Source organism: Saccopteryx leptura, chromosome 1 (assembly GCF_036850995.1).
Source record: "Saccopteryx leptura isolate mSacLep1 chromosome 1, mSacLep1_pri_phased_curated, whole genome shotgun sequence".
In the NCBI taxonomy this organism is placed as follows: Eukaryota; Metazoa; Chordata; class Mammalia; order Chiroptera; family Emballonuridae; genus Saccopteryx; species Saccopteryx leptura.
Window position 1 is genome coordinate 266939729 of NC_089503.1, and position 72089 is coordinate 267011817.

The window sequence follows — 72089 nt, forward strand, 5'->3', positions numbered from 1 at the left end:
TTTGAGTCCTTTCTCTCTTTTTTTCTTGATGAGTCTGGTTAAAGGTTCATCAATCTTGTTTATTTTTTCAAAGAACCAGCTCTTGGTTTTACTGATCTTATGTATTGTTTTTTTAGCCTCTATGTCATTTATTCTCACTCTGATCTTTATTATTTCCTTTCTTCTACTTCCTCTGGGCTTTATTTGTTGTTCTTTTTGTAGTTCTTTTAGATACAGGGTTAAGTTGTTTATTTGAGCTCTTTGTTGCTTCTAAATGTATGCCTGTAATGCTATGTACTTCCCTCTCAGGACTGCTTTTGCTGTGTCTCATAAATTTTGAATTGTTGTATGTTCATTTTCATTTGTTTCAAGGAAATTTTTGATTTCTTCCTTGATCTTGTTGTTAACCCACACATGATTTAATAACATGCTGTTAGCCTCCAAGTGTTTGAATATTTTTCAGTTTTTTTATGTAGTTGATTTCTAGTTTCATGCCATTGTGATCAGAGAAGATGCTTGATATGAATTAATCTTCTTAAATTATTGAGACTCATTTTGTGTCCCAACATGTGGTCTATCTTAGAGAATGTACCATGAGCACTGGAAAGAAATGTATATTCTGCTGCTTTGGGGTGAAAGGTTCTGAAGATGTCTATTAAATTCAGTTGATCTTGTGTGTCATTTAAGGCTGTTGTTTCTTTGTTAATTTTTTGTCCATTGATGTTAGTGGGGTATTAAAATCCTCTACTATTGCTGTTGACCTCACCCTTTATGTCCATCAAAATATGCTTTATATATTTAGGTGCTCCTATATTAGGTGCATAGATAATTACAATGGTTATATTCTCCTGTTGGATTGTTCCCTTTATCATTATGTAGTGACCTTCTTTATCCCTTACTATAGCCTTTGTTTTAAAGTCTATTTTGTCAGATATAAATATTGCTACCCCCAACTTTTTTTTCATTTCCATTTGCATGAAATACTATTTTCCATCTTTTCACTTTCAGTCTATGTGTATCTTTCGTTCTGAAGTGGGTCTCTTGTTGACAGCATATGTATGGGTCCTGTTTTCTTTTCCATGCAGCTACCATATGTCTTTTGATTGGAGCATTTAATCCATTTACATTTAAAGTTATTATTGATATGTAGTTGTTTATTGTCATTTTATTTTTTAAATCTACAATCTTCTTTTTCTTGATTGTTTTTTTATTTTGTTCTTTTTACAGCAGGCCCCTTAACATTTCTTGCAGTACTGGTTTGGTTGTAATGAATTCCTTGAGTTTTTTGTGTCTGGAAAGCTTTTTATTTCCCCTTCAATTTTTTTTAAAATAAATTTTTATTAATGGTAATGGGATGACATTAATAAATCAGGGTACATATATTCAAAGAAAACATGTCTAGGTTACCTTGTCATTAAATTATGTTGCATATTCCCCTTCAATTTTAAATGATAGCCTTGTTGGATAAAGAAGTCTTGGTTATAGGTTCTTGCTTTGCATCACTTTGAATATTTCTTGCCATTCCCTTCTGGCCTCAATTGTTTCTGTTGAGAAATCAGATGTCACCATTTAGGAGGCTCCTCTGTATGTAATTAACTTCTTTTCTCTTGCAGCTTTTAGTCTTCTGTTTTTGTCTTTTAACTTTTGCATTTTAATTATGATGTGTCTTGGTTTAGGCCTCCTTGGGTTCCTCTTGATTGGAACTCTCTGTGCTTCCTGAATTTGTGTGACTTTTTCCTTCATCCATTAAGGGAAGTTTTCAGCTATGATTTCTTCAAACAGCTTCTTTATCCCTTTTTCATTCTCTTCTTCAAGAACCCTTATGATGTGAATGTTCTTTCTCTTCATGTTGTCACAGTGGTTTTTTTAGAGTTTCCTCAGTCTATTTGAGCTTTTATTTTTATTTATTTATTTTTTGCTTCTCTGTTTCTGTGCTTTTTTTAAATCTTGTCCTCTAAATCTCTGATTCAATACTCTGCTTTATCCAGCCTGCTGTTAATTCCTTCTAGTGCAGTCTTTATTTCTATATTGTATCATCATTTCTGACTGGCTCCTTTTTATGATTTCAATGTCCTTTTTGATGCTTGCTATCTCTTTATTTAAGTGCTCATTGGGTCCATCCATTGTTTCTCTAAGACCCTTGAGCATTCTAGAAATCATTGTTTTAAACTCTGCATCTGGTAGTTTGGTTACTTCCATCTCATTCAGTTTTTTTTCTGGGGGTTTCTCTGGTTGATTCATTTGGGTCACATTTCTGTCTTCCCATTTTGTCTGTGTATTAGGTAGTGCTGTCTGACTTTGAAATTTTTTGGTGTCTTTATGAAGAAGATGGGCTCAGTGGTTATATCCTCCAGGCCACTTGTTTTCCTTGTTCTAGGAATGCTTCTTGAGGGTACTATTTTCCCTCGTGTTGTATGTATTAGATGCAGTTGGTGCTTTTGTGGGTATGGTTATCCCTTTAAGCTGGCTGATTCTAAGGGTCAACCTTGATCATGTGTATTACACACTGCAATGTCTATCCTGTTTTGCATATTTATTCTCCACAGTGTCTGGTGCCTGCTAGACTCCATCTTTGGGCGTGCTGCTTATGCAGGTAGTTGAGTGTAGGATTGGTGCTGTCTGCCACTCACTACCAATAGTGTTGGCTCTAGATCTTCTTGGGTTGACGTCAGCTGTTGTTTGTAACTTACTGTGGACTACCAGTCTGCAGCTACTGCACTTTTCACTGTTTGTGTCTGTGTTTTCTGTGCCTGGGTACTGTGGGAGGGGCCAACTTTTGTATAAGGATCAGCTTCCTCCTGCTTATAGATGACTTGGGGCTCCATTAAAGCCCCAAGTTCTGTAATATTTGTCTCTACTTTTCAGCTGTTTCTCCTCCTCTTGTAGCTGCCTGGTCATCCACAGAGTCTTCTGTGGTAAGACTATAGTGTGGGCTCAGATTGGCCTCACCCAACTAACCCCTCTACAGGTTGCACACTTGGTGGGTTAGGGCTGCTGAGGCTGTGAATACAATGTTTGTGGGACCCCCTCCTTCAGGAGTCTCTTGGTCAGGAGCTCAGTACAGGGAATGTGGCTCCTACTTCAGAGCTTGATCCCTCAGCCACTGCTGGATACTCAAATTTTATTTCTCTCCAACAAGGTGATTAGGAGGTTCAGACAAAGTGTGGCCAACAGTCCCCTCTGCAGAAGTTCTTTTAGCTGTTGAGATCCTATTCTCTGGGAGGAAGACTGAGAGTCCTCCCCTGGGGCTGACTATGCCCCTCCCAAAGGTGGCTAAGCCTCTCAACCAGATACAACAATAGACTCATAGGGACCCACACATTACATGTCCATGCTCTAAGCCTCTCTTCATTCTCCCTGTGGAATTTAGCTTAGCAGGACAGAATATCCAGTGCCCAGGTCAGCTGACTGTGAAACTCCACTCTATCTAATGCACATGAGTCACTGTGCCAGTGCTGATCACAGAGAGTGGAACTCACCTCAGCTGGGCCAGGTGTGAGGAGGTTTTTTTAGGATACCACTCTAGCAAGGGTTGTTAGGTTCTGAACTGATGATTTCTGCAGCTGGCCCCTGGATGTGCCAGCCCTGGGCCTCCCAAGCAAGAACCCAGTGCAGACCAGTGGGAGACACTGCTTGTGATTGGCCCTCAGCAACCTTCTTGGAGCTATAAGCAATTCAAACTTTGTGGCTGCCTCTACTAGGCCGGGTGTACATGAAAATATCAAGCTGCTCTCCTAGGCTGGCTTTTACCTACTCTGGGCCTGGGGTAAAGTCCACTTAAACAGCAAAGTTTCCCTGAATCCTGCCTCCTGCAGCCTCTGTCTGCTGGCTGCTTGTTGGGCTCAGCCACTGAAGAAACCTCTGCTAGATTCTAGAGCCTGTGGCACTTCAGCACTTAGAAAGGGTGATGGGTGTGGCTCTGCCCCTTGGCTCCAGGTGTGAGTCTGTCCAGACTTTTTTCATAGACCTCAGTAGGGTGTGGACCCAGGAGTCTGGTCAGTGTGGCCTCTGAGACCCAGAGGTGTGGTCTGCCCACTTTGGACAGTTTCAACTGAGTCTCCCATGAGGTGGAAGCACCAGTCATAGACTCAGGAGAGTGTAGGAGGAGGAGCTCAGGTCTCAACTCCAGAAAATTGAGTCACTGATGCGCCCTCTGCTTCCTGGACTCTCAGAATGACCCGTTGCCATGACTGGGGTAGGAGAGACTCCTGAGGGCAGAGAAACTGCTTTTCCCCAGGCTGGTGCCATTCAGAGGAGATTGATCCACCCAAGAAAGATGGTGACTTCAGTACTGGAGAATGACTTAGCACAGGGGTTCCAGTGGCCGTCCCCAACTGTCTCTCCCTGGGCCTCCAACTTTACACTCTCTTCATGCTACTCTAGTCCTCTCAGCTCTCCCCTGCCAGAGCCTTGGGCAAGTGGCTGTGAATAAGGCTTTCTGCGTGGGCCCTTTAAGATGGAGTCTGCGTCTGAGAGCTCTGTCTCTTTCTCGCAGACAAAAACTCAGCTCTTTTCACAACTAATGCTTTTCACAACTAATGCCTCTTCTAGGCTCCAGGGCTCTAGGATGGGCTTCCAGGCCTGGGGTTAAACACCCACACCTCTTAGGGAGACCCTCCCGCAGTGAGAGTTCCTCTGAACCCTCCACAGTCCATCGCTCCTGGGAGTGGGGCAGCACTTTCTGCCTCTCTGCCCTTCCTACCAGTCTCGGTGTGGCTTCTTCTGTGATCCTTGGTTATAGACTCCTCTTAGTTTAGTCCAAAGTTGGTTTTTCAAGATGATTATTCTTAAATTTAGTAGTAATCCTATTTGGTCCTGGGAGGTGGCAGTTGGAACATCCACTTACTCCATCGCCATCTTTGTTTCCTCAAACTCTTTGGTTTTAGAACTCTTTTATACTCATAAACATTATTGAGGATCCTAAAAATTTTGGAGGTGGGTGTAGGTTATATATTTATTAGAAATTTATTATATTAGGTATTTACTTAATTAAAAATTAAAACTAATAAATTTAAAATTATAAAAGAATACAACAAAATAAAGTTTCTTCTTTTTAAATATATATACAAATACACAGGCAGCTTTGGAATTTCAAATTTAGGGTAGTAAACACACAGTACAGTTTGCAGATGATGTATTTATTGTAGAATTGTGCTTCTGAAATCTGTATAATTTTGTCAACCAGTATTACTCCAACAAATTCAATAAAAAATAAAAATAACAAAATAGTGCATATTTTCCCTGACAGGTTGCCCAGTTGATTAGAGCATTGCCACAATACATTAAGGTTGCAAGTTCGATCTCTGGTCAGGGCACATAGAAGAGTCAACCAATGAATGCATGAATAAGTGAACAACAAATCAGTGTTTCTCTCTCTTCCCTTCTCCTCTCTCTAAAATAAATCAATAAATAGAAAAATATTTAAATATATATAAAGTAGTGCAGATTTAAAATTATGAGGAATTGTATTCATTGGAAAGCAGTAACAAAAAAATGATGGGTAGAGAAAGAATTGTCAGAATTAAGTGAATTATTGGTTCTAGCTAATGTGAAAGAGAAATATCAATGGTTTTGAGTTTTACTGAGTTAAAAAAAAATGATGCCTTAGGCAGAAATAGTGTGTGACTGACTGGAGAATCACTTTTAACACTTTACAGTTTGAAAGGGCTGTTTTCCAATTTAATCTTCACATCAGCCCTTTGAAGGTTTTTTTAAATATAATTTATATTGATTGTAGAATCTGTATTATAAATATGGAATTGAGGCTCAGAGAGGTTAGATGACTTGTCCAAGGAGTTGGATCTTGTACCTGGATGTTATTAGACAAAAACAGTGTCAGGCTAACTTTGAGGGGTAGTTAATTTGGGTTTTAAGCAAAAAAAAAAAAAAAAAAAAAAAAAAAAAAAGTAATGATTTCTTGGACAATAATATAATTGCAGAGATTATAGTATAAATAATCTAAGGTAGCTTGTATAAATGTTCAGTAAAAGCCCTGAGAGAAAAGGGAGTTAATCTCTGAAACACTATACCTTAAACTTACAACCTTGGAAAATTCTGGAAAACTCAAGAATACAAAAGCATATATTTTTTTAGCTATCAAAACAATGACATCATATTTCATGTGCTCTCTGGAAAAATTTATTGTCCACTAATGAGAAAATGAGTGTGAAAAAGGCAAATATTAGCTTGTATTATTATAAAAATAGTTCTGACTTCATGGACCCCCTTAGAGAGTGTCAGGAACCCCCAGATGTACTTGAGTAGCACTTTGAGAACTGCTGATTTATAAATAGGGTGAACCTGTGGAAATTTGCCTAGAATAGTACCAATTTATGCTTGTTGTCCCTGTTAATGTAAGTATTACAAGCACTTATCTTTGTTCTTACAAGTTTATTTATTTATTTATTTATTTATTTTGTATTTTTCTGAAGCTGGAAACAGGGAGAGACAGTCAGACAGACTCTCGCATGCGCCCGACTGGGATCCACCCGGCACGCCCACCAAGGGGCGACGCTCTGTCCACCAGGGGGATGCTCTGCCCCTCCGGGGCGTCGCTCTGTTGCGACCAGAGCCACTCTAGCGCCTGGGGCAGAGGCCAAGGAGCCATCCCCAGCGCCCGGGCCATCTTTTTGCTCCAATGGAGCCTCGGCTGCGGGAGGGGAAGAGAGAGACAGAGAGGAAGGAGAGGGGGAGGGGTGGAGAAGCAAATGGGTGCTTCTCCTATGTGCCCTGGCCGGGAATTGAACCCGGGTCCCCCGCACGCCAGGCCGATGCTCTACCACTGAGCCAACTGGCCAGGGCCTGTTCTTACAAGTTTAGATAAAAACTATATGGGCCCTGGCCGGTTGGCTCAGTGGTAGAGCGTCGGCCTGGCGTGCGGGAGACCCGGGTTTGATTCCCGGCCAGGGCACACAGAAGAAGCACCCATCTGCTTCTCCATCCCTCTCCCTCTCCTTCCTCTCTGTCTCTCTCTTCCCCTCCCACAGCCGAGGCTCCATTGGAGCAAAGTTTCCCCGGGCGCTAGAATGGCTCTGATTGCGGCAGAGCGATGCCCCAAGATGGGCAGAGCATCGCCCCCTGGTGGGCATGCCAGGTGGATCCTGGTTGGGCGCATGCGGGAGTCTGTCTGACTGCCTCCCCGTTTCCAACTTCAGAAAAAAAAAAAAAAAAAACCTATATGGACACACCTGACCAGGCAGTAGTGCAGTGGATAGAATGTCATACTGGGACACGGAAGACCCAGGTTTGAAATCTCAGGTCACCAGCTTGAGTATGGGCTCATCTGGTTTGAGCAAGGCTCACCAGCTTGAGCTCAAGGTTGCTGGCTTGAGCAAAAGGTCACTTGCTCTGCTGTAGACCCCTGGTCCAGGCACATATGAAAAAGCAATCAATGAACAACTAAGGTGCCGCAACAAAGAATTGATTCTTCTCATCTCTCTCCCTTTCTGTTTGTCTCTATCTGTTCCTCTCTCTGTCTCTCTCTGTCTCTGTCATAAAAAACAACAATAAAAAAAAAATAAAACACTATATGGACATGATCTACAAGCAACAAGAGTACTCTTTAGGCAGTTTTCCTTCATGGATCGTAAGGAGATGTTTCTTGAGAAAAACTGAGTCTAGACTGAATCCCTGATGTCTTTCTAGAGAGAAAAAGCCAATGGCCTAACTCTGGGTTGAGCTTCATTGGGATGGAGGAAGGATGATTACAAAATGCACATTTTAAAATGGGTACAGAGTTTCATTTTGAAATGACAAAAAGTTCTAGAGGTGAATGGAAGCAATCATTGCAAACACTGAATGTACTTAATGCCACTGCCCTGTACACTTTAAAATGGTTAAGGTAGTAAATTTTATGTTATGTGTATTTTACTACAATGAAAAAACACAAATTTTGCTCTGGGAGGCTATCAGCCTTGTACAGTTGCCCTGAATCCACCACAGTAAGAGAACAAAGGACCATCAGTTGCTGAGAAAGGCAGACAGACCTTAGATGGATGGAGGACAAGCAGAGGCCTCTTGTCTCATCAGTGGGATCTTGTCAGTTTTTGGACATGGGCTGTATCAACTGAAAGTTGTGCTGGAAATACCAACCTCAGTTGGATGCAGTGGGTCAAGAGGCTGCTCACAAAAAACCAGGTGAGATGAAGTCGTCTTCGCAGGCACTACCAGCAAAACAGAGAACAGCCTATACCAGATGATCCTGAGGCCCTCACTCCAAATGCCACACACATTCAGACCACCTGGACTCAGCCCTTAAGAGAAGAGGAAGAGTGGGCTCTTGAATTGGCTGATGAAATCCTGAACTGACCAGAAAAATGCTTATCAATAGAAATAGAATGTAAGGCACATATAGACTTTTACATTTTCTAATAGTTCTATTAAATAAAGTAAAAAGAACAGGTGTAGTTAGTTTTAATACTTTATTTATTATATATCTAAAATATTATTTCAACCTGTAATCAATATTTAAAAATGATTAATGAGATAATTTTGCATTCTTATTTATCAAAGTCTTACAGAAACCCAGTGTATAATTTGTACTTCTAGCCTGTTTTAATTCAGACTGGCATATTTCAAGAGCTTATTAGCCACATGTGGCTAGTGATTGATATATCAGACAGTGCAAGAATAGAGTTTAAGTGGGAAACAACCAAAACCTCCCTCCCCCCGCAAATGACTAATATGGCAATATTTATTAAGACACTATTTGATTATGATTTTAATCAATTACATGGAAGTAGAAGTGATGTGTGTTTTTCCTAATGGTGGAAGCATTTAAGGGTCGGTGTGATAGGCTCCATCTCTCTCAGTCACCCAAGTGGTGAGTGGGAAATGGCTAATGTGAGCAGAGCCACCTGACTCCCTGTGTTGGACAGGTAATAAGCAAGAAATAAACAGTCTGACATTCAAGTGCATTTGGATGGGTGCTCAGCTGGGGCCTCCGTTCCTCTTTCCTTGGTTGCCTCCAAGAGACTGTTTTGTCTTCCTCACAGTATGCTGGTTGAGTACTTGGAAAACAGAAAGTGGAAGCTGCCAAATTCTTAAGGTCAAGACCCCCAAACTAGCCTAACATTGCTTCTGCCATATTCTATTGGTCAGTTACAAGCACACCCAGGTCCAAGGGGAGAGGACATGAACTCCACTTTTCATTATGAAAGATTTGTGGGTGTCTTTCATCTACCATGTAATAGAATCAAAAGGACAACTTAAGGAGGAAAAACTCCTATCAGGAAGCAGAGTTGAAGATACATTCTTTTGAAAAAGTGTTTGAAACTTCAAAAAGCAAGCTTTTATAATATACATTTAAAAGGAACTCTGCTATGACAGCCTATTAATAAAACTCAACTTTAATCGAAAGTTGAACCAGATGACCACTATCTTTTAAGTTTAACAAAAGAGCTAAGAGATCTGAAAAAAATAAAATAAAATTGTAGAACCAGAGAGCATTAGATCTGAAAGGACCTTGGAGACCCTCTCATTATATCTTTGTGTTTGTGTGGGTTGGAAACACTATTAGGAGGAAAGATCCTGCAGCTAGAGTATGGGTAGTATTTTCAGGTGGGCATTTATGTAGATTCTGACACATTGTCACATGCATTAGCATGATAATCACTCTCAAGTTATCTGCTCATGCTTGATTTGGAGTGAGAAGAACTGAGTAGTCCTCAAATGAAGACATCAACTATAGTTTAATTCACCCACAGTGACCCAAATGTTACACTGCTTTTATTCCTTACCAAATACTCCTTTGTGTGAAGCACAGTATTTTGACCATGGCTTGTTGGTCTGCTATAGAGTGGCACTTTTTAAGGTGCTTTGTCAGATTCCTAGGATGCTGCAGCAAGATGATATGTAATTCTGTCCTATTGTCCTATTGCTCAGACCTGGCTTTCCAGCCCAGTGAAAAACATGAGGTTGGATTTTTGGTAAGCTATTATGACAGAGCCCTGATTACACGGTGGGGAGACCAAGGTTATGATTTAAAGCTCAGCTCCTAACAGGCTCAGTGTCTTTGGTGTGGTGGCTTAACCTCTCCGACCCACCATGCCCTCATCAGCAAGACAGTCTTCTACAAATGAGCTCTGAGGGTCTTCCCAATTCTTTGGGTCAAGGACTGTGTGATCAAGGTTGCTAGGAGAAGGCGAAGAATCACAACTTGTCATAAGGGAAGCACACAGTAACTGAAACACAGTTGCTAAGGGTTCCTGAATGTCCATAAAGCTCTTCTGAGGACAGTACATGGGAAATAAGTTCTTTGGTTTTGATGATGTCCTGACAAAGTCTAATATATAACCATTCATATGGTGAAATGTGCCCAGGCTTCATCTCAGGCCAGTGGGGCCCTTTGTTATTTTTCAAAATGGTGTGCTGCCGCAGACTCATGTTTGCCTCATGCCCTGCTCTGACCCCTCGATATTCAGGGCACTAATCATGTTTTTTGTTATTATTATTAATCAGGGCCAATGAAATTGTACTTCACTCTGGCTTGTTCTCAAGTCCTGGAATTATGCAAATAGATTTATCAGCCAGCTCCCAGGCTTAAGCCGTGAATGGAAGTTTAAGGATGGCAGAAGCTTTTGCCCTGGCTCTCACTTATCTCCTCCAATCAAGCCTGAGGTGTGTTTTCCTCCTAACTTTTAATTGCATGACCTCTGAGAACCTAATTTTCAAAATACCCATTTATTATTTTAATGCTCATTTGGCATTATTATTTTCCCAAAGCAATCTTTTTGTTTTTGAATCTCTTAGGAGAGTCGAGAAGCAAGCCAAGAAAAGCTTCATTTTCTGCTCCTGACTCTCCCAAGAAGCAGAAATAAAACATTAAAAATCTTTGTTTCTGGCTGGGGATGGGAGAAGGGAGCAAGGAGGGGAGGAGGAAAGGCGAGAAGGAAATTGGAAGGCATTTGCAATGGTCCCAGATGGAAAGCAATCCAGCAAATTGCCTTTAAACAGCAGTGTCCCCTGCAAACAGGGCACTCTAGCTGTTTGGTGTCACTTGAAAGCATCGTGTTGATATTTTTATAGATTTTATGTTACGTTCTAAGGCTTGTGTCAGGAGCAGCCACTTGGAGTTTGGCAGTAATGGACATTGGTACGCTCGCGATCTGAGTATCTGTTATTTCAAGGGTAGGCACTGAGTGGATCTTACATCTTCTCAGCTGTTGCTTACCAGCTTCCTTCAGATACTGTTTGAACTGAAAAGCCCACATTTCTTGGTTTGAGTGAGCAATTCCCCTGACACTTCTAATCCTCTCACTTGTAAGCTACTAAACTGTGATTGAATGATGCCATTAGCAAGAAGGGGGTAAATACATTTAAGCATGGAGCCTTAGACTTTCTCAAATGATAACTGCCTTCATGTCTACAGGAGTCTTGTGCATTTATCAAAGTAGGGGGCTTGGGGAGAGAGAAAGAAAAATTAAATGATGAATGAATGAATATTATAGGCAGGCAGTTGAGTTTTGTGGCATTAAAAAGGCTTATCATACTACTTTAAGTAAAAAGACAAGAAGAGATGATGAGCCTGATTCTCCACATGGTGGAAAGAACATGTCTGGTTAACCTGTTTCCTGGCTACTTTCTGTTAAGAGCCGTTTACTTAAGCTAGACCAACTTGTTCACAGATCCCTGAACATCACTTAGTTTACCCCACCACTGAAAGTTATTCCTACCATTTGGTTATTTAAATATAAATGAATGAATTCAAATTAATACAAATGAGATTTTTTTTTTTTTTGTATTTTTCTGAAGTTGGAAACAGGGAGAGACAGTCAGACAGACTCCCGCATGCGCCCGACCGGGATCCACCCGGCACGCCCACCAGGGGGCGACGCTTTGCCCACCAGGGGGCGATGCTCTGCTCCTCCGGGGCGTTGCTCTGTTGCGACCAGAGCCACTCTAGCGCCTGGGGCAGAGGCCAAGGAGCCATCCCCAGCGCCCGGGCCATCTTTTTGCTCCAATGGAGCCTCGGCTGCGGGAGGGGAAGAGAGAGACAGAGAGGAAGGAGAGGGGGAGGGGTGGAGAAGCAGATGGGCGCTTCTCCTGTGTGCCCTGGCTGGGAATTGAACCCGGGACCTCTGCATGCCAGGCCGACGCTCTACCACTGAGCCAACTGGCCAGGGCCCAAATGAGAATTTTGTTCCTCAGTTGCACCAGCCTTATCTTGAGTATTTGAAGCAGGCTAGTGGCTATTGTTCTGGAAAGTACGTACATAGACCATTTCCATCATCTCAGAAAGCTCTGTGGACAGAGCTGCTTCAAAGACCTATAAAGTGCCCTTGGTTTTTCTGTAATTATGATTTTTTTTGTGTGTGACAGAGACAGAGAGAGAGAGACAGAGAGAGGGACAGAGAGGCACAGACAAACAGGAAGGAAGAGAGATGAGAAGCATCAATTCTTCACTGCAGCTCCTTAGTCTCCTTAGTTGTTCATTGATTGCTTTCCACTGGGGAGTTCCAGCAGAGCGAGTGACCCCTTGCTCAAGCCAGTGATGTTTGGGCTCAAGCCTGTGACCTTTGGCCTCAAGCCAGAGACCATGAGGTCATGTCTATGATCCCACGCTCAAAGCCGGTGACCCCATGCTCAAGCTGGTGAGCCTGAGCTCAAGCTGGATGAGCTTGCACTCAAGCTGGCAACCTCTGTCTTCTGTGTCCCAGTCTGACACTTTATCCACTGCACCACCTCCCAGTCAGGCTGTAATTATGATTATTAAATAATAATTTAAATTCATGGCATATTCTCATCATTGATCTATGCATGGCACAACCTATTCATTTTGTTTGTTTCAATTCTATAATAAATAACTATAAAACCAAAACTGAAAATTAAAGTCAAAACTTTGAAAATATCCCACATAAACCACGTGTGCCCCCTCCACACACCATTCTGCTATCTTCTCCCACCTGGGATTACCATCCTTACAGTTTCTGTGTTGATTCATGCCTTTGCCTTCCTTTGCATGTATTTCTTTTCATACATTCATAACACGTGTGTATATGTGTGTATATGTGTGTGTGTGTGTGTGTGTGTATGTAAGTGTGTGTATACTATTTTTTGGTTTTTAACTGTATAAAATTATGTTAAATGTAAGTTTGGAGGACTTAAAATTTGGCATAATATTGTTGCATATGGCTAATGGCAATGAATATATCTTCAAGTGAGCTTTGATTACATGGACTTCTTATTGTCAAATACCGGTTCATGTCTTATGCCCATCTTTATACTGAATTGTTTGTGCTTTTCAATTATTTATAAGTTATTTATGCAGTCTTCATACAAATCCTTTGTTGATAATGTGCATTGTCAAATCTTCTCCCAGTTTTTACTGTATCAATTGACTCTTTTTATGACATATTTAGATGAACAAAAGTTCTTAATTTTAATATAGTCAAGTTTATCAGTCTTTTCCTTTTTTGATGTCTTGTCTAAAATAGTTTTCACCCTAAGATTTGAAGGATAGTTTTTTTTATTTTTTTGCTAAGAATTTTGAAGTTTTGCGTTTTTGCATTTATGTTCTTGGTTTGCCTGGATTGATAGTTGACCAAGAAGTAAGAAGGAGTTTCATTTGTATCTTTTTCCCATGTATAACTCTTTTTTGATAGCTTCATTTATTGAACAATCTTTATTTTTCTTCAGCAATCAGATAATCCACCTTTATTCTCATCCAAAGTTCCATATATTCTTGGGTCTATTTATGGTCTTTATAGTTTATTCCATTAACTAATTTGCCTATCCCTGTGCCAATACATACATTTGTATTACTATAATTTCATAGTAAGTCCTGATGTCTAAGTAGGATCTGTGCTTACTTTTTATTCTACATTTTATAAGATTATCAAATTATATAAGACAAAATAAAACAACAACCCTGTTGGCATTTTAATTACAATTCCATCAGATTTATAGTTCAATTTAGGAACAATCATTTTTAAAGTTAGCTTTCTTATCTAAGAACAGGTTCTATTTCTCCATTTAAGTATTCTGTAATACCTCCCTTACTGCATATATATTGTTAGTATTATTTCTTGATTCTTGATATCCTCTGAGACTATTGGAAATACTACTTTCTCTTTATTTATATTTTCTAATGGTTTACTACTATTGTCTAGCAATGCAACTAACTTTCGAAAATATAGTAAAAAATATATATGAACACACACACAAACATATATACATTTATAAACCAATTTTAAACTCTGTTACTTTAAATATTTTCTGTAAATTATTTTGAATTCTTTGTAAAAATTACATTATCTGTAAATACTGGCAATTTTATTTCCTCCTTTCCAACTCTATGATTCCAATTTATTTTTCATGTCTTATTACATTGGCTGAGATAATCTATATAACATTGCATAGAAATGAGATTAAATTGCTCCTGATTTTAAAGAAAATAATTTTTTAAAGATTTTATTTACTTATTTTACAGAGAACAAAGGGAGGAATAGGAATAAACTCTCATAAATACCTTGACTAAGCAGGCCCAGGGTTTCGAACTGGCAACCTTAGCATTTTAAGTTGAGGCTTTATCCACTGCACCACCACAGGTCAGGCCTAGAAAATAATTTTAATGTTTCCAAATTGAGTATGATGTTTGTTTCAGGCATTACAAAAATAGATCTCTTTCATCAGCTTGAAAAAGCTTCCTTTTATTTCTACTTTACTAGAAGTTTTTATGTTTCAACACTGGAGTTAAAAATACTTTTTAAGTATCTATTATGTGATATAATTTTTCTTTTTTAATTTGTTAATGTGGTGAATTACATTAAGGATTGTTCTATTATTACAACCATCATTTGGTGGTATAAATCTTATTTGATTATGCTGTATAGTCTTTTCTATATAGTGTTGAATTCAGTTTGTAAATATCTTACTTAGAATTGTTGCACCTGTATTCATGAGTGAAATAGGCCAGTAATATTCCTTTCACAGAATGTATTAATGTAATTTTGGAATAAAATTATGTCATGATCTTATAATAATATAAAAATTCTTCTCTTTATTATCCTTTTACTGTAAAAATAAGCTTGTGTACAATTGGGAGGATCAGTTTCCTGGTAGTATTGTGGCCTATCCTATAAAATCAGCTGGCCTACTGCTCTTATTGTGGGCAATTTTTAGACATCATCAAATTTCTTTAATCAATATAGAATTTGCAATCTTTTAATTTTTTTCTTGAGTCAGTTCTGGCAAGACAGCCTTTTCTACATGTTAATTTTAGTTAATTTCTACATGTTAATTATGAAGCACATAGTTGTTCACTGTATTCATCCTATATGTGGTTATGTACTCTTTTGCAATTGATAACATTATTGTAGTCTCTTGCAAAGTTTTTCTAAAGATTCATCTAATTTTGTTGTTGTTGTTGTTTGTTTCAAAGGATCAACTTTTGGCATTGTTGACTATTTTTTTAATGTCTATTCTTCTCTACTTCTACTACAATCATTACTTACTGCTTTCTTTGAATTTATTCTGTTGTTCATTTATGTGACTTCTGAAAATGAACCTGTAGGTTATTAGTTTTGAAGCTTTACTCATTTCCAATGAAATTATGTAAGGCTAACAGTTCTCTTGAAGCACTGCCTTTGATGGATTTCTTTCTTTTTTTTTCCTATTCCATTTATATATATATATATTTTAATCTTATTTTTATTAATTTTAATGCAGTGACATTGATAAATCAGGGTACATATGTCCCAAGAAAACATCTCCAGATTATTTTCACCTTTGATCATGCTGCATACCCCTCACCCAAGTCAAATTGTCTTCTGTCACCTTCTATCTGATTTTCTTTGTTCCCCTACCCTCCCCCTAGCCCCTCCCTCCCCTTCCCCACCCCTCCACCCCACTCCCTGTTACCATCACATTCTTGTCCATGTCTCTGAGTCTCATTTTTATGTCCCATCTATGCATGGGTTCATATAGTTCTTATTTTTTTCTGATTTACTTATTTCACTCCGTATAATGTTATCAAGGTCTATCCATGTTATTGTAAATGATTTGATGTCATCATTTCTTATGGTTGAGTAATATTCCATAGTATATATGTACCAAAGCTTTTTAATCCACTCGTCCTCTGACGGACACTTGGGCTGTTTCCAGATCTTCGTTATTGTGAACAATGCTGCCATAAACATGGGGGTGCATTTCTTCTTCTGGAACCGTTCTATGGTGTTCTTGGGGTATATTCCTAAAAGTGGGATGGCTGGGTCAAAAGGCAATTCGATTTTCAATTTTTTGAGGAATCTCCATACTGTTTTCCACAGAGGCTGCACCAGTCTGCATTCCCACCAGCAGTGTAGGAGGGTTCCCTTTTCTCCACATCCTGGCCAGCACTTATTTTGTGTTTTGTTGATGAGCGCCATTCTGAAGGTGTGAGGTGGTATCTCATTGTGGTTTTAATTTGCATTTCTCTAATGATTAGTGATGTTGAGCATTTTTTCATGTGCCTATTGGCCATCTGTATATCCTCTTTGGAGAAGTGTCTATTCATTTCTTTTTCCCATTTTTTGATTGGATTGTTTATCTTCCTGGTGTTGAGGTTTACAAGTTCTTTATAAATTTTGATTATTAACCCCTTATCAGACGTACTGTCAAATATGTTCTCCCCTTGTGTAGTTTGTCTTTTTATTCTGTTCTTATTGTCTTTGGCTGTGCAAAAGCTTTTTAGTTTGATATAGTCCCATTTGTTTATCCTGTCTTTTATTTCCCTTGTGGAGATAAATCAGCAAATATATAGCTGCAAGAGATGTCGGAGAGCTTACTGCCTATGTTTTCTTCTATGATGCTTCTGGTTTCACACCTTACATTTAAGTCTTTTATCCATTTTGAGTTTATTTTTGTGAATGGTATAAGTTGGTGGTCTAGTTTCATTTTTTTGCAGGTTGCTGTCCAATTTTCCTAACACCATTTGTTGAAGAAGCTGTCTTTACTCCATTGTATGCCCTTACCTCTTTTTTTTTTCTTTGTATTTCTCTGAAGCTGGAAACAGGGAGAGACAGTCAGACAGACTCCCGCATGCGCCCGACCGGGATCCACCCGGCACAGCCACCAGGGGCGATGCTCTGCCCACCAGGGGCGACGCTCTGCCCCTCCCGGGCATCGCTCTGCCGCGACCAGAGCCACTCTAGCGCCTGGGGCAGAGGCCAAGGAGTCATCCCCAGCACCCGGGCCATCTTTGCTCCAATGGAGCCTTGTCTGTGGGAGGGGAAGAGAGAGACAGAGAGGAAGGAAGGGGGGGTGGAGAAGCAAATGGGTGCTTCTCCTATGTGCCCTGGCCGGGAATTGAACCCGGGTCCCCCGCACGCCAGGCCGATGCTCTACCACTGAGCCAACAGGTCCAGTAGTTTTTTGACGGAGACTTTAAAATTTTCTATATACAATATCATATCATCTGCAAATAATGATAGCTTTACTTCTGCAAATAATGATAGCTTTACTTCTTCTTTTCCAACTTGAATGCCTTTTATTTTTTCTTCTTGTCTGATTGCTGTGGCTAGGACTTCCAGAACTATGTTGAATAAGAGTGGTGAAAGGGGGCACCCCTGCCTTGTTCCTGATCTTAAGATGATTGCTTTTAATTTTTGCCCATTGAGTATGATGTTGGCTGTGGGTTTGTCATAGATGGCCTTTATCATCTTGAGGTGTGTTCCCTGTATTCCCACTTTGTTAAGAGTTTTGATCATGAATGGGTGCTGGATTTTATCAAATGCTTAATCTGCATCTATTGAAATTATTATGTGGTTTTTATCCTTCCTTTTGTTTATATGATGAATCACATTGATTGATTTGTGAATATTGTACCAGCCTTGCCTCCCAAGAATAAATCCCACTTGACCATGGTGTATGATTTTTTCCATATATTGCTGGATCTGGTTTACTAATATTTTGTTGAGGATTTTAGCATCTATATTCATCAGTGATATTGGCCTATAATTTTCTTTCTTTGTGTTGTCTTTGCCTGGTTTTGGAATCAGAATTATGCTCACCTCATAAAAGGAGCTTGGAAGTCTTCCTTCCTCTTGAATTTTTTGAAATAGCTTGAGAAGGATAGGAGTCAGTTCTTCTTTGAATATTTGGTAGAATTCACTTGTGAAGCCATCTGGCTCAGGACTTTTCTTTGTTGGGAGTTTTTTGATAACTGTTCTGATCTCATTTAGTGTAATTGGTACGTTTAGGTTTTCTGATTCTTCCAAATTGATTTTTGGAAGATTGTATGTTTCAAGGAATTTGTCCATTTCATCTAGGTTGTCTAGTTTTTTGGCATACAGTTCTTCATAGTATTTTCTTACAATCCTTTGTATTTCTGTTGTGTCAGTTGTTATTTCTCCCCTCTTATTTCTAATTTTATTTGTTTGAGTCCTCTCTTTTCCTTGGTGAGTCTAGTTAAAAGTTCATCAATCTTGTTTACCTTTTCAAAAAACTAGTTCCTAGTTTCATTGATCCTCTGTATTGTTTCTTTAGTCTCTATGTCATTTATTTCTGCTCTGATCATTATTATTTCCTTCCTTCTACTAGCTCTGGGCTTTACTTGCTGTTCTTTTTCTAGTTATTTTAGATGCAGGGTTAAATTGTTTATTTGAGCTTTTTCTAGCTTCTTAAAGTATGCTTGTAATGCTATGAACTTCCCTCTCAGCACTGCCTTTGCTGTGTCGCATAAATTTTGAGTTGTTGTATACTCATTATCATTTGTTTCTAGGAATTTTTTTATTTCCTCTTTGATCTCATTCTTAATCCATTCATTATTTAACAACCTGCTATTTAGTTTCCATGCGTTTGAGAATTTTTGAGCTGTTCTGTTGTGGTTGATTTCTAGTTTCATGCCATTGTGATCAGAAAAAGTGCTTGATATGATTTCAATCTTCTTAAATTTGTTGAGACCACTTTTGTGCCCTAACATGTGGTCTATCCTAGAGAATGTACCATGAGCACTTGAAAAGAATGTATATTCTGCTGCTTTAGGGTGAAAGGTTCTGAAGATATCTATTAAATCAAGGTGATCTAGTGTGTCCTTTAAGTCTGCTATTTCTTTGTTAATTTTCTAACTGGAGGATACATCTAGTGATGTTAGTGGGGTATTAAAATCCCCTACTATTATAGTATTGCTGTTGATCTCGCCCTTTAAATCCATCAAAGTCTGCTCTATATATTTAGGTGCTCCTATATTAGGTGCTTAGATATTTATAATAGTTGTATCTTCCTGTTGTATTGCTTCCTTTATCATTATGTAGTGGCCTTCTTTATCTCTTACTATATTCTTTGTTTTAAAGTCCATTTTGTCTGATATAAGTATTGCTACCCCAGCTTTTTTTTTCATTTCCATTTGCATGAAATATTTTTTTCATCCTTTTACCTTCAGCCTATGTGCATCTTTTGTTTTAAGGTGTGTCTCTTGTAGACAGCATATATACGGGTTCTGTTTTTTTATCCATGCAGCTACTCTATGTCTTTTGATTGGATCATTTAATCCATTTACATTTAAGGTTATTATTGATATGTAATTGTTTATTGCCATTTTATTCTTTAAAGCTGTATTCCTCTTTTGCTATATTCTTTTCCAACTTTGATCTGTTTACACTATGCCCCTTAACATTTCCTGCAGCATTGGTTTGGTTGCAATGAATTCCTTGAGTTTTTTTGTCTGGGAAACTTTTTATTTCTCCTTCAATTTTAAATGATAGCCTTGCTGAATAAAGTAGTCTTGGTTGTAGATTCTTGTTCTGCATTACTTTGAATATTTCTTGCCATTCCCTTCTGGCTTCAAGTGTTTCTGGTGAGACGTCTGTTGTCATCCTTATGGGGGCTTCTTTGTATGTGATAGCCTTTTTTTCTCTTGCAGCTTTTAACATTTTCTCTTTATCACTTAGCTTTGGTATTTTAATTATGATGTGTCTTGGTGTAGGTTTCTTTGGGTTTCTTTTTAGTGGAGTTCTTTGTGCTTCTTGAATTTGTGAGAGTTTCTTCTGCATTAATTTAGGGAAGTTTTCAGCTATAATATGATTGAACAAAGCCTCTATTCCTTGGTCTTTCTCTTCTTCTTCAGGAACCCCTATTATGTGGACGTTATTTCTCTTTATGTTGTCACAGAGCTCTCTAAGAGTTTCCTCAGACTTTTTGAGTCTCTTTTGTTTTTTCTTCTCTGCTTTCATGCCTTCATTCCAGTTGTCCTCCAACTCGCTGATTTGATCCTTCAGCTCTATTCATCCTGTTTTTAATTCCTTCCATTGTGGTCTTCATTTCTGATATTGTATTTGTCATCTCTGACTGATTCTTTTTTAATATTTCAATATCCTTTTTTTATAGTTGCTATTTCTTTATTTAGGTGTTCATGATTACCATCCGTTGTTGTTCTAAGATCCCTAAGCCTCCTTACAATCATTATTTTAAACTCTGCATCCAGAAGTTTAATTATTTCTATATCACTTAGTTCATCTCCTGAAAGTTTCTCTTGTGGTTTCATTTGGATTGCACTTCTTTGTCTTCTCATTGTGTCTGTGTGTTTGGGTGTTTTTTTTGTAGAGCTGGTTGAGTCCAGGCTTGGTGTTGTCTGCATCCAGTTTTCACTTGTGTTGTTTCTAGGTCTTCTTGGGTTGGCATCAGCTATTATTTGTAATCCACTTTTGGATTTGGGCTGCTTTGAAGTCTTGATTTGTTTGTTTTCTTAATAGGTGATTGTCTTGTTTGCTGATCTCAGCAGGGGGCTTATTTGAAACTGTATCCAGGAATGCGGTGGGTGTGACCTGAGGCTCTGAAGTCCTCTTCTGCCAGTCAATCTCTCTGGGGGCAGGTTGCTTTCTCAGCTTCAGTAGGGGGAGGTGTATCTCAGATCTCCATGGAGACCTGAGTTACTGCCCCTCCTCCCCACTTCTTGTTTTCAGCTGTGTCTTATTGCGCTGATTGGACCTGGAGAGATGTTTGTATCTCTGTGACCTGGAAGTACTTTTGTATTTTGCTTTGTGGAAGTATCAGCCCCTCCCTCAGTTATGGCTGCCTCCAAGACTGAATGAGTCAGCTTTTCATGTCATCACCTGTATTCCTCTCCCCCTCACCATCCATCTCTCTCTCTCTCCTTTCTTTTTGGAAGACAAGCGGGCCCTTTCAACACACCTCGTTCCCTGGTCACCAGGCAAGTGGCTGTGAGCAGTATTTACTGCTCTTTTCCTTGAAGTGAGAGCCCAGCCTCACCCCCCCCCATTCCTGTAAGCAGGGGAGATTCAGGCGCTCCCTACCAGGTTTGTTGTGGCTTCTTCTTTGCTCCTTGGTTTTTGAAAGCTGTTCTTTTAGTCCAGATTTGGTTTTTTATGCTGATTGTTCATAAATCAGTTTACATTCCAGTTCAGTGGTGTGAGCTGGGAGTCTGTGTGTCTGCTTACTCCGCTGCCATCTTCAGGTCCAAATTTCTTTCTTGTTGCAGCTTAATCATATTTAACACTCTTTTATGCTCAGGTCAAATTTTACTTTCTTTATGATCCTTTATTTACCTGACATGCTGGTCCACAGTTATTGGTTTAGTTTTAAACTCTATTTTGCAATTAGGTAGAAGAAACATAGATTTTGAAGTCACATAAACCCAGGTTAAAGCCCAGCTCTCCCATGCAATAACTGTTTCACTTTAAGCATAACAATATTTAGTATCTCTTATTTTTTCATCTTAAAAGTAGAAAAGACAAAAGCTGAGTCTTTACGTTTTTGAAAGTTAAATGTGTGTTAACCTATGTGAAACTATCTGATATCAGTTTTTGGCATATATGATATTAACACTCTTCTTCCTTTCTTCCATTCTCCCTCCATCACTCTCTCCCTTGCTAGCTTCTTTCCTCTCTACCTTCCTTGCTTCCAAGGAATAAGACTCCAGAGTTAATTTTACTTCTGATAGACATTGAAAATAATTTCTACATAAATGCTGCAAAATGTAGAGGAAGTTGACTTGGCTAGTTTTCTTTTATCTTGTGGGTACTCTCCACTCTATTTTCTCCTTGATAGAGAAAATGAGTGCATTGTAGCAACTAAGTCCTATCTGTTTTCTCCCCAGTGGTTAGTGTTATAGATTTCTCAGTTTTGACCATGAGACTTTATTTGGTTACATATTAACCTGCTGAACCAACTCATGAAGTCACTGAACTTGGATTCCTACCAATTTAGCTTATTTAACTGAGAAAATTTTACTGTTGATGGATCACACTCACCAATTTTGCTTTATGTTAAGCTTGAAGTTATTGATTTTCTTTATTAGAATGCCATCTTTTCACACTGTCTTATCTAAGTCAAGAAGGACATGTCATCCTGGCCTTCATGCATTAGTTTCTTAATATTCTCAGACCTCTCTAAGGAGCTTCTATCAATAGGAACAATCTTTAACCTCCCACAGTGGTATAATGATTATGTTATGAATTGCAGTGTCAGCAAATATGAACATACTCCTTAGTTCAAAATAGAGAAATTTCCTGGATTATGCCTGTTATTTAATCAGATACTCCTCTCAGAGGTTATAATACTTGACCCTCACTCCTGGTAAAAACGTATTAGGTTAGACAACTAGAATTAAATATGGATTCATTCACAGTGGAGAGTAACCAAATTAGTACTTTAACAAAGAACTGGCAAGATATGTCCTTCAGTGTCTACAGGTACTTCTGCATGCCGTGTTGTTCTACTTTGAGGAGTACATAGCAATATGAGCTGTCAATCAAGAGTCTTTAGCACAACATGAATTGAAACGACACCTGTTCCTCTAAAGCAGTGGGTATTTATACTGTGTCAGAAATATCTCCTATAAACACTAATGGTATTTTTTTTATTGGTGAAAACATATACAGCACTTGATGCAAAATATCAACACCTAGGAATCTTCCACTTATTCCTTAAAATCATAAAATTTTATTTCTGAAGGCTTAAGATGTGCTAATAACAAATGCTTTTGGTCAATGTACACATTAGCAAGTAGACCTGAAATTAGACTGGGATCTATCAGTTCCTAGTCAAGCCTAGATTACTCAGAGAATTAAGAGATGAGCTGTTATACTTTACCTCTCCACATATGCCCCATAAGTCACAAAGTCACTCCCATAAGGGTGAAGATGGGGTGGGGTTTATAAACAGATTTATAAATCTCCATATGTAATAACTACAAAAACCAAAGCACAAGATCTTGCACAAGTAATAAGGTACACCACCAACTTGCATAATGAATGAGTGTGTGTTTTGAGCCAAGCAGGGCAGCCTGCCCCAGCTCACTGCAGCCTGAACATGCCCACCCTCAATGGAGGACCTTTAGGAAGTGTCTTTGCCTTTTTTTCTGTTCACTAGTTTCAAATGATGCCAGTGTAGGTCCTCCATGTTCAAGGTGTGCTCTGTCACATCCTATGCCAAGAATTTGCCCAAACATTTTTCCTTTTCTTTCTTTTTTCCTGAGTCTTATTGCTGTTGCTTCCCTTTCTCCCCTTTCCTATCCTTCCTCCTCTCTCCTCCTCCTCTCTGCATTTTCTTATCCATCATCACTGTTCTCATCTTCTCTCCCCACTGTCACAAGTAGTTCTGCTCTTTTCCTTCCATGACTTTCACACCATTTAAAAAAGAAAGGAGGAAAAGAAGAAAAAAAAAGAAAAATAAAGAAAGTTTAGGAAAAATTCTCTTTCTAAGACAGTGGTTTCAGGTTATTCCTAGTAACAGTCTTGTCCTTATTCCAAGTCCGCAACTTCTTTCTCTCCCAGGGCTGGGGGGGGGGCGAGGGGCAGAGGGGATAGTGTGCTCAGTATCCAGAGCATGTGGTTTCCAACAGAGGGTGGTTTCCCCTGGGTTCAGGTGCCTACCAGCCAAGCCACAGAGCCGCCACAGATGGTGCAGGCCACTACTCACCACACGAGGGAGTGCAGCCAGCCCTGCTCACTGATACAGCAAAGTACTTAGACAAAGTGCTCTCTCTGAGCACTAATTAGCCTCTGAGTAATTTCTAATCTAACTCCAATTTCAACCATATGTATATACAGATGCAGTTCACTATATACTTTGTCTCCTTTTCCTCATCTTTCTTAGATTCCTTTCCCCCTCCCCACAATTCCTTTATTTTTTTAATTCTAGTCATTAATTTCCCTCTATAAAATATTTTAACACTTAACTTGGAACTTGAAGGCTAACAGCTTTGGGGATCCTATATTTTCTTCGACACAACTGTGTGGAGTGCTGAGGAATAAAATCAGTGTGAGTTACACTCAGAATCCCTTTTTTCCAGAATGACAATATACAACTCATTTATAATCTTTACACTCGAATATACAACCAGATGTAACTCAGGCCTGCTGACCCTGTTACATTATTTACTTCTTATATTTCTCCTTTTTTAAAAAAAAAACATTTTCCCAAAGTTATCTATTAAAAAAGACCGTTTTGAGTACCTTTTTAGAAATCACTCAAAGAGTGCCCTTGGTTTTCGAAGAGACCTTTTCCCTCTCATATTCTGACTCTGTTAATATCAGAGGCCTTCTTAGGTCATGGATCTCTTTAGATGCCTGCACTTATCTTTCTATTTGACATTAGCTATGACTGTGTTGTCACAACTTTACTTTGGAAAATTGTGTGGTTTGTTTTCCTCTGTCCACGGTTTGATTCTTTATTCTTTCATCTTTTTTTTTTCTTCAAATATCTGTTTCTCAAATTTCATGACAGATACCAAGGCCTCTATTCTCTTCCTAATTGATATCAGAATTTCAGGAAGACAGCGGCATCGCCTGCAGGTTCTCCTTGCTTTCCCATTCAGTACCGATTTGTCTTCATTAAAGCTGGTGTGGTCATTTAGCCTGCCAGGACATGGCATGGCACTATGGCTTTGGAAACAGGTAAGTCAAGGTTTGGAATCTTGGCTCTGCTTCTAACTAGTCATGTAGTTTGAGAGGTTACTTAATCTACCTAGGCCTCGGTCTCCTGATGTTTTAAAAATGAGAGAAGAGCCTGACCAGGCAATTGCTTAGTGAAAAGCTAGCCTGGGATGCTGAGGATCCAAGTTCGAAATCCTGAAGTCGCCAGCTTGAGTGCAGGCCCACCAGTTGAGTGCGGGGTCACTGGCTTGAGTGTGGAATCATAGACATGACCCCATGGTCGCTGGCTTGAACCCAAAGGTTGCTGGCTTGAAGCCCAAGGTCAGTGGCTTGAGCGAGGAGTCACTTGCTCTGCTGGAGCCCCCTGGTCAAGGCACATATGAGAATGCAATCAATGAACAACTTAGGTGCTGAAACAAAAAACTGATACTTCTCATTTCTCTCTCTCCTTCTGTCTGTCCCTGTCCTTCCTGTGTGTGCCTATCTGTCCCTCTCTCTGTCCCTCTCTCTCTTTCTATCTCAAAAAACAAAAAGGAGAGAACACCTACTTTGTAATATTACTAATATTAATATTAGATGCCTAATTTTAATATTACTTTGTAATATTATTGTGAGCATTAGAGGTCAGTATGTGAATTAACTGGCATGTAATAGGTATATGATGATAAATGCAAATTACTTTTATTTTGAGATAGTCAAATATGAAATTCAGATCCTAGTTTCTGTACTTTCTAGGACTTTTTAAAAGGAAGTTAACCATTAACTGCTTTTTGAGACAAAATCTCCTTATCTGTAAAATGGAGACCAAGGTTTCTGTCCTGTTCGACTCCTGGGAAGACCATCGCATCTGGCAGGGTAAAGACAGTTGCATGTATTTTCACCAAAATTCTTTCTCTTCTGTTTCTGGACAAAGACATGCCCTGCTGGATACATGTGAACTGCACCTGATGTGTTTTCTTCACAGAAAAAAATTTCCAATAGGTGCTACACTTGTTCTTCAAACAATTAGCTCAATAGAGTGCCTATTTTATATCTTGGGATAGCAGTATCAATTTTTGCTTTGTGATCAATAGAAATATGTTTTTAGGAGAAGACAGGATGGCACTGGAATAGGCTGATGTACAAACATCCACCTCCCAGAACCAAAGAGGATTACAAACTAATTTTAAGAACTATCCTCTGGAAAAAACTAAGAGGACTAAACTAAGAGGACTCTTCAACCAAGCAATTACAGCAAAGTACTTAGACAAAGTGCTCTCTCTGAGCACTAATTAGCCTCTGAGTAATTTCTAAACTAACTCCAATTTCAATCATATGAAGAAACCACACTGAGACTGGTAGGAAAAGCAGAAATGCGGAGAGGGATACCCAGCTCCCTGGAGCGAATGGCAGCTGGGAGAGACTCACGTGGCAGAAGTAAGTTTAGCAGAGAGGGGAGGGTCCTGAATGCCAGGAAAAAAGCCCCAGCCTGCAGCCCCAGAGCCTAGAAGAGGCATTTGGACAGTATTTAACTGGAAACAAGTCAGGATACTGTTTGTGAGAAAGAGACTGATTTCTCAGACCCAGGATTCTTCTTAAAGGGACTGCGCAGAACACCTCTCTCAAAATCACTCACCCAGGGCTCCGGGGAACAGGGAGAGAGAAGAGTACCAGAGTAGCAGGAAGATAGTGTAATCTAGGAGGCACAGGGAGAAACATTTTGGGAGACAGCCACCCTAACCCCTGGGACGAGTCACTCCCCAAATCTGAAGTGAATATTTTCCCTGGAAACAGCAATACCAGCAAAGGGAAGAAGGACACCAGCCAAACAAGCTCTCCTGCAGCACTCAGAGCAGAGTCACTTAGAAGGACGGAGCTTTCGGGACAACAGTACTGAGTGTTAGGGTATGAGCTGCAGCGCCCACACCCCACATGGCTGAGGGATTGCTGGAGGGTGGGTGGCAGAGGGACACGGAAATGCAATTCTGTTGGCAAGGGCAGAAGCCGGCTGGCCACCACTGGGACCAGGTGTGGGCTCAGTCTTGCCTGGCTGGGGAGGAGGGGGAGTGCAAAAACGGTCAAGCCCACCTGCGGGCAGCCTGCAATCCAGCCTGCAGGAGAAGGGTGGAAACCCCAGAAGGGGTGTAGACCAGCCTTTGAGCAGGGTGCAGGAGCACAGCTTTGCCCCGCCCACAAAACCGAGGCTTGTGGCCTGACTTGAGAGCTGGCTCTTCTCATGGGGGTGGAGCCCAAAACCCAGAATAGGCAGAGTCCCACAACTGAGTGTGGGTACGCAGTCCCACATGGCCTGTGGAGCCAAGGCTGGCAGCTGTCCCAGGAGTGGGCTTCTCCTGCAAGGGCGGGATGAAAGCCCCAAAACAGGCGGAGACCCACAGCTGAGCAAAGGTGCTCGCCACTGCCCTCAGGGCCAAGCATAACACCACCTATGGGGGTGGGGCAAAGGCTAAGGCCACCAAGTCTTGTTCACCCGAGCATGTGATCACAGCCACTCCCATGAAGGAGAGGTGGAAACCACAGCAACAGCCAGTGGGCAGGCACCGGCAATGCCAATACCCAAACACCCTAGGCAGCAACAACAGAGGGGGTGGCGGGCCTGCAGACAGACCATAACTAGGAAACAGAGGCCACAACCACTGGACTCCAGTGGCCAAAACCTTCCTTTACACAGAGAAAATGAGAAGGCAGAGAAATGCAACACAAATGAATCAACAGAAATCCCCAGAAAAGGACCTGAATGAATCAGATATAACCAAATTACCAGATGCAGAGTTTAAAATAATGATTGTTAGGATGCTCAAAAATATTAGAACAACAATAGATGGTCATTATGAACACCTAAATAAAAAGATAGCAAATATAAAAAAGGACACTGAAATAATAAAAAAGAATCAATCAGAAATGACAAATACAATATCAGAAATGAAGAACACAATGGAAGGAATTAAAAGCAGGATGGATGAGGCTGAGAATCAAATCAGCGAGTTAGAGGACAAGATAAATGAAGGCATGGAAGCAGAGCAGAAAAAAGAAAAGAGACTCAAAAAGTCTGAGGAAACTCTAAGAGAGCTCTGTGACAACATGAAGAGAAATAACATCCACATCATAGGGGTTCCTGAAGAAGAAGAGAAAGAACAAGAAATAGAGACTTTGTTCAAGCATATCATAGTTGAAAACTTCCCTCAATTAAGGCAGGAAAACATTTCACATGTTCAAGAAGCACAGAGAACTCCATTAAAGAGAAACCCAAAGACATCAACACCAAGACACATCATAATTAAAATACCAAAGCTAAGTGATAAAGAGAACATATTAAAAGCTGCTAGAGAAAAAAAAGACTATCACCTACAAAGGAGCCCCCATAAGGATGACAACAGACTTCTCAACAGAAATACTTGAGGCCAGAAGGGAATGGCAAGAAATAATCAAAGTAATGCGAAACAAGAGCCTCCAACCAAGACTACTTTATCCAGCAAGGATATCATTTAAAATTGAAGGAGAAATAAAATGCTTTTCAGACCAAAAAAACCCAAAACTCAAGGAATTCACTACAACCAAACCAATGCTGCAAGAAATGCTGTAAACAGATCAAAGGAGAAAAAGAATAGAGCAAAAGAGGAATACAGTTTTAAAGAATAAAATTGCAATAAACAATTACATATCAATAATAACCTTAAATGTAAATGAATTAAATGATCCGATCAAAAGACATCGGGTAGCTGCGTGGATAAGAAAACACGACCCATACATATGCTGTCTACAGGAGACACACCTTAAAGCAAAAGATGCACATAGACTGAAGATAAAAGGATGAAAAAAATATTTCACGCAAATGGAAATGAAAAAGAAGCTGGGGTAGCAATACTTATATCAGACAAAATGGACTTTAAAACAAAGACTATAGTAAGAGTTAAAGAAGGTCACTACATAATGATAAAGGGAGCAATCTAACAGGAAGATAAAACCGTTATAAATATCTATGCACCTAATATAAGGGCACCTAAATATATAAAGCAGACTTTGATAGATTTAAAGGGTGAGATCAACAGCAATACTATAATAGTAGGGGATTTCAATACCCCACTAACATCACTAGATAGATCCTCAAGAAAGAAAATTAACAAAGAAACAACAGACTTAAAGGACATACTAGATCAACTCAATTTAATAGATATCTTCAGAACCTTTCACCCTAAAATAGTTGGATATACATTCTTTTCAAGTGCTTAGGTACATTCTCTAGAATAGACCACATGTTTAGGGCACAAAAGCTGTCTCAACAAATTTAAGAAGATTGAAATCATATCGAGCACTTTCTCTGATCACAATGCCATGAAACTAGAAATCAACTACAACAGAAACACTGAAAAATACTCAAACACTTGGAAACTAAATAGCATGTTATTAAATAATGAATGGGCAAACAATGAGATCAAAGAAGAAATTAAAAAATTCCTAGAAATGAACGATAATGAGCATACATCAACTCAAAATTTATGGGACACAGCAAAAGCAGTCCTGAGAGAGAAGTTCATAGCATTACAGGTGTACCTCAAGAAGCTAGAAAAAGCTCAAATTAACAACTAGTCCCCACATCTAAAAGAACTAGAATAAGAACAGCAAGGAAAGCTCAGAACTAGTAGAAGGAAGGATATAATAAAGATCAGAGCAGAAATAAATGACATAGAGGCTAAAGAAACAATACAGAGGATCAATGAAACCAGGAGTTGGTTCTTTGAAAAGGTAAACAAGATCAATGAACCTTTAACCAGACTCACCAAGCAAAAAGGAGAGAGGACTCAAATAAATAAAATTAGAAATGAGAGTGGAGAAATAACAACTGACACAACAGAAATACAAATATTGTAAGAAAATACTATGAAGAACTGTATGCCAAAAAACTAGTCAACCTAGATGAAATGGGCAAATTCCTTGAAACATATAATCTTCCAAAAATTAATCTGGAAGAATCAGAAAACCTAAACAGACCCATTAAAACAAATGAGATTGAAACAGTTATCAACCCCCCCCCCCCAAAAAAAAAAGAAGTCCTGGGCCTGATGGCTTCACAAGTTAATTCTACCAAATATTCAAGAACTAACTTCTATTTTTCTTAAGCTATTTCAAAAAATTCAAGAGGAAGAAAGACTTCCATGCTCCTTTTATGAGGCAAGTATAATTCTGATTCCAAAGCCAGGCAAAGACAACACAAAGAAAGAAAATTATAGGCCAATATCACTGATGAATTTAGATGCTAAAATCCTCAACAAAATATTAGCAAACCATATCCAGCAATATATGAAAAAAATCATACACCATGATCAAGTGGGATTTATTTTTGGGAGGCAAGGCTGGTACAATATTCACAAATCAATCAATGTGATTCATCACATAAACAAAAGGAAGGACAAAAACCACATAATAATTTCAATAGATGCAGATTAAGCATTTGATAAAATCCAGCACCCATTCATGATCAAAATCTCAGCAAAGTGGGAATACAGGGAACACACCTCAAGATGATAAAGGCCATCTATGACAAACCCACAGCCAACATCATACTCAATGGGCAAAAAATTATAAGCAATCCCCTTAAGATCAGGAACAAGACAGGGTGCCCCCTTTCACCACTCTTATTCAACATAGTTCTGGAAGTCCTAGCCACAGCAATCAGACAAGAAAAAGAAATAAAAAGCATCCAAATTGGAAAAGAAGATGTAAAACTATCACTATTTGCAGATGATATGAAATTGTATATAGAAAACCCTAAAGTCACTGCCAAAAAACTACTAGACCTTATAAATGAATTCAGCAAGGTGGCAGGATTTAAAATTAATACTCAGAATCAGAGGCATTTTTATAAACTGACAATGAACTATCAGAAAGAGAAATTAAGGAAGCAATTTCCTTTACCATTGCAAACAAAAAAATAAAGTGTCTAGGAATAAATTTAACCAGGGAGATTAAAGACTTGTACTCGGAAAATTATAAAAACATTGATAAAATAAATCAGGAAGATACAAACAAGTGGAAGCATATACCCAGCTCATGGTTAAGAAGAATAAACATCATTAAAATGTCTATATGAGATGACGTCAGAGTAATGGCGGGGTAGGAAGCGATACCGATAAATCTCCCCCAAAACTCAACAAGATCTTCAACCAGAAACAGAAAAACCTATACTTGGAGCTCCAGATGCTTCGCAATACACCCAAAGGTATGACTGAGTGAAAAATTGGCTAAATATATAACCAAACCCGAAGGAAATAGGGAGTAAGAAATGCTCCGCCTTCCTCACTAACCTAAACAGGGGCGGCTTTTCTCTGGTAACTGTGAATATAGAAACTGAGGCGGCAAAGCGGGTGATAGCATCCAGGCCGACGAGCACAAACGGCAGAACCAGCCTCTGTGGAACGGAGATCCAAGGCCGAGGAAAATCTGATCCTGTGGCAACCCGGGCAATACAAGCTATCACTCCCGCGCCAAACCCAAACAAAGAAAGACAAGCGGCTGCGCCATTTTACCCGGTCTCCTGGGTTGGTGCGCATTAGTGGGCGAGAGATTTCTTTCCTAAGGCCCGGAAGTGAGTGCCCGTGTTGCCCCACGGAGAGGCAGGGTCAGAGGCCTTTCTGTGGGCCGAGGGCAGAGTCTCTGGGCAGCCCCAGCGCCCTGGGAAAGCCACGCACGGGAGGGAGTGAGAACTAATTCCAATGGTGGAGATTTTCCTGCCGAGGCACTCAGAGGAAAAGCAGCCGGCCTCATATCCTGGTTTGGCGTGCAGATAAGGAGTGAGCGATTCCTCCGAGTGCCTCGGCAGTGCGCCCCGTGTTATCGCACAGAGGAGCAGAGTCAGGGGCCTTTGTGTGGGCCAAAGCGGAATCTCGGGCCGCCCCAGCGCCTTGCAAAAGCCGCGCACGGGGACGGAGCGAGACTCAATTCCAACGCTGCAACTTTTCCCTGCGGTTGGGGGTTTCACTCAGAGCGTGAGACTGCTGGCCGGATATCCTGGTCTGCGCGCGCAGCCAGTGAGTGAGAGTTTCCTCCAAGCGGCCCAGAAGTGGGCGCCCGCTTGTGTTACCTGGACAGAGTGGCAGAGCAGAGGTCCTTTGAAGTGGGCCGGAAAGCCGCTGATTATGCTAGCAGCTCTGACTGACTGAGCCTTACCCAGAGCCCTGTGCTGAGTGTGGAAATAGAGTGGGGAGTATTGCCAGCTCTTTGAGCCTCTTACTATCCAGGCAGAGCAGCATGGCAAACCCCATAGCTTGATTTATCAGGCTACTAATTGAGGAAGGAAAGACTAGGAGAGAAGGCTCCAGGAACACGGACTCTCTCACTGTTGAGCCTATAAAATGCAAATGAGCCTCGACTGCCAACGAGGACTAAAGCACAATACATGACATTGCCATAGAGACTTATCAACTGCAAACCTCCTACCTGAGCGTGGCAAAGGGGCAAAACCCGGGGTACAGAGTCACCGACCTAGGAAGAGGGGAGAGAAAAGGATAAAAGCAAGAAGAAATAACCCTCTCAAAATCAAGAATAATCTGCAGACTTTATAACCTATCCCATTTTATTATATTTGTTGTTTGTTTCTCTTGATCTTCATTCTTGAGACTTTTTTTTCCTCCTCCAATTTGGCCGATTAACTCTCTACTGGTCTTACTCTCTCCTCTCCTTGAACTACACTACCCATAAGTGTTACATCTCCCATTATCTTTTCTCTTCTCTTCCTTTCTCTCTATGAGGGTTTGCACTCCAAAACCCTTAACTCTCTCTCTCGTCTCTCTCCTTTCTTTTTTCTTCTTTTAGTGGTTCCCTCTTTTTTTTCTCTCTCTCTCTTTCTTTTCTTCCTCTATATTAGCTTTCTTCCTTCTTCCTTTACATCTCCTCTCATTCAAACCTCAATAACAAACAATTATCTTATCTGGGACTCAAACTTATGTTTGTGGCATTTTGGGGGGTTTTTACTTCACCTTTTTAACTCACTAGCAGTGCTCCCATCCCTGGCTCTCCATATTATCTAGTTCTTGGTTTCCACTAAATACAATAGTAATTTTTTAATTTGTCCCCCCATATTTTCGTTTTCCTCTTAATCCTCTCATCATAACTCTTTAGACAACCAACACCTAAAAGCAAATCATTTTATTCTTGACCCAAATTTTTTCCTTATTTGCTTTTTGTGGGTCCCATACGCCTCTTTTTTTTTTTCTTTTTTTTTTCTTTTTTTTTTTTTTTTTTTTTTGCCCCTTTATTACTTTTCCCCAATTCAGGCCCTCCATCACAGGCATTGTTTGTTATAATTCACAGTTCCACCACAAGATTTTATCAAGAAAGAGGGGAGAGGAGAGGAGAGGAAAAAAAAGGAGGGGGGGGAATAATTTCCTTTTTTAAATTTTTATTTATTTTATTTTTCTTTATGTTCATTATTTAATTTTTTTAAAAAAAACAACTCTTTTCGATTTTTCTTTTATTATTTTTTTAAACTTTATTCTTTATTAATCTCATTAATACTAATCAACAAAACCACCCTCGCAGATGCCATTAAGGAAGAGAAAATTCGAAATATCATGGGGATACAAGAAGTAAAGAGAGGGTAACACAAATAGATGTGGAAAAATCTATGGAGAAAAGACTTAACATATTGGAAGCCTTGGAGCTAAATGACAGAGAATTTAAAATAGAAATCTTAAAAATACTCAGAGATATACAAGAAAACACAGAAAGGCAATATAGGGAGATCAGAAAACAACTCAATGAACACAAAGAATATATTACCAAGGAAATTGAAACTATAAAAACAAATCAAACAGAAATGAAAAACTCAATTCACGAGCTGAAAAACGAGGTAACAAGCTTAGCTAACAGAACAGCCCAGATTGAAGATAGGATTAGTGAAATAGAAGACAAACAACTTGAGGCACAACAGAGAGAAGAAGAAAGAGACTCAAAAATAATAAAAAACGAGAAAGCCCTACAGGAATTGTCTGACTCCATCAGAAAGAATAACATAAGAATAATAGGTATATCAGAGGGAGAAGAAAAAGAAAATGGAATGGAGAATATACTCAAACAAATAATAGACGAGAACTTCCCAAGCCTGTGGAAAGAACTAAAGCCTCAAATTCAAGAAGCAAACAGAACACCGAGTTTTCTTAACCCCAACAAACCCACTCCAAGGCACATCATAATAAAGATGACACAAACCAATGACAAAGAAAAAATTCTCAAGGCAGCCAGGGAAAAGAAGAGTACAACATATAAAGGAAGGCCTATTAGATTATCATCAGATTTCTCAGCAGAAACTCTACAAGCTAGAAGAGAGTGGACCCCAATATTTAAAGCCCTGAAAGAGAGGAACTTTCAGCCAAGAATACTATACCCATCAAAGCTATCCTTCAAGTATGAAGGAGATATAAAAACATTCACAAATACAGAAAAGATGAGAGAATTTATCAACAGAAAGCCCCCACTCCAGGAAATACTAAAGGGGGTTTTCCAACCAGATTCAAAGAACAAAAGAAAACAACACCACAAGTAACAGCTCCACCAAGAACACAATAAAACCAAACTTAAACTGTGACAACAAAGGAAAAAAAGGGGGGAGAGGATGGAGATTAACAGTAGCAAAGGACGATGAAGTGCAGAAATACTTATAAGATAGGGTACTACAATGAATATGGTAGGTACCCTTTACATTACTTAATGGTAACCACCCTTGAAAAAACCACCACAAAAACACTTGATTTAAAAAAGGTAGCAACAGAGGAAAGAAGTATGGAACACAAACAAACAAAAAGAAATGATAGAAAAACAAAAGAGAAGAATCAAACTAGATACAAAACTAACAGAAAGCAACTTATAAAATGGCAGTAGGGAACCCACAAGTGTCAATAATTACACTAAATGTAAATGGATTAAACTTACCAATAAAAAGACACAGAGTAGCAGAATGGATTAAAAAAGAAAATCCAACTACATGCTGCCTACAAGAAACACATCTAAGCAACAAGGATAAAAACAAATTCAAAGTGAAAGGCTGGAAAACAATACTCCAAGCAAACAACACCCAAAAAAAAAGCAGGTGTAGCAATACTCATATCTAATAATGCTGACTACAAGACAGAAAAAGTACTCAGAGACAAAAATGGTCATTTCATAATGATTAAGGGGAAGTTGAATCAAGAAGACATAACAATCCTTAATATATATGCACCAAACCAAGGAGCACCAAAATATATAAGACAGCTACTTATTGACCTTAAAACAAAAACTAACAAAAATACAATCATACTTGGAGACCTCAATACACCGCTGACGGCTCTAGATCAGTCATCCAAACAGAGAATCAACAAAGACATAGTGGCCTTAAACGAAATACTAGAACACCTGGATATGATAGACATCTACAGGACACTTCATCCCAAAGCGACAGAGTATACATTTTTCTCTAGTGTACATGGAACATTCTCAAGAATTGACCATATGGTGTGCCACAAAGACAATATCAGCAAATTTAGAAAAATTGAAATTGTACCAAGCATATTTTCTGATCATAAAGCCTTGAAACTAGAATTCAACTGCAAAAAAGAGGGGGAAAAACCCACAAAAATGTGGAAACTAAACAACATACTTCTAAAAAATGAATGGGTCAAAGAAGAAATAAGCGCAGAGATCAAAAGATATATACAGACAAATGAAAATGAAAATACGACATATCAGAATCTCTGGGATGCAGCAAAAGCAGTAATAAGAGGAAAGTTCATATCACTTCAGGCCTATATGAACAAACAAGAGAGAACCCAAGTAAACCACTTAACTTCACACCTTAAAGAACTAGAAAAAGAAGAACAAAGACAACCCAAAACCAGCCGAAGAAAGGAGATAATAAAAATCAGAGCAGAAATAAACGAAATAGAGAACAGAAAAACTATAGAAAAAATCAATAAAACAAGGAGCTGGTTCTTTGAAAAGATCAACAAAATCGACAAACCCTTGGCAAGACTCACCAAGGAAAAAAGACACAGGACTCAAATAAATAAAATCCAAAATGAAAGAGGAGAGATCACCACAGACATCATAGATATACAAAGAATTATTGTAGAATACTATGAAAAACTATATGCCACCAAATACAACAATCTAGAAGAAATGGATAAATTCCTAAAACAATACAACCTTCCTAGACTGAGTCATGAAGAAGCAGAAAGTCTAAACAGACCAATCAGCAGGGAGGAAATAGAAAAAACTATTAAAAACCTCCCCAAAAATAAAAGTCCAGGCCCAGACGGTTATACTAGTGAATTCTATCAAACATTCAAAGAAGACTTGGTTCCTATTCTACTCAAAGTCTTCCAAAAAATTGAAGAAGAAGCAATACTTCCAAACACATTTTATGAGGCCAACATAACCCTCATACCAAAACCTGGCAAGGATGGCACAAAGAAAGAAAACTACAGACCAATATCTCTAATGAATACAGATGCTAAAATACTAAACAAAATACTGGCAAACCGAATACAACAACATATTAAAAAAATAATACATCATGATCAAGTGGGATTCATCCCAGAATCACAAGGATGTTTCAACATACGCAAAACGGTTAACGTAATACACCATATCAACAAAACAAAGAACAAAAACCACATGATCTTATCAATAGATGCAGAAAAGGCTTTTGATAAAATACAACACAATTTTATGTTTAAGACTCTCAACAAAATGGGTATAGAAGGAAAATATCTCAACATGATAAAGGCCATATATGATAAACCATCAGCCAACATCCTATTAAACGGCATAAAACTGAGGACTTTCTACCTTAAATCAGGAACAAGACAGGGTTGTCCACTCTCTCCACTCTTATTTAACGTGGTGCTAGAAGTTCTGGCCAGAGCAATCAGACAAGACAAAGAAATAAAAGGCATCCATATCGGAAAAGAAGAAGTAAAGGTATCACTTTTTGCTGATGATATGATCCTATACATCGAAAACCCGAAGGACTCCACAAAAAGATTATTAGAAACAATAAACCAATACAGTAAGGTCGCAGGATACAAAATTAACATACAAAAGTCCATAGCCTTTCTATATGCCAACAATGAAATATTAGAAAACGAACTCAAAAAAATAATCCCCTTCACGATTGCAACAAAAAAAAATAAAATACCTAGGAATAAACATAACAAAGAACGTAAAGGACCTATATAATGAAAATTACAAAGCATTGTTAAGAGAAATCGAAAAAGATACAATGAGATGGAAAAATATTCCTTGTTCTTGGATAGGAAGAATAAATATAATCAAAATGGCCATATTACCCAAAGCAATATACAAATTTAATGCAAATCCCATCAAAATCCCTATGAGATTTTTTAAAGAAATGGAACAAAAAATCATCAGATTTATATGGAACTATAAAAAACCCCGAATAGCCAAAACAATCCTAAGGAAAAAGAATGAAGCTGGGGACATTACAATACCTGACTTTAAACTATATTATAGGGCCACGATAATCAAAACAGCATGGTATTGGCAGAAAAATAGACACTCAGACCAATGGAACAGAATAGAAAGCCCAGAAATAAAACCACATATATATGGTCAAATAATCTTTGACAAAGGGGCCAACAACACACAATGGAGAAAAGAAAGCCTCTTCAACAAATGGTGCTGGGAAAACTGGAAAGCCACATGCAAAAGAATGAAACTCGACTACAGCCTGTCCCCGTGTACTAAAATTAATTCAAAATGGATCAAAGACCTAAATATAAGACCTGAAACAATAAAGTACATAGAAGAAGACATAGGTACTAAAATCATGGACCTGGGTTTTAAAGAACATTTTATGAACTTGACTCCAATGGCAAGAGAAGTAAAGGCAAAGATAAATGAATGGGACTACATCAGAATAAAAAGTTTTTGCTCAGCAAGAGAAACTGATATCCAAATAAACAGACAGCCAACTAAATGGGAAATGATATTTTCAAACAACAGCTCAGATAAGGGCCTAATATCCAAAATTTACAAAGAACTCATAAAACTCAACAACAAACAAACAAACAATCCAATAAAAAAAATGGGAAGAGGACATGAACAGACACTTCTCCCAGGAAGAGATACAAATGGCCAACAGATATATGAAAAGATGCTCAGCTTCATTAGTTATTAGAGAAATGCAAATCAAAACTACAATGAGATACCACCTCACTCCTGTTAGATTAGCTATTATCAAGAAGACGGGTAATAGCAAATGTTGGAGAGGCTGTGGAGAAAAAGGAACCCTCATTCACTGTTGGTGGGACTGTAAAGTAGTACAACCATTATGGAGGAAAGTATGGTGGTTCCTCAAAAAACTGAAAATAGAACTATCTTATGACCCAGCAATCCCTCTACTGGGTATATACCCCAAAACCTCAGAAACATTGATACGTGAAGACACATGTAGCCCCATGTTCATTGCAGCACTGTTCACAGTGGCCAAGACATGGAAACAACCAAAAAGCCCTTCAATAGAAGACTGGATAAAGAAGATGTGGCACATATACACTATGGAATACTACTCAGCCATAAGAAATGATGACATCAGATCATTGGGATCTTGATAACATTATAAGGAGTGAAATAAGTAAATCAGAAAAAAACAAAAACTACATGGTTCCATACATTGGTGGAACATAAAAATGAGACTAAGAGACATGGACAAGAGTGTGGTGGTTACCAAGGGTGGGGGGAGGGAGGCCATGGGAGGGAGGGAGGGAGAGAGTTAGGGGGAGGGGGAGGGGCACAGAGAACTAGATAGAGGGTGGCGGAGGACAGTCTGACTTTGGGCGAGGGGTTTGCAACATAATTTAATGACAAAATAACCTAGACATGTTTTCTTTGAATATATGTACCCTGATTTATTAATGTCATCCCATTACCATTAATAAAAATTTATTATAAAAAATAAAAAATAATTAAAAAAAAAAAAAAGAAATGAGAGTGGAGAAATAACAACTGACACAACAGAAATACAAATATTGTAAGAAAATACTATGAAGAACTGTATGCCAAAAAACTAGTCAACCTAGATGAAATGGGCAAATTCCTTGAAACATATAATCTTCCAAAAATTAATCTGGAAGAATCAGAAAACCTAAACAGACCCATTAAAACAAATGAGATTGAAACAGTTATCAACCCCCCCCCCCCCAAAAAAAAAGAAGTCCTGGGCCTGATGGCTTCACAAGTTAATTCTACCAAATATTCAAGAACTAACTTCTATTTTTCTTAAGCTATATCAAAAAATTCAAGAGGAAGAAAGACTTCCATGCTCCTTTTATGAGGCAAGTATAATTCTGATTCCAAAGCCAGGCAAAGACAACACAAAGAAAGAAAATTATAGGCCAATATCACTGATGAATTTAGATGCTAAAATCCTCAACAAAATATTAGCAAACCAGATCCAGCAATATATGAAAAAAATCATACACCATGATCAAGTGGGATTTATTTTTGGGAGGCAAGGCTGGTACAATATTCACAAATCAATCAATGTGATTCATCACATAAACAAAAGGAAGGACAAAAAACCACATAATAATTTCAATAGATGCAAATTAAGCATTTGATAAAATCCAGCACCCATTCATGATCAAAATCTCAGCAAAGTGGGAATACAGGGAACACACCTCAAGATGATAAAGGCCATCTATGACAAACCCACAGCCAACATCATACTCAATGGGCAAAAAATTATAAGCAATCCCCTTAAGATCAGGAACAAGACAGGGTGCCCCCTTTCACCACTCTTATTCAACATAGTTCTGGAAGTCCTAGCCACAGCAATCAGACAAGAAAAAGAAATAAAAAGCATCCAAATTGGAAAAGAAGATGTAAAACTATCACTATTTGCAGATGATATGAAATTGTATATAGAAAACCCTAAAGTCACTGCCAAAAAACTACTAGACCTTATAAATTAATTCAGCAAGGTGGCAGGATTTAAAATTAATACTCAGAATCAGAGGCATTTTTTTTTTTAATAAATTTTTATTAATGGTAATGGGATGACATTAATAAATCAGGGTACATATATTCAAAGAAAACATGTCTAGGTTATTTTGTCATTAAATTATGTTGCATACCCCTCGCCCAAAGTCAGATTGTCCTTCGCCACCCTCTATCTAGTTCTCTGTGCCCCTCCCCCTCCCCCTAACTCTCCCCCTGTCCTCCCTCCCCCCACCCCTGGTAACCACCACACTCTTGTCCACAGAGGCATTTTTATATACTGACAATGAACTATCAGAAAGAGAAATTAAGGAAGCAATTTCCTTTACCATTGCAAACAAAAAAAATAAAGTGTCTAGGAATAAATTTAACCAGGGAGATTAAAGACTTGTACTCGGAAAATTATAAAAACATTGATAAAATAAATCAGGAAGATACAAACAAGTGGAAGCAAATACCCAGCTCATGGTTAAGAAGAATAAACATCATTAAAATGTCTATATTACCCAAAGCTATTTATAAATTCAATGCAATACAGATTAAAATACCAATGACTTACTTCAAAGATATAGAACACATATTCCAAAAATTTATATGGAACCAAAAGAGAACACAAATAGCCTCAGCAATCTTGAAAAGGAAGAATAAAGTGGGAGGTATCACACTTCCAGATATCAAGTTATACTATAAGGCCATTGTACTCAAAACAGCCTGGTACTGGCATAAGAACAAGCATATAGATCAATGGAACAGAACTGAGAACCCAGAAATATACCCACACTTTTATGGACAACTGATATTTGACAAAGGAGGTAAGAGCATACATTGGAGTAAAGACAGCTTCTTCAGCAAATGGTGTTGGGAAAATTGGACAGCAACCTGCAAAAAAATGAAACTAGACCACCAACTTACACCATCCACAAAAATAAACTCAAAATGGATAAAAGACTTAAATGTAAGCTGTAAAACCATAAGCATCTTAGAAGAAAACATAGGCAATAAGCTCTCTGACATCTCTCGCAGCAATATATTTGCCGATTTGTCTCCAGAGGCAAGTGAAATAAAAGACAGGATAAACAAATGGGACTTTATCAACTGAAAAGATTCTGCATAGCTAAAGTCAATAAGAACAGAATAAAAAGACAAACTACACAAGGGGAGAACATATTTGACAGTACATCTGATAAGGGGTTAATAACCAAAATTTATAAAGAACTTGTAAAACTCAATACCACGAAGACAAAAAATCCAATCAAAAAATGGGCAAAAGAAATGAATAGACACTTTTCCAAAGAGGACATACAGATGGCCAATAGGATATGAAAAAATGCTCAACATCACTAATCATTACAGACATTCAAATTAAATCCACAATGAGATATCACCTCACACCAGTCAGAATGGCTCTCATCAACAAAACAACACAGAATAAGTGCTGCCGAGGAAGTGGAGAAAAGGGAACCCTCCTGCACTGCTGGTGGGAATGCAGACTGGTGCAGCCACTGTGAAAAACAGTATGGAGATTCCCCAAGAAATGAAAAATCGAACTGCCTTTTGACCCAGCTATACCACTGTTAGGAATATACCCCAAGAACACCATAACACTGTTTGAAAAGAAGAAATGCACCCCCATGTTTATGGCAGCATTGTTTACAATAGCAAAGATCTGGAAACAGCCCAAGTGTCCGTCAGAGGACGAGTGGATTAAAAAGCTTTGGTACATATATACTATAGAATACTACTCAGCCATAAGAAATGATGACATTGTATCATTTACAACAACATGGAGGGACTTCGATAACATTATACTGAGTGAAATAAGTAAATCAGAAAAAACTAAAACTATATGATTCCATACTAGGTGGGACATAAAAATGAGACTCAGAGACATGGACAAGAGTGTGGGGGTAACAGGGTGGGGGGAGGAGATGGAGGGGGTTGGCAGAGGGGAGGGGCACAAAGAAAACCAGTTAGAAGGTGACAGAAGACAATTGGACTTTGGGTGATGGGAATGCAGCATAATCAAATGTCAAAATAACCTAGAGATGTTTTCTCTGAACATATGTACCCTGATTTATCAATGTCACCCCATTAAAATTAATCAAATAAAAAAGAATTTGTCTCAAGGTTAATTCAGGCAGTTAGAAGAATAGTATAAGGATGCTAATTTTGCTTCTCAGGCCACATCCTGCAAAAGCGGCCTCAAGAAAATTGGTGATTTGTCTACTCTGATTTTGCCAATTGGATTTAAAAAATAGGTCAGGAATGCCCTGAAATGGAACTAACAATACATGAGCATAAATTTAAAGGACTTTTAGATACTGGAGCTGATGTATCTGTTATTGCTAAGCTACATTGGCCTCCTTCCTGGCCCACTCATGCAGCAGCCACAGAATTACAAGGTATAGGGTAGAGTAAATCCCCTCAACAAAGTTCTAGTTTTTTACATTGGGAAGATTAAGAAGGTCATTCTGGAATTTTAAGCCTTATGTGCTCCCTGGATGGCCAGTTAATTTGTGGGGTAGAGATGTTTTGAAAAATATGGGAGTGTTGCTTGTCAATGCTAATCGTTTAGTCAGTACTCAGATGCTTGATTGGGGATTTTTGCCCACTAAGGGACTAGGGAAAGAAGAGAGAGGAATTCTCACTCCCATAGAAGTGGCACCCAATACCAGAAGGTGTGGATTAAGATATCAAAATTTATCATAGGGGCCTTGGTAGCTCCTGCTACCCCAATAATGCATTGTGCAGACCCAATTACTTGGAAATCAGATAATCCTGTATGAGTAGACCAATGGCCCCTTTCTCAGGAGAAACTTAGGGCAGCTGCTCAATTGGTACAAGAGCAGCTACAGCTTGGGCACATTGAGTCATCAAATAACCCATGGAATACACTTCCATATTTTGATCTTGTCACCACCTGGATTATTAAGGGGCATGGATGACCCTTACAGTTTATAGGTTTTGAGCCTTAAAATTATTGTTGTTCCTTTTTTCAAAGGATCAACAACAATGGCTCTGGGAAACTTCCACTAAATGACAAATCACTTTTGCAAATCAATGGACAACTTTATACTGAAACAGTCAACTTAAAATTAGCTCAAAGACTAGAATTATATGCCATTGTCATGGCTTTTCAGTATTCGCCATATTCCTCCTTTAATCTATATACAGACAGCAAATATTTACTTATGTTGTTTCCACTATAAAGACTGCTGTCTTAGGGACAACTGCGGATGAACTATTTCAGCAGTTCCTCCTTCTTCAAAGACTTGTATGTCAACATAGAGCTCCATGTTTTATAGGACATACTCAAGCTCACTCCATGCTCCCTGGAGCTTTAGCACAAGGGAATGCCCTTGTTGATCAAGCTACCCAAAAGAAAATTATTGGGAGCAACCATGACAGATCGAGCAATTCAGTCTCATACTATTCATCACCAGAATGCTGCAGCCCTGTGTAAACAGTTTCAACTTTCTCGGGAAGCAGCACAGCAGATTGGTAAATCCTGTCCAAGGGTTCCTATACTACAATCTGTCCCTTCATTTGGAGTTAACCCTCAAGGACTCCTACCAGGACAACTTTGGCAAATGGATGTTACTCATATACCTTCATTTGGCAAACAGTCCTATGTCCATGTTACAGTGGATACTTATTCTGGATTTATAGTAACCTCTGTCAGAACAGGAGAGGCTGCTAAGCATGTTAAAGCTCATTGTTTGTATGCATTTTTCTATTATTGGATTTCTTAAACTGGTTAAACTGACAATACTCTTGCATATGTAGCAAAAGCATTTACTGTATTTTGTCAAACCTTTCGAATTATGAGTATTTCTTACAATCGTTAAAGTCAAGGTATTATTAAAGTGTACCCAGCAAATATTTTAAGGTCAATTTAAAAAAATTTAAAAGGGGGGAGTCATATCCTGGAACTCCTACAGGTCTACCATATCATGCTTTTGACTTAAAATTTTTTAAATTTCTTTTGAATGCTGATGAACAGGAGATGCCAAATCTTTTTCTCCTGCAAACTTCTACCTTCTTTTATTTGATCCAGCTAATAACACTGTTTTGTCTTTTTCCAAATAGCTCCAGATATACGGAAAAGGTTTATATAAGCAATTGGGTATCCTCAAACCCCTCAGTGAGATGTTCTGAGCATGGCTTTTAAGGTATCAAGAGGCAGAAAAACCCAATAGAGATCAGGTGAACTACCAGCTTTTAGGATACACCCTTAAAGGCTCCAATGCCCCAAAGGCGTCCCATAGGACTTCATCTGAGTCCTGCTTCAATAGTGAATAAGAAAGTCATTGAGCTAAAGCCTGCCAGACTTACATGCCTTTACTGTGAGGAAAAGGGACACTGGAAGGTAGGCTTCCCCCTCGCTCCTCTAAGAGAGGGTTCAGTCTCTTCCAGCCCTGCTCCAGCCACCTATGACCTAACCTTGCCCAGAATGCTGGAGTTTGCCACTGAAGGCTTAAGGTGCCCTGGGCCATTGGCCCCATCTACAACACTGTGGACGAGCCTAGGGTATTTCTTCCAAGAAGCAGTTAAACTGATCTCACTTGCACAAAGGCCACTTAACTATGTCTTGCTTGAATAGTCAGGTTTTTTATTCTTCCCTTGAAGATCTCTGTTGTTGGTGTTGATAGTCCTATTTTCTGCTGCTTTGTTTAATATATAGTGTTTTTTTTTATTCCTCCTACCTCAATGCCCCACTCATATTTCAGGCTGGGACCTTCTCCTAATTTAGAGCTCTCTTTCGCCCTTTTGCCAACTTCTATTATGAATTTACCTTTGCCACCCAGCTTAGTGTATCCCAAGGTTCTCTTTACCATGCCACAGTCGCAGAGCTCCAGGGAAAAGCAACTTGGTCTCATCTCTCCAGGCAGAGGAGAGCAGAAGCTCCATCTCCACACATGCTGCAGATGGCTTTTCCAGTCTACCTGAATCATTACCAGCTAGAAGCAACGTTCATTGGGACTTGGACGTGAGCTGCAAAGTATAGAATTGTGACAACAATTCCAGTGCCATGCAGACTTTTTCCTGGGTGTGGACTTTTCCTGGACTCCTGCTTCTTGTGACAGCTCCTAACAGACTGAACTGGGGTTGGGTTGCATTTGCAGGGATTTGAAATGGTGTTGGTGCCAACTTGGACTTGGTGAACATGTTAAGGACACTACTCTTTTATGGATTCTTGCTGTATTGGCCAAGAGTTTGCTTAAAGGCTTAATCACTGTAAAAAAAAATAGAAGACTGGATAAAGAATATGTGGCACATAGACACTATGGTATACTACTCAGCCATAAGAAAGGATGACATCGGATCATTTACAACAAAATGGTGGGATCTTGATAACATTATAAGGAGTGAAATTAGTAAATCAGAAAAAACCAAGAACTGCATGATTCCATACATTGGTGGGACATAAAATGAGACTAAGAGACATGGACAAGAGTGTGGTGGTTACGGGGAGTGGGGAGGAGGAAGAGGGGGAGGGAGAGGGGGAGGGGCACAAAGAAAACTAGATAGAAGGTGACAGAGGACAATCTGACTTTGGGTGATGGGTATGCAACATAATTGAATGACAAGATAACCTGGACATGTTTTCTTTGAATATATGTACCCAGATTTATTGATGTCACCCCATTAAAATTAATAAAAATTTATACTTATAAAAAAAGAAATGTTTTTATAGAAAATATTACTTTTGATTTTCTCTCTTTACAAGTGAGTACATCTCTTAATCACAGAGAACCATTTGAATAAGAAAAAAGAAATGGACCACTACTTTTTCATCCAGTCATCTATTGATAAGCATTTGGATTGCTTTCATATCTTGGCTATTGTATATAACGCTGCAATGAATATTCCTTGGTCATAAAAATAAATAAGATCTTACTGTTTGTGACAACATGGATGGACCTAGAGGGTATTATGCTGATTGAAATAAGTCAGAGAGAGAAAGATAAGTACCATATGCTTTCACTTGTATGAAATCAAAAGAACAAAATAAATGAACAAAATAAAAACAGACCCATAGGCACTGAAAGCAGACTGATGGTTGCCAGAGGAGAGGGGGGTTAGGGGACCTGGTAAAATAAGATGAAGGAATAAGAAACTACACATTGGTAGTCACAAAATAGACCTGGGATACAAAGTACAGCATTGGGAATATAATCAATATTATTGTGATAATCATGCATGGTGCCTGGTGGTTACTGGTAAAATCAGGGGAAACACTTCGTGAAGTATATGATTATCTAACCACTATGCTGTACACCTGAAACTAATACAAAAGAATGTCGAATGTAAAGTGTAATTGAAAAAAAATAAAAATATATAACTAAAAACCTTAAAGCAACCAGTAAAAAAAAAGAGCAATGAGAGAGAGAACCACAAACTATGGAAGGTGATATCTTCAGGTAGTATGTAAAACAAAAGAGTTTTAGAATATCCCATTGTAATCAGGGAATATTGGTGCATTTTGATGAATTCACTTGCCACACTCAACTGGAAGAACATTTTTTTTATCTTTATTCATTTTTTAAGGATTTGGAAAATGCTAAATGGAAAAGAATGAATAAATTGGGAGAAATATTACTGACACTAGACTATAAACAGAGATTCTTTGCTTCTCACTGGACTCTGAAGAAAAAATGCTCTTAGCATGGAGATTGCTTCCCATCCTTTGTAATCCCCAAGGAACACCATCTCTGATGAAATGGAGGGTGTGGTCTTGGAAATTTGGCACACCCTGATTTTAATCCAAGCTTTGCGCTCACCATTGGCACTGCATTTAATTCACTTCTGCAAGTCTCAGTTTCCACAGGTGTTTACAAAATGGGAAGCCTCATTCTTCCCTTATTTGGTTCTTAGTAGGAATAAATAGCATAATTGATATATGCTAGAGCAATTAGCACAATGCCTGGTATAGAATAGATAATAAATGCTAGTGCCTCTTTTCTATCCAATAGTGTGAACCTGATAATCATGAATGATCAATACAAGTAAATAATGGAAACTATTGGAGGAAAATATCAGTGGAATTAATATCATTTTTACTAGTATAAATCAATTTGAACAAACATCTGCTTTTGAAAGGAGCAGAAACAATTGAATTGTTATTTATTTATTTATTTATTTATATTTTTTGTATTTTTCCAAAGTTAGAAGTGGGGAGGCAGTCAGACAGATTCCCGCATGTGCCCCCTGACCAGTATTCACCTTGCATGCCCCCCCGGGGGCAATGCTCTGTCCATCTGGGGTCTTGTTCTGTTGCAGCTGGAGCCATTCTAGTGCCTGAGGTGGAGGCCATGGAGCTGTCCTAAGCACCCGGCCCAACTTTGTTCCAGTGGAGCCTTGGCCTTGGGAGGGGAAGAGAGAGACAGAGAGGAAGGAGAGGGGGAAGGGTGGAGAAGCAGATAAGTGCTTCTCTTGTGTGCCCTGAATGGGAATCGAATCTGGGACTTCCACACGCCAAGCCTATGCTCTACCGCTGAGCCAATCGGCCAAGACCTGTTTTTATTTTAATTTTGATGAGCAAAATAAGAATCCCACCTGTGTTATGGTAATTCATTTTCTGTTCTGTTTTTTAGAGAGAGTGAGGCAGGGAGGGAGAGACAGAAACATTGAACTGCTCCTGTATGTGAACTGACCAGGGAATCAAACTGGCAATCTCTGTGCTTGGGACAACACTCCAACCAATTGAGTTATCTTACCAGGGATATTTTTTTTTCTTTCTTTCTTTCTTTCTTTTTTTTTTTTTTTTTTTAGAGACAGAGAGAGGAAAAGAGAGAGAGTGGAAGGGGAAGAGAAGCATTCATTTGTTGTTCTACTCATTCGTGCATTTCTTGGTTGCTCCCCTTGAGTGTCCTGACCAAGGATTGAACCCATAACCTTGTCAGTTCAGGACAACACTCTTAACCAACTAAGCTAATTGTCTAAGGCCACGATTAATTTTATTATTGATAAAGAATAAATGCTACTATTTGTTGACTTAGTACGAACCAGGTGCTTGCCCCATAAAGATGGTAAAATACATCTTATAAGGATACTAAGGCTCTGAGTATTTACTCAGAGTAAATGACTTACAAAAATTTAAAGTTGAAAGTCATTGCCTCTGGGGCACAGGACACCAGTGATAACAGGGAGAGAGGGAGTGATACTACATTACCTAATAAACTCTACAGACATAGTTGACCATTTAAAGTATGTGATGTGCATGCATAACTCTGAAAAAAAATTACACTTACTATTTAAATCTGGATTTTAAAAGCTCTTTTATGAGAAAACATAAATGAATCAGCTGTACCAGATGGTTGTCAAAATATTTCAATAGGTATAAGATTTTATATTGTAAAATATGCTTTTGTAAATCCAATCTAATAAAATTCTACCACCTCTCTGTGTGGTAGGTAATTATTTTCCTCATTTTATAGATGAAGAAACTCAGGTGTAGGGAGGTAAAGCGCCTTGCCAAAGCCTACATGACAGGGGTGTGGCTGAAGCGAGGCAGGGAGGGAGAGACAGAAACATTGAGTTGCTCCTGTATGTGTCCTGACCAGGTAATCAAACTGGCAATCTGAGTACACAACTAGTGAGTAGAAGAGCCAGGATTTCAATGTGAATCCTCTCCATGATTTTGTATCTTATGGTGACAGAGATAAACCATTGCTATGAACATACCCTTATTTGGTTCACAATATAACTGAATCCATAATTAAATTTTTTATTTTTAAAAATTTTTCTTAGTTTCATATATTCTCTGCATAAAATTAACACCCTGAGGGTATGGTAATTTAATTTTTGTCTCATTTTGGTGTCTAAGTATTTTACTGAGCTTATCTAAGTAATTGAGTGAAATGTTCTATACTGGATATAAGATATTGTTTTACCAGCAAATGAAGACAGCCCATGGCTAAGGTGTCAACATTATATGTTTACTGATAAATCAGGGAAGTAAGAAATATGCCTTTGTTTTTCTTTTAGAGTTTTGACACTTTCAGGAAGAAGTGAACTAACATTCAAAATGTAGTCACAGCCCTGGTCAGGTAGCTCAGGATAAAGCATTGTTCCGGCACACCTGAGGTCGCTGGTACATCCCTCGTCCCTCGTCAGGGCATGTACGAGAAGCAATCAATGAGGGCACAACTGAGTGGAACAACTGAGTGGGACAATGAGGTGATGTCTCTCTCTCTCTCTTTGTCTCTCTTTGTCTTCCTCATCTCCCTGCCCTCTTTTCCTCCCCCACTGCAAATCAATGGGAAGAAATGAAGTGACAGTGTGATTGGAACCAGAGGTCAGGGCATAAAAATGCATCCTCTCATTTAATATGCACAACAATGGCTGAGACAAACATTATTATCTCCATCTCAGAGTTGAAAAAAATGGAGGTTTTGAGAGGCTAAGTAATTTAGGTAAAGTCAGAAATACAGATAGGTTTTGACCCCTGGAAAATGCACTTGTACTGAGGAGGTCACTTCATGATGATGCGAGCAAACCAGGTGTCAGAATTCTCAGCTCTAATTCTCTACTTACCTTGACAAAGGAAGCATTCTTTACTTTTGCCGATGGTGCTTTAGCACATCCCAGGGTCAGGCTGTCTTTCAACAAAATAATGTACAACCTGAGAAGCATGCACAACTGGAACATCTTTAGCAGAAGCCCGAGTCTGTAAGCTCAAAGAGGTGGGGGCTGGGGAAGAGAGAAAGTTAATGAAAATAATGGAAAATGATGTGATGCTGTGGAAACTTAGGTTTGGAAACGATTTTTAATCGAGTTCAGCCAGGAGAGCCTTTCTCTAGGTGTAACCACGATGTAATCAATAACTGACATTCCCAGCCCTCTTGTCCCCCATGTGATTTTATGTAACACAGATTTAATCGACCTAAAAACAGCCTTACTTACTTGCAGCGTTGGGTACACTGCCAGCAGAATAAGTTTCCCTCAGTCCATGCTGTGGGGGAGGGGGAGCTTTGCTGGACTTATACATGGTCATTTCTGAGTTGAAAGCTGTCGGGTCACCAGGCTTTAAATCCTTGGAAAACAAGAGTCTATGAGGCTACTTTGATAATGAAAGAAACTGTAAAATGTGCTAAGATTCTCCTTTCACTGGGCTTGCTTTTTCCAAAAATGGAATTGAATTGAGTATCATGGAAGGATTCCATGATAGCCATGTTCAAAATGAACAAAGGGACCTGATTTATGGAGAAATAATTTACTTCCATTGACATTATATAATCCATTAAGACCCTACCTCAAGGAAATGGACTAGACGTAATTGCTCAAGAGAAGAGACCATTTCTCTGTAGAAACAGACAATGTACTTTCTATGTGCCTCAGTTTACTCATCTATAGAATAAAAATGTCTCCCCTTGTCAAAATGGCACAAAGACTTCTGGACCTAAGCAACTCCAGAGAATATAGGCAGTACTTTTCCACTAATCAAATTCCTCTTTATACACTTTGTATTTTAGTGGTCTGAAAAGTCTTTCATGAGTCTCATATTGCTTGTATGTTTAATAAGGAAGCTGAGGTAGATTGTCTCTCAAGTCCTTCCCACCTGTAATGCCACTAACTGCATTTACACCAATGTCCTGGAAGGCAGCCTTGCAATCACAGAGCATTCTGGCTCCAGGAGCTGCTGTAGGAAACAGCTATGGCCCAGGAGAAGGACCTTGGGTTAGCAGACCTGCATTCACATCTCACTTCAGCCACACCCCTGTCATGTAGGCTTTGGCAAGGCGCTTTACCTCCCTACACCTGAGTTTCTTCATCTATAAAATGAGGAAAATGATTACCTACCACACAGAGAGGTGGTAGAATTTTATTAGATTGGATTTACAAAAGTATATTTTACAATATAAAATCTTATACCTATTGAAATATTTTGACAATCATCTGGTACAACTGATTCACTTATGTTTTCCCATAAAAGAGCTTTTAAAATCCAGATTTAAATAGTAAGTGTAATTTTTTTTCAGAGTTATGCATGCACATACTTTAAATGGTCAACTACGTCTGTAGGGTTTATTAGGTAATATGGTATCACTCCCTTTCTCCCTGTTATCACTGGTGTCCTGTGCCCCAGAGGCAATGACTTTCAAATTTAAATTTTTGTAAGTCATTTAGCTCTGTATATCTAAATAATCTCATAGTGCCATTTCTTGAGGGTTTTTTTTTTTTTTTTTTTTTTTTGGTTTTAGGCAGTATATCACCCTAGCAATTGTAGAAAATGAGGATTGAGACAATTTTTATCCCTACCACCAGCAAATTGTGCACAGTATTCATATTTATATTCTCTCAATATAAATGTACCAGAATATTACTTTGGTTGAATCTGTCATCAGTGTTTAAATTAATATGAATACATTCTCTTTACAGCTGAGACACAGAGTACTATACTTTTTTCCCTTGCACAGGTATTTGTTTGCCCTAGATTTAATAATTGTTTTGTTTATCTGCTACATTTTCTATGGTCTTATTACTAATGCATCCTCAAATCCCTCCTCATATATATTAATGCATTATGTATTTTTACCAATTTTATCTTCTTGAAGACATCACTGGCCTTGGCTGTTGGTTCAAGGGTAGAGTGTCAGCCTGTTGTGTGGATGTCTCGGGCTCAATTCCTGGTCAGGGCACACAGAAGAAGCTACCATCTGCTTCTCCACTCTTCCCATTCTCCCTTCTCTTTCTCTCTCTCTCTCTCTCTCTCTTCCCCTTCTGCAACCATGGCTCAATTGATTCAAGCACATTGGCCCCAGGCACTGAGGATGGCTCTGTGGAGCCTAGACCTCAGGCACTAAAAATAGCTTGGTTGCAAGCATGACCCCAGATAGCCAAAGCATCAGCCTCAAATGGCAGTTGCCAAGTGGATTCTGGTTGGTTGGAGCATATGCAGGAGTCTATCTCTCTATCTTCCCTCTTCTCACTTGGAAAAGAAAAAAAAGCCATCACTGAAGAAACCATCTGATCTTTCAAAATGGACTTGGGGATTGCTAAGCCTACTGTCTTATGCCATCCTAGTACAACCTTTGTCATCATTCTGGGGATTTTTTTTACCTCTCATAGTTAATTCTCTGTCTGGAAACCCGTGTCTACATCTTCATTGGTTTATTCCCTTTTTAAAACAGAGCACCTTCTCTAGTAACATTCTTGCAAATGTGTATATTTTGAGAACTTATATGTCTGAAAACATATTTAGTCTACCTTTATACTAGCTTAATAGTTTGAGCAGGTGTGGAATTTAAGTTGAAAGTAAATTTTCCTTATAATTTTTATGGCACTGTTCCAGTATTACTGTTCAAATGTCCAGGGTTGTTATGCTTCTTAGTATATTCCTCGTTTTTCTTTTTCAGATGTTCTCTTTCCCTGAATGTTCTGAAATTTTGTGGTGATATGCCTGGGTCTATTTTCATTTATTTTGCTAGTGTGGGCATTAGATAGTCTTCATGTTTTCCTCCAGTCTTGAGATTTAGTGAGCCTCTTCTTCTTGGCAGTTTTTAACTGAGGACTTTCATATTCATCTTCCACAACTTTACAGACACCTTTCTGTAACTTTTCTAATCAGAGTTTTATAGTTAGTTGTATATAGCTATAACATACAAATAACATATCCCATTATGGAAACCTAACAGATTTTTGTTGTGTAAGTGAAAACTAAAATTACTTGTGATCTTGTGGCAGCATGGGCATAGAAAAATAGTATGCAATGTGGATATAAAAATGAATAACAGCTTGATTAGTGTTGATTTTCTGAAAATAGACTTCTACTTTAGAGATTTTATAATTTAATATAAATTACATATATATTTTTTGAATGAATGACTTACTTGTAACCTGAATGAGTTCTAGATTGCTATCTGCAACCACTTGAAACTTAAAAGGAGAGAAATAAAAATAGTTTGTGGTTCTTGAGGTTTTTAAAGACCATTAAACACTCATTGTTGGTTATAATCAGCATGTTTATAACCAAGGAAAAGGAAGTGTTTTGCAGACGTTTGTGGGGGCTCAAACAAGAATATAATGGTGGCCCAGATATGTCTAAATATTTTAAATTTATACCTTAAGCTTTAAAAATGTTAAATAAAATATGCTTCATACCTTAACAAATATACTTTCATCAGGACCTGGAAGGCCAGATTGCACTTAAATTCAGGGATTTCTTGGCAGCCCAGGAGGACTTAGTCTTCAGCTTTCCTCTTTAATCTTTTTACTTCCCATCAGGTATGTCTGGTCTTTGAGACACTCAACTGACACTCATGCAGACATAGAACTACTATAACTACATGGCTGAGCTCCATTCACATGCTCTGCAAACAGTTGCCCTTTGGTCAATGGTTGGGAAAATGGTAAGTACACTTATGGCCCAGTCAACACTTGGGAGATCAGTCTTGGAACAGAATCCTATACAAGCACTGAAAGTGGCCTAGGAGCTAATGGGCAAGGAATTCCAAGTTCCCATGCAGAGACATCTAGAGGGCAGGCCTAGGGATTCCAGGTGGCCCTGTCCCTTGGGCCCCATGAGCTCCTGCATAGGGAGAGGGCCAGAATGAGGCGCTCAAATGCAGAGTCTGGGCAGAGTCTCCTTCTGAACGGAGCTGAAGGTGGGACTCCCAGAGAGTAAGAGGACCCTGGCTGTGATCATTTGGTCAGTTGATGGCAAATCTGAGAAGGCAACACAGGTTGTTCTGGTCTATTCCTTTGACCTCTCACTACCTCTGCCAACTCCTTAATCAATTCCATTAACCATACAGAAAGGAACTGAACAAGTTTAGTCCTTTTACTTTATATTAAAACAAATAGTAACGGAACATGAGGCTTCTTGATAGCTTATGCCGGTCCAGCCTAAATCATAAATCAAAATTTAAATGTCTCGTGGTTTGAGGTAAGGCCTAAGATGACGTTATCCTCCCCTTTTATGAAGCCTTGGAGGCTTGCAAACCCAGATTTAGACTTAGTGGTTTGGATATTAAAAACTGGTTACTTTCCTTGGGTTTTATGTTACCACTTCAGATTCTGCTAGACAAGAAATAAGAGATACGGTAAGAAAGTTTGGAGCCCAAAGAATGCCCACTGAAGGGCCCTGGGAAGGACTCCAAACAAGAATTTGAAAAGTCAAAACATCTTTGCTCCTGATGAACTGATTGATTAACTTGGAAGGAGCTAAATTCTAAATTTCAAAAACTTGATATATAACTGATATCTTAAGCAAAATTTAGAGTCCTTCCTTCCCCCAGCCACCAGTAGCCTTTGTTCTGCTTTCATATTTATAAAGAACCTGTGATTGGATGATAAAAGCTGCTCCATAGAACTGTGTGTCACAACTGTGATGGCTTAGGTGAAATGAACAAATCCCTTAGAACCAGAAATTTCCACATAAAAACATGTAGGAACAGATTATTTCATTGGAAAATTCTATTTATATTTGAGAAAAACAATATTAATCCTACCCCAAGCTCTTTCCAGAAAGAAAGGATACAATAATCCTCAATTCATTTATTGAATTCAGAATGATCCAAATATTGAATTCAAACAAGACAGAAGAAAATTGCAAACCAATATGCCCCATGAACATAAATGGACAAATCCTTTTAAAAATGTTAGCAAATCAGCTGACCAGGCAGTGGTACAGTGGATAGAGCATCGTGCTGGGATGCTGAGGACCCAGGTTCTAAACCCCAAAGTTTCTGGCTTAAGCATGGGCCCATCCGGATAGATCATGGGCTCACCAGCTTGAGCATGAGGTCACTGGTTTGAGCCCAAAGGTCACTGGTTTGAAGCCCAAAGTCACTGGCTAGAGTCCAAGGTGGTTGGTTTGAGCAAGGGGTCACTCACTCTGCTGGAGCCCCCCCAGTCAAGGCACATATGAGAAAGCAATCAATGAACAACTAAGGAGCCACAACAAAAAATTGATGCTTCTCATCTCTCTTCCTTCTTGTTTGTCTGTCCCAGTCTGTCCCCCCACCCCCACTCTCTCCTCTCTCTCTCACTCTCTTTCTCCAAAAAAAAAAAGTTAGCAAATCAAATCCATCAACATATAAAAATGATAAGGCAGTATGAGATAGTTGGGAATCATCTCAAGAATGTTACTTGGTTCAGCTCTTAAAGTTTGTTGATGTACAACTTACCACATTACCAAGATATAGGAGAAAATTATGGCAGAATCACAATTAATGCAAAAAAAGTACCCACTCATGATATTCTCAGAAAACTAGAAGGGAAAGAAATTTCCTCAACCTGATATAATACATCCATGAAATCTCTGAAAAGCCTATAGCTGCCATTATACTTGATGTTGTATAGAAGGCTTTTCCCTCTCAGATTGGAAACAGAGTCAGGATACACGATCTCATCATTTCTATTCAAGGTTGTTTTGGAGGTCCTAGCCAGTGCATTAAGACTTGAAATAAGAATAAACAGCATGCATATTAGAAAGGAAGAAATAAAACTATAGTTATGTGCCTATGAAGAAAATAAGCTGATATGTATAGAAAATGTTAAGAAAACTACATGAAAATGAATATAATTAATAAGTGAGTTTAGCACATTGTCAGGACATAAATACAATGGACAAAAATGATCTTTTTTATACACTAGTAATAAACAACTGGAAGATAAATATTTTAAAAATCACATCCAATGGTATGAAAAACAACATAAAATACTTAGGAATGTATTTATTGAAGCGGGTATAAGACCTCCTTACTGAAAACTAAAAAAAAAAAAAAAAGTTGTAGAGAGAAACAAACAAACAAACAAATCCTAAATTGGTGTAATGGGGGGGGCACTCTCTCCACTGTGCCACCACAGGCCAAGCAGGCAGGACTTCTGAGAATCTTAAAGGCCTTGTCCCACAGCAGCCCTGGTCCAAAAGAAAGAAGCTTCTCTTAAAAAGAATTACAGTTGTAGCTTTGGGAATATCTAATGAATCCTAAATTCATAGAAAAACATAATTTTTAAAAAGTTGTATTAGAAAACAACACCACCAACTTTACAGACATGTGGTTCTTCTCCTTTGCAGTCATCATTCTGTCCCCTCTGGAGCGGCTTCTGCAGCTGCTAGTCTGTAGAAGCTGCTCTCTCAGTGGACGGCAGTCAATGTCCTCCTAATAGCATATCAAGTGGACTTCTATTTTTTCTTATTCCCCTTGAACATTTTTGGAATATTTCACACTATTGCTTTCTTCTGTTTTCTTGAAACTTTTCTTTCCTTCTGACACTGCACAAACTTGGTTCTGTTTCTTCAGTTAATTCATCTATGACCCCTTTATAAGTCTTCTTTCTCTTGCTTGCTAAATAAAGTTAGTTCTTGGTCAGCTACTCCTTTTTCTCTGTGTTAATTTCAAAGGTAGCCTCACATTAATCCTATGAATTCAACTGTCATGTCTATTTGGAAATATAAATCTCCATCTTCACACCCTGCCTTAATTGCAGAACGCTAGTCCTACTATTTCAACTGATTTTAGATCAATACGCCAGGCCTTGAAGCCCAACTCATTTAAAGCAAAGTCTGAACTTTATTTACCCTTGTATCTCCAGAGCCTAGCACAGTGCCTAACATAGTATTTAACATGTAAATGGGTATGAAATTTAGTGATTTATTTGCTGTTAGGGGTGATTAATGTGGTAAGTGCAAGGATGACCCCTAATTATTATTTGGGTAACTGCAGAGATGATGGTTGTTAACTGAGATAGGGGATAGAGAAAGAAGAGAACGTGAAAAAGAGGAAGAAAAAAAGAAAAAGAACTGCGTGCAATTTGAAAGCATGTTGAGTTTGAGGTTCTAACTGGATCCTGACACCAGAGTGAACTTTCTACAATTCAGCTTGATCATAACACGACTTTCTTGTTCAAAAGCTTTCTGTGGTTGCTCACTGTCGACCAAATCCATATCAAACACTCTATCCTGGAATTTAAGATCCCCCACAATCTGGCCACTACTTAGTTTTCTGAAATGATCTCAGATCCTTCCCTCCTACCAAACATCTGCTTTTTGTCTCCTGGGCGTGCATCAGAAGTCCCGCCTACGGGGCCACTCCTTTCATCTGGAATGCACTCCTTTTTCAAAAGCCCATCCACACTTTAAGAATCCACTCAAATAACACTTTACATCATTAGAATTGTTTCTCCAATTACCCCGGACAGAAAGACTTCTACCTCTGAGGACATATCAATCTTGTTATATGCAACGATCATATAACATTCCTCATGCTCGTGATGTAGCTAGCGCATATATGTTTTATTACACCTATGAGACTTCAAGCTTTAAGAGGGTAGAGATTGTGTTTCATTTATGTTTTCAATCTTTCCAAGCACCTAGCCTATGGTCATGCTTAAACAATGAAGCAGCCCATTGTTTACCAGCAGAATGAGTTTATTCGGGTATGGCAGAGAATTACAATTTGGCACAAGCTAACTACAGCAAAATCATAGGCAAATCCAGAAAACAAAGGAGGGAGTTGAAAGGGTGGTTTTGAACAAAAGTCCATTGGAGGGGAATGAGAGTTGGGTGTCATCCTGGTTTTTCATTTGCTGGGTTGTTGCTGGGCAAGGAGAAAAATCTTTCTCCTACTGGGGTAGTGAAGCAAGCTAAGATGCTAAGACCTGTTGAGGTCTTTTGAAAGGTGACCAGCAGTGGGGTGTGAGAGCTACCCATTAAGGGCTTCCCCACTCCATTTAAAATAAGGTTTTCTTTATTTTCACATCACCTTGAAACATGTGATAAATGCTTAATAAATAATAATAAAATGAAAGGAGAGAATAGACATGAATGAATAATAAAAGGCAAGAAAGAATAAATAGATAAAATACTTGAGAGTAACTGTTTTCAAGTTGCTTTTACATATATACTCTTCAGCAAGTTCTTAATAACTATAATGAATGTACCAACACTGAAGGACATTTCAGTTCAAGAGAAAATGAGAAACCAAGAAATATTGATGACTATCAGAGTTTGGGCTAATTGATCCATGGCTTGGAGTCTGTGGTTGTTGGTTCCAGGTAGATCTCCTGTGACATTTAGTAGAAATAGACAGTAAAAATAGAAGCCAAGTGAAATGTTTATATTTCTCCAGGCTCACTATATATAAATTATTAATGCTTCCTGATACTACATTTCCCTGAATATATTTAAATGTGAATACATTGGTAGAAGCAGAAAATACATTTATATTTCCATTGCTCTGATGTAATTTATAAAAGTAACATTTATTACGTATTTTTGATTACAAAATACGTATGTATTAATTGTAGAAAATTTGTAAAGTGCAGAGAATCACAAAGGTAAAATTAAAATTACTTCTAAACTCCCTTCAGAAATATATCTTTTAGTATATTGGCATATATTACTTCAGGTTTTGTGGGGGGGGGGGGTTGCTAAGTTTGGAACAATGCCATCCTCTAATTTGCTTTCCTCCATTTAATATACTTAGAATATTTTCTATATAATGAAGTATTCTTAATAGATCATAATTTTTGATGGTTGATGCATATTCCATCATATCCACACATTATGTAGTCAATCTGTTATAATTGGTTATTTATCTTATTTGGAACATTTCATAGTCATACATAGCTCTGTGATAAACATTCTTATACTCATAACTTTAGCACCTCGCATTACAGTTTGGTAAATTTCAGTTGTGAAATTAGTCACTCAAAGATGTGTACAATGTTATAGTTTTTCATGCATATTGCCCAAAGAGTTTTTGTTGATTTTGCTTTGCTTTAAGAAATTTACACTCTCAGGAGATCCAAGATGACAGCAGAGTTGGTGGAAGCTACATTCACCTTCTCCCAGGACCAAACTAGAATTATAACTAATTTATAGAAAAATCATTCCAAATAATCAATTATAGACAAGCTGAAAAGAAGTCTTATAACTAAGGTACAGAAGAAGCCACCCTGAGACTGGTAGAAGGACCGAGAAGTGAAAAGGGCTGGCTCCTCTCTCACTGGGCAGGACAGTGGCTGAGGTTCCAGAGGGATATCTCAGTTGTGGGAAGGTTCCCCCTGAGAATCATGGGGCCTAACCCTCAGGGTGGGCTCCCCAACCCAGAACACCAGAGCCAACACAACATCTGGCTGTGAAAAGCAACAGGGTTTCTGTCTGCCGGGGAGAGACAGAAGTCTGCTAGAGATACAGGTGCCTTCTTAAAGGGCCAATACACAAAATTTCATTTGCAATTACTCACCTTGGGCGCCAGGGGAGGGAGAGTGGAGTGGATTAAAGTTGCATGAGGAGAGTCTGGGGTTTGTGGCTCTGAAGAGACAGCTGCCAGGATCTCTGTGCTGAGTCACTCTCCCACACTGCAGACAGCATTTTCCTTGGGTGGAGCTTTCCCCTTCTTGCAGCATCAGCCTGGGGAAGAGCAGTAGCCCCACACTGTGGACTTCCTCTTGCCCCATACTCTGGAGCTCATGCCCAGATGAAGAGTACAGCTAGAGGATTTTCAGTGACTGAGCCTAACAGGCAGCCATCAAGAAGGCAGAGGCAGGTGGAGGTGGATCTCAGGATATGTTGGGACATTTGTTGACTTGCCTGTGGGCCTGGTGATGGTAAAAGCTGACCATGGTGCACAGCTTGGTCCTACCCACATACACCCAAGCCCAGCAGAGGCAGCCACTAACTGTGGATCGTTTGTAGCTCCAAACAGGTTGCCCAGGGCCAGTCACAGGCAGCATCTTACACTGTCCTGTACCAGAAACCGAACACACTCAAGTCGCTAGCTTAAGAAAACACCAGAGCAGGATCAAACAAGCTTCACAAGCAGAATATTCAAAGGGAAATCTCAGCAGGCATCAGATTCCATTGTGGCAAATTTTGCTTTAAATGATTGGCATCTGCATAGAAGCTCACACACCATGGTTGGGGTTGAGTCTTACAGTCAGCCAACATGAGGGTTTATTGCACATACAAATGGGTCAATAACATGAAAAAGGACATAGAAATCACAGAAAAGGGCCAGTAAGAAATGAAGAATACACTGGAAGAAATAAACAGTAGGTTGGATGAAGCAGAAGATAAAAATCAATGATTTGGAAGACAAGGTTAGAAAAAAATACCCAATTAGAAGATCAAAAAGAAAAAAGAATTTCAAAAAATGAGGATGGTTTAAGGGATCTTTGGGATACCATGAAGCATACCAACATCTACATCGTAAGGGTACCAGAAGAAGAAAAAGAGAGAGCAAGTGATCAAAAACCTAGTTGAAGAAAAAAAATGACCAAGAACTTCCCTAAACTGGTGAAGGAAAAAGACACCCAAGTCCAGGAATCACAGAGAGTACTAGACAAGATGGAACCAAAGAGGCCCACACCAACAGACATCATAATTAAAATGGCAAAGGTTAAAGACAAAGAGACAATATTAAAAGCAGCAAGAGAAAGACAGTTGGTTACCTACAAGGGAGATCTCATATAGCTGTCAGCAGATTTTTTCAACAGAAACACTCCAGGCCAGAAGGGATTGGAATGAAATATTCAAAGTGATGAAAAGCAAGAACCTATGACCAAGACTATTTTACCTAGCAAAGATGACATTAAAATTAAAGGAGAAATAAAGAGCTTCCCATACAAAAAAAAGTAAAGAAGCTTGTTATCACCAAACCAGCATTACAAAAAATGATAAAGGGCCTGCTTTAAAAAGAAGAAGAAGAAGGGGGAAAAAACCCCCCAGAAAAACATAGTTAAAAGACTAAAATGTGTAGATGACATCAGAGTAATGGCACGGTAGGAAGCGATACCAATAAATCTCTCCCAAAACTCAACAAGATCTTCAACCAGAAACAGAAAAATCTATCCTTGGAGTCTCCAGATGTTCCGCAATACACCCGAAGGTATGGTCGAGCGAAAAATTGGCTAAATATATAATCAAACCCCAAAGGAAATAGGGAGTAAGAAATGCTCTGCCTTCCTCACTAACCTAAATAGGGCTGCTTTCACTGGGAACTGAGAGTATAGAAACTGAGGCGGGCAAAGGGGGTGAATAGATCCAGGCCGTGGCACAAACGGCCGAACCAGGCTTTGGCACGGAGATCCAAGCCAAGGAAAAACTGTGACTGTGGCAACCCAGGCAATACAAGCTAACACTTGTGCCAAACCCAGACAAAGAAAGACAAGAGGGGCAGCCATTTGCCCCGATCTCCTGGTCAGCGGGCGCAGATAGTGGGTGAGAGATTCCTTCGAAAGCCCCGGGAGTGGGTGCCCGTGTTATCCCACAGAGAGGCAGAGCCAGAGGCCTTTGTGTGGGCCGAAAGCAGAATCTCCAGGCCGCCCCAGCACCCTGAAAAAGCCGTGCATAGGGAGGGAGCGAGAGCTAATTCCAACGCTGGAACTTTTCCGTGTGGGCGGGGGTTTCACTCAAAGTGTGTGGCAGCCAGCCTGATATCCTGGTCAGCATGCACGGAGAGTGGGCAAGAGATTCCTCCGAGCACCTCGGCAGTGGGCGCCCATGTTACCCCACAGAGAGGAAGGGTTAGGGGCCTTTGTGTGGGCTGAAAACGGAATCTTGGGCCACCCCAGCACCCTGAAAAAGCCGTGCACAGGGAGGGAGCGAGAGCTAAATTCTAATGCTGGAGTTTTTCCTTGTGGGCGGGGATTTCACTCAGAATGTGAGACTGCCGGCCTGATATCCTGGTCTGTGCATGCAGATAGTGAGCTAGAGAATCCTCCGAGTGCCCCGGGAGCGGGCACCTGCCCGCCCGCCCGTGTTATCAGACAGAGTGGCAGAGCCAGAGGTCTTTGTGTGGGCAGAAGCCCCGCCTGATTATGCTAGCAGCTCTGACTGACTGAGCCTTACTCAGAGCCCTGTGCTGAGTGGGAATAGAGTGGGGAGTTGCCAGCTCTTTGAGCCTCTTACTATCCAGGCAGAGGCAGCAGCAACCCCATAGCTGGATTATCAGGCTACTAATTGAGGAAGGAAAGACTAAGAGAGAGGCTCCAGGAACACGGACTCTCTCACTGTTGGAGCCTACAAATGCTAATGAGCCTCGACTGCCAACAAGACTGAAGCCCAATACATGACATCGCCATAGAGACTTATCAACTGCAAACCTCTACCTGAGCGTGCCACAGGGGCAGAACCCGGGGTACAGAGTCACCGACCAGGAAGAGGGAGAGAAAAGAAAAAGCAAGAAGATAACCTCTCAAAATCAAGAATAATTCACAGACTTTATAACCTATCCCATTTTATTATATTTGTTCGTTTGTTTCTCTTATCTTCATTCTTGATTTTTTTTTTTCCTCCTCCAATTTGGTTGTTTAATTCTCTGCTGGTCTTACTCTCTCCTCTCCTTGAACTACACTACCCATAAGTGTTACATCTCCCATTATCTTATCTTTCTTCTTCCTTTCTCTCTATGAGGGTTGCACTCTAAAACCCTTAACTCTCTCTCTCTCCTCTTTTTTCTTTTTTCTTCTTTTAGTGGTTCCCTCTTTTCTCTCTCTCTCTCTCTCTCTCTCTCTTTCTTTTCTCCCTCTATATTAGTTTCTTCCATTCTCCTTTACGTCTCCTCTCATTCAATCCTCAATAACGAACAAATTATCTTATCTGGGACTCAAACTTATCTTTGTGGCATTTTGGGGTGTTTTTACTTCACTTTTTTAACTCACTAGCAGTGCTCCATCCCTGACTCTCCATTTGATCTAGTTCTAGTTCCACTAAATACAATAGTAATTTTTTAATTTCCCCGCCATTTTCCTGTTTTCCTCTTATTCCTCTCATCATATCTCTTAGTCAACCAACACCTAAAAGCAAATCATTTTATTCCTGATCCATATTTTTTTCTTTTTTGCTTTTTGTGGGTCCATACCCCTATTTTTTGCCCATTTATTACTTCTCCCCAATTCAGGCCCTCCATTACAAGCATTGTTTGTTCTAGTTAGTACAGTATTATTCACAGTTCACTACAAAATTTTCTCAAGACAGAGGGGAGAGGAGAGGAGAGGAAAAAAGGAGGGGGGATAATTTCCTTTTTTTATTTTATTTTTTTTTAATTTTTAATTTTTAAAAAAAACTCTTTTCTATTTTTTTTTATTTTTTTTACTTTTTATTCTTTATTAAATCTCATTAATACTATCAACAAAACCACCCTCACATGCCGTTAAGGAAGAGAAAATTGAATATCATGGATACAAAAGAAAGAGAGGTAACAAAGATAGATGAGGAAAAATCTATGGAGAAAAAATTTAATATATTGGAAACCTTGGAGTTAAATGACAGAGAATTTAAAATAGAAATCCTAAAAATCCTCCTAGATATACAAGAAAACACAGAAAGGCAATTTAGGGAGCTCAGAAAACAACTCAATGAACACAAAAAATATATTTCCAAGGAAATTGTAACTATAAAAACAAATCAAACAAGATGAAAAACTCAATTCACGAGCTGATAAAGGAGGTAACAAGCTTAGCTAATAGAACAGGCCAGATAGAAGGTAGGATTAGTGAAATATAAGACAAGCAACTTGAGGCACAACAGAGAGAAGAAGAAAGAGACTCAAAAATTTAAAAAAAATGAGATAGCCCTACAAGAATTATCTGACTCCATCAAAAAGAATAACATAAGAATAATAGGTATATCAGAGGGAGAAGAGAGAGAAAATGGAATGGAGAACATACTCAAATAATAGATGAGAACTTCCCAAGCCTGTGGAAAGAGCTAAAGCCTCAAATTAAAGAAGCAAACAGAACTCCCAGTTTTCTTAACCCCAACAAACCTACTCCAAGGCACATCATAATGAAATTGGCACAAACCAACGGTAAAGAAAAAATTCTCAAGGCAGCCAGGGAAAAGAAGAATACAACATATAAAGGAAGGCCCATTAGATTATCATCAGATTTCTCAACAGAAACTCTACAAGCTAGAAGAGAGTGGATCCCAATATTTAAAGTCCTGAAAGAGAGGAACTTTCAGCCACGAATACTATACCCATCAAAGCTATCCTTCAAATATGAAGGAGAAATAAAAACATTAACAGATACAAAAAAGATGAGAGAATTTATCAGCAGAAAACCCCCACTCCAGGAATTACTAAAGGGGGTTTTCCAACCAGATCCAAAGAACAAAAGAAAACGACACCACAAGTAACAGCTCCACCAAGAACACAATAAAACCAAACTTAAACTGTGACAACAAAAGAAAAAAAAGGAGGGGAGAGGATGGAGATTAACAGTAGCAAAGGACGATGAAGTGCAGAAATACTCATAAGATAGGGTACTACAATGAATATGGTAGGTACCCTTTTCATTACTTAATGGTAACCACCCTTGAAAAAACCACCACAAAAACACTTGACTTAAAAAAGGTAGCAACAGAGGAAAGAAGTAGGAATACAAACAAACAAAAACAAACGATAGAAAAACAAAAGAGAAGAATCAAACAAGATACAAAACTAACAGAAAGCAATTTATAAAATGGCAATAGGGAACCCACAAGTGTCAATAATTACACTAAATGTAAATGGATTAAACTTACCAATAAAAAGACACAGAGTAGCAGAATGGATTAAAAAAGAAAATCCAACTATATGCTGCCTACAAGAAACACATCTAAGCAACAAGGATAAAAACAAATTCAAAGTGAAAGGCTGGAAAACAATACTCCAAGCAAACAACACCCAAAAAAAAGCAGGTGTAGCAATACTCATATCTAATAATGCTGACTACAAGACAGAAAAAGTACTCAGAGACAAAAATGGTCATTTCATAATGATTAAGGGGACACTGAATCAAGAAGACATAACAATCCTTAATATATATGCACCAAACCAAGGAGCACCAAAATATATAAGACAGCTACTTATTGACCTTAAAAGAAAAACTAACAAAAATACAATCATTCTTGGAGACCTCAATACACTGCTGACGGCTCTAGATCGGTCATCCAAACAGAGAATCAATAAAGATATAGTGGCCTTAAACGAAATACTAGAACACCTGGATATGATAGACATCTATAGGACACTTCATCCCAAAGCGACAGAGTATACATTTTTCTCTAGTGTACATGGAACATTCTCAAGAATTGACCATATGTTGGGCCACAAAGACAATATCAGCAAATTTAGAAAAATTGAAATTGTACCAAGCATATTCTCTGATCATAAAGCCTTGAAACTAGAATTCAACTGCAAAAAAGAGGGGGAAAAACCCACAAAAATGTGGAAACTAAACAACATACTTCTAAAAAATGAATGGGTCAAAGAAGAAATAAGCACAGAGATCAAAAGATATATACAGACAAATGAAAATGAAAATACGACAGAATCTCTGGGATGCAGAAAAAGCAGTAATAAGAGGAAAGTTCATATCACTTCAGGCCTATATGAACAAACAAGAGAAAGCCGAAGTAAACCACTTAACTTCACACCTTAAGGAACTAGAAGAAGAAGAACAAAGACAACCCAAAACCAGCCGAAGAAAGGAGATAATAAAAATCAGAGCAGAAATAAATGAAATAGAGAACAGAAAAACTATAGAAAAAATTAATAGAACAAGGAGCTGGTTCTTTGAAAAGGTCAACAAAATTGACAAACCCTTGGCAAGACACACCAAGAAAAAAAGGCACAGGAGTCAAATAAATAAAATCCAAAATGAAAGAGGAGAGATCACCACAGACATCATAGATATACAAAGAATTATTGTAGAATACTATGAAAAACTATATGCCACCAAATACAACAATCTAGAAGAAATGGATAAATTCCTAGAACAATACAACCTTCTTAGACTGAGTCATGAAGAAGCAGAAAGCCTAAACCGACCAATCAGCGGGGAGGAAATAGAAAAAACTATTAAAAACCTCCCCAAAAATAAAAGTCAAGGCCCAGACGGTTATACTAATGAATTCTATCAAACATTCAAAGAAGACTTGGTTCCTATTCTACACAAAGTCTTCCAAAAAATTGAAGAAGAAGCAATACTTCCAAACACATTTCATGAGGCCAACATAACCCTCATACCAAAACCTGGCAAGGATGGCACAAAGAAAGAAAACTACAGACCAATATCTCTAATGAATACAGATGCTAAAATACTAAACAAAATACTGGCAAACCGAATACAACAACATATTAAAAAAATAATACATCATGATCAAGTGGGATTCATCCCAGAATCTCAAGGATGGTTCAACATACGTAAAACTGTTAACGTAATACACCATATCAACAAAACAAAAAACAAAAACCACATGATCTTATCAATAGACGCAGAAAAGGCATTCGATAAAATACAACACAATTTTATGTTTAAGACTCTCAACAAAATGGGTATAGAAGGAAAATATCTCAACATGATAAAGGCCATATATGATAAACCATCAGCCAACATCATATTAAATAGCATAAAACTGAGGACTTTCTACCTTAAATCAGGAACAAGACAGGGTCGTCCACTCTCTCCACTCTTATTTAACGTGGTGCTAGAAGTTCTGGCCAGAGCAATCAGACAAGACAAAGAAATAAAAGGCATCCATATCGGAAAAGAAGAAGTAAAGGTATCACTTTTTGCTGATGATATGATCCTATACATCGAAAACCCGAAGGACGCCACAAAAAGATTATTAGAAACAATAAACCAATACAGTAAGGTCGCAGGATACAAAATTAACATACAAAAGTCCATAGCCTTTCTATATGCCAACAATGAAATATTAGAAAATGAACTCAAAAAAATAATCCCCTTCACGATTGCAACAAAAAAATAAAATACCTAGGAATAAACATAACAAAGAATGTAAAGGACCTATATAAGGAAAACTACAAGGCATTATTAAGAGAAATAGAAAAAGACACATTGAGATGGAAAAATATTCCTTTTTCTTGGATAGAAAGAATAAATATAATTAAAATGGCCATATTACCCAAAGCAATATATAAATTTAATGCAATTCCCATCAAAATTCCTATGACATTTTTTAAAGAAATGGAACAAAAAATCATCAGATTTATATGGAACTATAAAAAACCCTGAATAGCCAAAGCAATCCTAAGGAAAAAGAATGAAGCTGGGGGCATTACAATACCTGACTTTAAACTATATTTAGAGCCACGATAATCAAAACAGCATGGTATTGGCAGAAAAATAGACACTCAGACCAATGGAACAGAATAGAAAGCCCAGAAATAAAACCACATATATATGGTCAAATAATCTTTGACAAAGGGGCCAACAACACACAATGGAGAAAAGAAAGCCTCTTCAACAAATGGTGTTGGGAAAACTGGAAAGCCACATGCAAAAGAATGAAACTCGACTATAGCCTGTCCCTGTGTACTAAAATTAATTCAAAATGGATCAAAGACCTAAATATAAGACCTGAAACAATAAAGTACATAGAAGAAGACATAGGTACTAAACTCATGGACCTGGGTTTTAAAGAACATTTTATGAACTTGACTCTAATGGCAAGAGAAGTGAAGGCAAAGATAAATGAATGGGACTACATCAGACTAAAAAGTTTTTGCTCAGCAAGAGAAACTGATATCAAAATAAACAGACAGCCAACTAAATGGGAAATGATATTTTCAAACAACAGCTCAGATAAGGGCCTAATATCCAAAATTTACAAAGAACTCATAAAACTCAACAACAAACAAACAAACAATCCAATAAAAAAATGGGAAGAGGTCATGAACAGACACTTCTCCCAGGAAGAAATACAAATGGCCAACAGATATATGAAAAGATGCTCAGCTTCATTAGTTATTAGAGAAATGCAAATCAAAACTACAATGAGATACCACCTCACCCCTGTTAGATTAGCTATTATCAACAAGACGGGTAATAGCAAATGTTGGAGAGGCTGCGGAGAAAAGGGAACTCTCATCCACTGTTGGTGGGACTGTAAAGTAGTACAACCATTATGGAGGAAAGTATGGTGGTTCCTCAAAAAACTGAAAATAGAACTACCTTATGACCCAGCAATCCCTCTACTGGGTATATACCCCAAAACCTCAGAAACATTGATACGTAAAGACACATGTAGCCCCATGTTCATTGCGGCACTGTTCACAGTGGCCAAGACATGGAAACAACCAAAAAGCCCTTCAATAGAAGACTGGATAAAGAAGATGTGGCACACTCTCTCCACTCTTATTTAATGTGGTACTAGAGGTTCTAGCCAGAGCAATCAGACAAGACAAAGAAATAAAAGGCATCCATATCGGAAAAGAAGAAGTAAAGGTATCACTTTTTGCAGATGATATGATACTATACATCGAAAACCCCAAAGAATCCACAAAAAGACTACTAGAAACAATAAGCCAATACAGTAAGGTCGCAGGATACAAAATTAACATACAGAAGTCAATAGCCTTTCTATATGCCAACAATGAAACAACTGAGAAGGAACTCAAAAGAACAATCCCCTTCACGATTGCAACAAAAAAAATAAAATACTTAGGAATAAACATAACAAAGAATGTAAAGGACTTATATAATGAAAACTTATAAACCATTGTTAAGGGAAATCGAAAAAGATATAATGAGATGGAAGAATATACCTTGTTCTTGGCTAGGAAGAATAAATATAATCAAGATGGCTATATTACCCAAAGCAATATACAAATTTAATGCAATTCCCATCAAACTTCCAATGACATTTTTTAAAGAAATAGAGCAAAAAATCATCAGATTTATATGGAACTATAAAAAACCCCGAATAGCCAAAGCAATCCTAAAGAAAAAGAATGAAGCTGGGGGCATTTCAATACCTGACTTCAAACTCTATTATAGGGCCACGACAATCAAAACAGCATGGTATTGGCAGAAAAATAGACAATCAGACCAATGGAACAGAATAGAAAGTCCAGAAATAAAACCACATATATATAGTCAAATAATTTTTGATAAAGGGGCCAACAACACACAATGGAGAAAAGAAAGCCTCTTCAATAAATGGTGCTGGGAAAACTGGAAAGCCACATGCAAAAGAATGAAACTGGACTACAGTCTCTCCCCCTGTACAAAAATTAACTCAAAATGGATCAAAGATCTAAACATAAGACCTGAAACAATTAAGTACATAGAAGAAGACATAGGTACTCAACTCAGGGACCTGGGTTTTAAAGAGCATTTTATGAATTTGACTCCAATGGCAAGAGAAGTGAAGGCAAAAATTAATGAATGGGACTACATCAGACTAAGAAGTTTTTGCTCAGCAAGAGAAACTGATAACAAAATAAACAGAAAGCCAACTAAATGGGAAATGATTTTTTCAAACGACAGCTCAGATAAGGGCCTAATATCCAAAATATACAAAGAACTCATAAAACTCAACAACAAACAAACAAACAATCCAATAAAAAAATGGGAAGAGGATATGAATAGACACGTCTCCCAGGAAGAAATACAAATGGCCAACAGATATATGAAAAGATGCTCATCTTCTTTAGCTATTAGAGAAATGCAAATCAAAACGGCAATGAGATACCACCTCACACCTGTTCGATTAGCTGTTATTAGCAAGTCAGGTAACAGCAAATGTTGGAGAGGCTGTGGAGAAAAAGGAACCCTCATACACTGTTGGTGGGAATGTAAAGTAGTACAACCATTATGGAAGAAAGTATGGTGGTTCCTCAAAAAACTGAAAATAGAACTACCTTATGACCCAGCAATCCCTCTACTGGGTATATATCCCAAAAACTCAGAAACATTGATACATAAAGACACATGCAGCCCCATGTTTATTGCAGCATTGTTCACAGTGGCCAGGACATGGAAACAACCAAAAAGCCCATCAATAGATGACTGGATAAAGAAGATGTGGCACATATACACTATGGAATACTACTCAGCCATAAGAAATGATGACATCGGAACATTTACAGCAAAATGGTGGGATATTGATAACATGATACGAAGCGAAATAAGTAAATCAGAAAAAAACAGGAACTGTATTATTCCATACGTAGGTGGGACATAATAGTGAAACTAAGAGACATTTACAAGAGTGTGGTGGTTACGGGGGGGGGGGAGGGGGGAATGAGAGAGGGATAGGGGGTGGGGAGGGGCACAAAGAAAACAAGATAGAAGGTGACAGAGGACAATCTGACTTTGGGTGGTGGGTATGCAACATAATTGAACGACAAGATAACCTGGACTTGTTATCTTTGAATATATGTATCCTGATTTATTGATGTCACCCCATTAAAAAAAATAAAATTATATATAAAAAAAAAAAAAAAGAAGAAGATGTGGCACATATACACTATGGAATACTACTCAGCCATAAGAAATAATGACATCAGATCATTTACAGCAAAATGGTGGGATCTTGATAACATTATACGGAGTGAAATAAGTAAATCAGAAAAAAACAAGAACTACATGATTTCATACATTGGTGGAACACAAAAACGAGACTAAGAGACATGGACAAGAGTGTGGTGGTTACCAGGGGTGGGGGGAGGGAGGACGTAGGAGGGAGGGTGGGAGAGAGTTAGGGGGAGGGGGAGGGGCACAGAGAACTAGATAGAGGGTGACGGAGGACAATCTGACTATGGGCGAGGGGTATGCAACATAATTTAATGACAAGATAACCTAGACATGTTTTCTTTGAATATATGTACCCTGATTTATTAATGTCATCCCATTAACATTAATAAAAATTTATTTAAAAAAATAAAAAAAAAAAAAAAGAAACAAACAAACAAAAACCACGGAAATCCTAACCTTTGCGACAGCATTGATGAATGGACCTGGAGAATATTATGCTAAGTGAAATAAACCAGCCAGAGAAAGACAAGTATCATATGACCTCACTGATACATTAAATCTAATGAACAAAATGAACTAACAAACAAAACAAAAGAGACCCACAGACAATAGGCTGACAATGTCAGGAGCGGGGGCGGGGGTGCTGCTGGATGGGGTGCGCTGCTGGATGGGGAGTGCGGTGGGATTGAGCAAAAAAGAAAAAAACTCACTCATGGGCATGGTCAACAGTGTGGTGATTGTGGGGTATGGAGGGGAAGTAGGGAAGAAGGATATAGGGGGTAAAATAAAGAAATTTACCTCTCTTCACACCATGTGAAATGTTATTTCCTCATGCTCCTTTATATTTATTGTTGAATTTATCTGAGTTCTGTTTGTTAAATTTTCTTATATGAGCCTTTTATTTCTTCTTTTGCCATTTGACAGTTGATAGTTTTTGTCCTCGTATTGTATTGATATTAGTAAAAGCTATTAATATATTAAATATAGTTATCTTTTGTCATATACTTCAATCATAATTTTCCAGTTTTTGTATCTCTGTGAACTTCATTATGCTGATTTTTTTACATGTAAAATACAATCATTTCATGTTGCTTGGTATATCATTCTCTTCCTCTATGATTTGGCCTCTGCTTATATGGATAAATGTACTATTGCCTGTTCTTTTATTCTATTTTTAGTATTTTAAAATTTCAATCAATCCATAGTTTATACCATAGATATTGTCAAATAGGACTATGACTTTATTTTCCCCCAAATAATTAAGAACCCTTCATAGTACAAGAATTTCTTTCTTTGAAAAATTTGAAACACTACCATTATCATATAGTGAATATATGATAATATGATAGTCATATATCTACATATACATTATCTGCTTTAGACTTTCTACTTTGTTTAATTTATCTGTTTATCTAATCTGAGAGGAGACTTTTTATTATTTTAGAATTATAATGGATATAAATATTTACTAATTAATTTTATCCTTATTTTTCTTCCTTTTAGTAGATTTATTGGCTTTTCTCATCTATTTATTTTTCCAGATAAACTTTTTAAATGATTTACTCAAGTTCCAAAAGGTCTTCTTAGGATTTAATTGGAATCTTATTAAGATTCATATATTAAATAATGGTAAAATGACAATTTGCAAAACCCTATCTACCCATTCAGAACATGATTTTATTTCAACTCTTCTTTAATCACTTATGTTTTCTTATGCATCAAACAATTTTATTATATTTATATCTAGGAATCTTGTTTTGTTGCTGTTACTACCACAAATGGATTTTTAATTTATTATGTTTTCTAACAGAATCTTGCTGACATAGTGTATGTTTATTTTACAACTGGCCAATTTAGTGAACTCTCCTGTAGGACATCAGGAGCTTAGTTCTCTCACATTTTTAAGCATATCACCTACAAATATTTGTTTAGGTATTTATTGATTTCAGTAAGAGAGGAAGGGAGAGAGAGAGCAAGAGAAAGACAGGAACATCAATCTGTTTCTATATATGTTCTGACCAGAAAAATCAAACAGGCAACCTCTGTGCTTTGGGATAACATTCTGTGGTTATCCAAGCTATCTGGCCA

At 38.5% G+C, this 72089-nt stretch overlaps 1 long non-coding RNA gene across 1 annotated transcript; it reads right to left on the reverse strand.

The window, feature by feature from the left end:
• Window positions 1–7657: 7657 nt before the first annotated feature.
• LOC136389290 (uncharacterized) lies at window positions 7658–59072 on the reverse strand. Its single transcript, XR_010748292.1, has 3 exons — window positions 58976–59072; window positions 49317–49472; window positions 7658–8141 (listed from the first exon to the last, which is right to left on the reverse strand). It is a non-coding gene; the product is annotated as an uncharacterized lncRNA (long non-coding RNA).
• Between the last annotated feature and the right edge of the window lie 13017 nt (window positions 59073–72089).